At 38.4% G+C, this 72,089-nt stretch overlaps 2 protein-coding genes across 2 annotated transcripts in view; both read left to right on the top strand.

The window, feature by feature from the left end:
• Positions 1–24,389: 24,389 nt before the first annotated feature.
• Positions 24,390–61,935, top strand: mindy3 (MINDY lysine 48 deubiquitinase 3). Its single transcript, XM_027174557.2, has 15 exons — positions 24,390–24,995; positions 26,189–26,268; positions 28,556–28,616; positions 28,980–29,171; positions 29,771–29,822; positions 30,271–30,385; positions 30,488–30,561; positions 31,376–31,455; positions 31,719–31,789; positions 34,649–34,729; positions 48,422–48,494; positions 51,094–51,166; positions 52,985–53,072; positions 54,649–54,720; positions 60,734–61,935. The coding sequence occupies exons 1-15, from the start codon at positions 24,899–24,901 to the stop codon at positions 60,881–60,883; spliced, it is 1,359 nt and encodes a 452-aa protein (XP_027030358.1). The 5' UTR covers positions 24,390–24,898; the 3' UTR covers positions 60,884–61,935.
• A 10,109-nt stretch (positions 61,936–72,044) lies between these two features.
• Positions 72,045–72,089, top strand: part of itga8 (integrin, alpha 8) — an 82,635-nt gene continuing 82,590 nt past the window's right edge. The window contains exon 1 of the mRNA XM_027171778.2: positions 72,045–72,089. This exon is cut by the window's right edge and continues 315 nt beyond it. The gene's annotated coding sequence lies outside the window, so the exon portion shown is untranslated.

Genomic DNA, 72,089 nt, shown 5'->3' with positions numbered 1-72,089 from the left:
TAGTGATGACCAGTGATGTCCAAAATTGCCATCATATCCTGTAATGTCTTACCGTAAGCAATTTGAGTGTAATCAGGACGTGGACACAGTTTACACAGTCTAACTAAAAGTTGTTTTGTTACTCGGCTGTAGTGTAGCTTTTGCTCTCATTCTGTCATCTTGTCAGTAAATACGGCTGTGAACTTTGCTAGATAGCTTTATTAGAAATAGTATCAGTCTCAAAGCCTCATTAGTGACTTCTTCAAAGCCTAGAGACAGCTTCCCTGGCACTCTTATCGGTGTTGTGAAAAGATGGCGCGTGGACACGCATGCTTTGAGCATAAGCATCTTACCTTGAAGCATTTTTTCTTTACAAACATTATTCCAATTGCAACCATTATTTGTGTGTTAATGACAGCTTGACGAAGACAGAGCTTGTTTATTACAAAGGGAATGAGTACAGAAGATGTTTGAAAGCTTTGAAGGTTTCTGATATGTTCTGTTACAGAAGTCAACAAATTCCCAAAGCTATGATCTCCTGGGTTGCACCGTGATGACGGTTGCTTGTTGCGTTTGCTATGAACGTCGATCCCCATGTGAGAGGCTGATTTCCATGTCAGAGGCTGTTGGTGTAAAAAGAGATGTGCTTTCTCCTGGAGATAACCATACTATCCAAACTGGATTGCAAAGAAATATTTCACATGAAACGTTTTTTTTCCAGCAGATCAGTTGGCTTTACTTTCTTAAATAGCTTTGTCTCACTTTTTGTGCTTTGAAGATAAGCAAGATGTCAGATGTCTAAAGACTATATACAGTACTCAGTCTAAACTGAAATAAAATAACTGAATTTTTCCAAAATCCAGCTCAAAGACACTTGAATCAACTCATCAAGGAATCTACAGACTGTCCTGGAGTTTGACCTCTAGCAAATAACATGGTGATTTGGTGTATAATTTCAAACGTGAGTTAAATTGAATAGATTTTATTGTATTTTTTTATATAAAATGGAGACAGCATCACCACAGGATAAGAGTTTGATTGTAGAGAGTCTACTGCAAATTTGTATTGTTTGTTAGAACATTTACATTTACATTTATGGCATTTAGCAGACACCCTTATCCAGAGTGACTTACAACTGAGACTCTTCAGGGTTAAGGGCCTTGCTCAGGGGCCAAGCAGTGGCAGCTTGGTGGACCTGGAGTTCGGACCCATGACCTTACAATCAGTAGCCCCACACCTTGATCTACCACATCCCACAAGAAGACTTGTAATGCTTGGATTTTGGATTTTAGTCAACAAATTTGGATTGTGTTCCAGTCACTTGATGTATAAAAGCATCTGCTAATAAAACTAAGTGCTGTTGCAGTACTATAACTTAGTAGTATAGACAAATAAACAGAAGCAACTATCTATATGTGCTTGTGCCTGTAGTTGTTTTTAAAGGCCCAAAGGTAAAGGCTAAACCCATTTCAAATGGCATTTCTCTGCTCTCCTCTGAGCATAATGGAACTTTCTAGCACATGTGTGAAAAAAACAGGGTGAGGGGAGGGTCAGTCCTCACATTTCGAGTTGGACTGAGAAACACCATATGAGAAAAGGGAGAAAAAACTAGGAGATGGGTAATAGAAGCTGAATAGAAGGACAGAGGGGCGAGATTTGCTCTGTTGGAGATGTATACATTGCACAAACATTACCCAGCAAAAGCAATCTAAGGGCGTGAGAGTATATTGTGCCAATACAACTGAGAGCACAATGTAATAAACCGACACACACATGCACCAATACCGGTGCAGGACCCCCAGATACCACAGCGTGAAATCAATAGAAATGCTACCAATGCACATTCATGTGCCTATAGGTGATATCATAAAAAAGATGATCATATACAATATACAGTACATTGGCAAAAGTAGAATATCAGTCTCTGAAATCTCAAAAAAATGAAGACATCAATCACACTAAAAAGAAAAGAAGATTCTCTTAAAATAAAAGTCTTCCACATGAATGAATTGATTAACGTTAACACAATTAGTTTTACTAGATCCATCATGATTCGAAGCAGGATTTTAAATTCATTCATTCATTTTCTACCGCTTATCCAAACTTCTCGGGTCACGGGGATCTCAGGTGTCATCGGGCATCATGGAAGGATACACCCTGGATGGAGTGCCAACCCATCGCAGGGCACAAGTATTTTAAATTAAGTTTAGTAAAAGGAATAAATTCATGTGCTGGTGAGAAGCATAATATTAAACTATAAATAAACTATAGCTTTTTTTCTTAAATCTAACTGACCACATTTTTAGTGCACAGAAACAAGTATTATTATTATTATTATTATTATTATTATTATTATTATTATTATTATTATTATTATTATTACCTCACTCATGCCCATTTGCTTTTTCTTCTTAATTGTTGTTATATAATGTATTCATCTGATAACGCCTGATAACATCTGATAATCACAGACTGTTGTTTTTTTCTAATGACTGACTTCTGATGTCTGCCTAATTAGTATGATCCTTAATTTATTATTAATCATCCTCCCTAATGTTTTGAGGAGATATGCTTTCTTGGATTAATCCATTGTAATGAACCTATTTTAGGTTATTAAAAAAAAACATTATCTCTTTTGTTCGTGCTAGTTTTATTTTCTTGGCTGAAAGGAATGGAACAGGAAAAAAGTATTAAGCACTAGTTTAGGTATTTCAGGAAGATGTAGGTCTTCACCAGTCACTGATTGTTCAGACATATAGGGGAAGTTAAAAAAAAGAATAAGATTGCAGGATTTTTTTATTGTTATTAAAGTAAGTACTAACAACTGTAACTGAATTAAAAATCTGTTTTTTGACGCTGAGAAATTTTTATTCTTTCTCTCTCTTCCTTTTTCACCTACATGTAATAAATTTTAACTAGTTACACATAGGCTAATTCAGTTTAAGGCACAAAATGCAGAAAGCATGAAGATTTTTATTAAGCATGTTATCAGTCTTTCACTCCAATTACGCTCTTACTGATTTAACCTCTCAAGTCAAACATGCATTATCGCAGAATCCTCAGCTGTCCACCGACATAAATTAAGTCTCAAAGCTTTAACAGTTTCCTTCAGCAGTATGGCTGTACATTATTAAAAAGAAATCTAACAGGACGACCGGGTTCCCAGAATTCCTTCTACATTTTGAAGAGGAAGTCAATTTCAGTCCATCACTGTTGAATCATCATAAAGTGTGACTGGCAGGTACTTAACTCCTCTTAACCTGTTTTTTTAAGTATCACAGCACTCTAAAGCTTAATGTCCATTCTGAGGATGTGCTTACGGAAAAGCAGGCAAGATTAAACGAAGCTGTGTATAAAAAGGTCCGAAAATCCATTTAACGTTAAAAATATGAAATATGCTTCTCTGAACACGGTGAAGGGAGAAATAGAATAGAGGAGCTTAAAAATTCAATCACATCAACCATACTCTGGGAGGATGGCCAGCCTAGGCAAATCATGCATGCTTTAATTATAAAAGGTATCAAAATGGATCTAAATTTTGTGTAATTAATGTCGGTTATGTAGTTATCCAGACAAGCGCTTAAAAAGTGAGGGATAAATCATATTGAATAAGTGACTAATATCTCTCTCTCTCTCATTCTTTTACTTTCCTTCACTACCTCACAGGTTTTCTAACCAGCAGTGGAAAGTACTTACATAACTATAGTATACTGTAAACATGACTATATGACTATTATTTTGGGGTATTTAAACTATACTTACATGCTACTGAAATTACTTACATGCTTAATTACTATACTTACATGCTACTGAAATACTTGTTCTATTATTACAATTCTATTTGAACTACCAATACCAATTGTTTCCAAGAACAACAAAGCCCCTTACAATTATAATTTTGACCTTTAATGTACTTATCTCACATCTCAAAGGTCTCTTTAAGAATATTGATGAAAAAATTTGGTGTAAACAAATCATTTAATATTATTGGCATTAGTTAGATAATATGAAAAACAAAGAAAGGAAGACTAAACAAATCCATAAATTAGAACAAACAAAACGAATCGTTCGGATATGACTTAAGAAACGGCACCGTTTAAACAGAGGATTTATATCGTGCATAGTCGTAAGCCGTAAACAAACGCCTCAAACTCTGTGGTTATAAAGGAAAGGATGTTTAGAAAAATTCTGGTGTCTTTTTTGTTGCTTTTATAAATCCTATCTTATAAATCAGTTCTATTTTATTTCATGCATCATCTGTTAACACTGTGCAAATCTTCCAGCACTTTGCTCGGTGTGCATGATTACCTGCATACAGTGAATAGTCTTTATTTTCTCCTCTAATTTCAGGTCAAACCATTTTCTGGTCACCCAATTTAGCTTTTCTGTAATTTTATTTAGCGCTGCTAAATATTTCAGTGCCATAAAAGAGAGTAAAAATTACTTCTGAGTTTTTAAGTTTTCTTTCCATATTTAGTTGTAATTTCATATTTGCTGTAAAACACTCTTGATATAAGGACATTTGTGAGAATATCACAATAATTAAATTCTGTATTAAGAAGTCCCTTCAGGATTTCAGAGTTTTTCTGTGACTGCTGTGTCCAAAAATGCTTGCTTCTTGTGCAGCAATAAATTTTTCCAAAAAATGTTAATGATTTTTTTTTTCCTTAAATTTAAAAATGATATGTGCAGGACTTTATTTTAAACTACTACTAGTGAAGACACATGTATTTACTATTATAACTGTATTAATTTCAAAAAGACTTTATCTTAATCGGTATTGTGATGATGTCACACAAGATATTTTGGCCTAAGTCTATGGAAAACCTATGATCGTTTAGAAAAATTCCATGCTCCTGCAAATATCATGGAGTTATTATGTTATGACAGAGTTTAATTTGACGTTAATTTCTGCTATCACAAAATCCTGAAATTACTGAGGGATTAATTAATGTGTTAAGTTTTAAACCAATCATACAACAGTTCGTTCCAGTACAGTAATTTTATTGGACAAGCTAATATGCAGTCATAAACATAAAATTGGGGGGGCAATGGTGGCTCAAGTGGTTAAGGCTCTAGCTTGTTGATCAGAGGATTGGGATTCAAGCCCCATTACTGCCAAGTTACCACTGTTGGGCCCTTGAGTGAGGTCCCTGTCCCTCACTCCTCCAGTGGTGCTGTATCATGGCTGATCCTACACTTATTACCCAACTTCCAACGTTGAGATATTTGAAGAAAATATTTCACTGTGCTGTAATGTATATGCGACAAAATAATACTTCTTCTAAAATTCCAACTCCACCAATAGTTCATTACATTGAAACCATTTGCTTATAGTGCGTCTATAACATGTTATTTGAGATGAATTTCCCGTGATATCATTCAGTCTAACAGCAGCCTTGTAATAATTGTTAAATATCTTTTACACTTAAGCTATTGTTCTGTCCACTGAATGCCCTAATCCTTGTCCATATGTTGCTTAGCAACCAAAGCTTACTCTTAACACACTGCATGGTGAATTGGAAGAAATTTAATAATACAATACTCAAAAACATTATCATGTCAAATTATGACAAAAATATTCAATTCATTATTAAATGTTGAATTGTATCATATTGTATTTATCACCATAAAGCAATAATCCACTCATGGTTGTGTGTTACAGTGATTTTTATCATGGGGAAAGGTGGTTTTACTGCTACTGTATGAATCATGCCTAAGGACACCCTTATCTATAATAGGATCAGTGAACACACAGGCTTACTGTTTTAGTCTATACTTTCACATAACATTTCTCAGCACTTTTACCACTCCAAATTTGGTGTGTGTGGGGGTTTGTGTGTGTGTGTGTGTGTGTGTGTGTGTGTGTGTGTGTGTGTGTGTGTGTGTGTGTGTGTGTGTGTGTGTGTATACAGTATATACACACATACAGTATGTACTTTGCAGAAATCACCCTCACTGTGTCTCGGTTCAGAATTTGGCCTCATAAATCTCCTCGAGTCACACCAAACCAGAAACATTCATTTTATACTCTCTTTCCATTTAGTACATATACAAAAGTAACCTCTTAATGTCAATACAGTTAAACCACAGTTGGAAAATTCTGGCTCTATAAATCAAAGCATTGCTCTGCTTTTGCAACTTAACAATTTCTGGGAGAAAAAATTGTTGCCTCCAGCAGCAAACTGCTGCATCTTTTTCTCTCTTACTCACTACATTTATCACATGAATCTAACAGGCCAGATCATATCAGATCAACTGAAAGATTTGTATTCAATAGCAGTCAACAATGATTTTTGAAGCCACTGCACTAACAAGCATCTTCTTTTCTGGTTCATGGGATGGAAAATATTCAACGTACGAGTTAGACTTGTGTATTACTTTATATTCACTATACAAGTTCACTTTTTTTATTATGAGGTTGCTATCAACCTCTGACTTAAAGTGGATTCTTTTTCATTTTTAGAACAAAGTACTGCACAACAACACCACCAATGGTTGTAAGTATAAAAATATACAGAATGGTATGAAGTACAAAGCTGGGGCTTATTTCTTTCTAGCTCAGACTGTAGATTCTTGCAGATTATAGTTGGTGGAATACTTATTATATTTTGTCTGCATTGGGCCTAATTTCTTTAATCCGTCTTCACTTACCTTTTCCATAACACCTCATTAGAGTTATTAAGAAGGTGCACATGACATAAAATAACGTGTAATAAAAATGATTGAATTGAATTACTTTCACCATTTTTAAAAATGCCTTTTGTGAAGAAACTAGGAGTAGATATTTGTCCCAAACATTGTCTCATCAAAGTACATAGTACTTTAGAATTTCTATTCCCAAAATATCATTGTTCTAATCCCTGGATTTAACACCATTTAGAAGAGAGTTTCACATTTGTAATTCTAGTATTTTGCGAAAGTATTTAACTCTATTTATCTTGGGCAAATGTTTTGTTGTGCCCATGTTTAGCATTGAATTTCTTTGTCACTTCACATGGTGCAGTGGGGATTAATGGAGCATATGAAAATAGACACTTTAAAAAGGATTTAAGAATTAGTATTTTTTTTTTCCTAGAATACTAGGGGTAATATATTCATAGAAAAGTTCCAAAAAGAAAAAAGGTTAGTTTTTTTTTCACACAAATATTTATTTCCTCAGAGTAAATTATGGTTTCATACCCATTTCTGCTCTCTGAGATGCCCCATGTGCCTGTTTACAACCATGTAAAATTGAAAGTGTTATCTTCAACCACTAAAATTTTAAGTTTATCCCATCAGAAGGAAAATGCTAAAAGCCAATAGTGTTGTGAATAATTTTAAATCAGACTTGCGGGCATAAAGTAATACATTTGTTTATACTGATTAAAAATGTCAGATAAGTTGATTTCCAGTGAGTGGTTTTAAAAACAGTTTTGGGGTGTAACAGTAGCTCAACTTCACATCAGGCCACACCAACCCATCACTAATTCATTTCCTATAACTGCACACCTGAAAGTGTTTTATTTCTTATTTATTATTATAAAGTCCTTAATCAACAGCCTTAAAATGATTACATAATTAAAGCATCTTGAACAGTGGAGATAATTTAATAAAACAGTATATACGCCTATGTTTCTAAGTTAAGGGTTCTTCTAGTTAGGTTTCCTTGCTTGGAACGTTCACAGATCAAAAGATTCTGTTGTAGAGTTCCTCATGAAATCTCAAACAATTCCACAGATGGACAAATTGAAGAAGCCTGCAGATTGTAGTTTTTAAAGATTAGTAGATTTTAAAGAGTGTGTATATATGATAAGAAATAAAAGAACAAGCTTCATAATAATAGGCTAAAATATTCATATATATATTGTGATTCAGGGTAGCTCACTAATTCTTTTCTTTTGTATTGTAATTGGTGCAGATCCCTGAAGGAAAAAAAAACACTTTGGTCAGGATTGCAGGAATCATCAAACCCAAAGATGTTAAATCTGCTAAAATACCCTCCTTAAATCTCCTAATGAACTAGCTATCCAATCAAGCCATCTCTTCTATAGTGCAGGACTGCAGTGTGCCTTATGCCTTATATTTAGCATGTTTCTCCTTTTTGTCATTTGAATTTGAATTTAGGAAAAGCACTTAATAACTGGACAGGTTCCACTCTATACGGCAGATGCTACTGTATAAGAAAACCTAATGCTACTTTATTCTGCAAGGCAAGCTTTCTAAATGCAAGTAGCCCTTTAGAGAGTTTGCCAATTCCCATAGCCATTCTATTAGCTGGTAATTCATCTTCTCTATACAGGTCATTAATCTGGTTTAATGCTGACATTATACTGGAACTTGGAAGAAGAACAAATAGAGCTCCCTTCCATGCTGACTTGTGATGTGTACCAAAAGTGTTAGTGTCAGTAAACCTGTAGTTTTCAGAGCTATATATAGTAGAAAATGTCAAAGGTTTTTACAGGATGTCACAAATTCATTGACCCTCTGTTTAAAAATTAAACAGAATGTGGTATTGTTCTGCAGCTGGTGTAGCTGCAGCTGCACACCAGATGGTGTGATATTATGAGCATCACAAGTGATCATCTTCATCTTCAACCTCAACAAAGACCAGCCACATACATAAGAGCTGATCTAACTCAGATCAGCTGCTACATATGATTGAGATTTTCTCTGTTCATTCAGCATGTCACAGCTATGTATTATGTCCATGACTGTATTTTTGTGACCTGCTTCCAGCTTGAAACTGGAAGAACTTACATGCCTTGTTTCTGCCTCCTGCTTTAGGATTGCTTGGATGTGTACTTAAAACTTGTCAGTCTACATAACTGTACAGATCATTACCTTTGCTTTGTCCCATGTAAATTTTGCTTAATGAGCTGATTTATTCTTTGTTTAATGCCTGATGTTTATCGTGTTTGTGCTTTTTTGGTTTAATTGTTTTATTTGTATATATATATTATACAATATATATAAATAAATAAGATACAACATGCTAATGATTTGCAGATGCCAAAACCCAGTCAGAATTTCTATAATATCTAACCTGTGATACTGTATAACAGCCTATACTGTAGATAACATTTAATGTAATATTTAAAGTGCAACTTTGCTAGCTTGCTAACTACGTAACTTAAAACACATAGTCAATGAGCTAGTGTCAGGGATCAGCGCAGATCAGTCAGGGATCCGCGCAGACTTATGGCCATGTGCGTTTGTGATAGTTTGTGTCACGTGATTGCCCCGTCTTCGTCTGCTCCTCCCGGTCATCACACCTGTTCCCCATTGTGTGTGATTGTCCCTGTCTGTATATTTGTGAGCCGCGTTGCCAAAGGCGGCGCGCTTCATTAATAATATTGTTAGTTCACTGTGTAGTGTGGTTTATGTTTTTCTCAGGTATTAAACCCCTTTCATTTGAAGCTATCCTGCGTACGGGTCTGTCTCCATTCCACCTCCGTCCAGATTCTGACAGCTAGCTAAAGAACCTACCAAGATACAGAAACCCCAACAGCATTTGGCTTTTTAGGTAATAAAGCAGTTAATGATTGATTTGTTGATACCCTCCTGATAAAGGTGTCCACTTCAGTATAGCTTACTGAATTAGTTAACATCATTGTTCAAAAATACATTGGGATATTTGGGATTGGTCGTCTTTTACACTGAGATGTGTAAAAATGAAAGTAATCAATCAACTAGATTTTGCAAGGTGACATATTTAATTCATTTTCTTAAACACCGTTTTGACTTTTACTCAGTGAATTATTCTTACATTAACATGACTTTTATTCAAGTCTGTATGGTTTGTGCTCTTTCCATTAGCTGTTAGTTTTTTTTTAGCCTGTGACCCAGATATCACAGAATGAAAGAGAAATTCAGGTTATGAAGGTTTTTTGACAGAGATTCGTTGATGATTCATTTGTCTTTTTTGTAACCTGTGGTTTAGTATGATTTATTATGTGTTTATTATCATGTTTATTGCTTTGGGTTTGTTTTATTTCATACTAATGTATTTACCAGCATGTAATACTTCTACCTTTCCTCAGTTTTTGTCCACCACCACAAGCACTTCTCCTAAAACAAAGACTTTTTGGCAGCATGACATACCCCATTTGTGGAGATCTGAATAGGCTTGGTTTGGATGTTGTGTTACCATGGTAACGGTTCTGATTTTGGTTGCCAAGAAACGCAACTGACTAAGCTAAAAAAGTGGTGGCTAATTTAATGTCATAAAAGTTTGTGGTGATGTGAACACAAACAAACAAATATATACATTTATTTAATGGTAATGCCATAGTCATCATTTTTTAAGAAAGCATATTAGATTATATATTGCACTGGAAGGAAAATGTCCAATATTTGAGCCAATATATTTCTCTTTATGTGACATATGAAAAGTATTTCTTTAAGCCTGGAGAGCATCTTTATAATTTTTTCCACAATATATTGAACTACAAGGTGACCATGTTGTGTTAACAGGAGAATTCTATGAGACTTTTATACTGTGATTTATTTTTACTTGGGTTTGACCTATGTGCTTGAAATGCTGAAAAAAAAAATCTATCAAATATTTGTTTTTTATTCTGTTTGTTGAATGAAAGATGAAAATCACACTGGTGATAGCTAGCTTACTGAGCCTAATATGACCACCTGACAACTAGGAATAAAAACAGCTAATACAAAAAACTTATCATGGTTGCATGGTTATTGTTATGTCTAACCTTGTTGTGTAATGTCGCTCTTTTCTCCTTCTTTTTATTTAGAACTCTATTTTCTATCTTTAAAAATAACCGGGGCTTTTTTGTCTTCGGTTTATCCATCTTTTTTTTTTTTTTTTTTTTTTTTGAGTTTTGCAGCAGTTGCAAAAAAAATTTTCCTAAATTCAACAGCAGTTATTTATATACATTTAATTAAAGTTGAAGTTTATCTGCAATGAACATTGAGTTGTCATAGAAACAAACTCATAGTAAGGGATTCTTTACAAAATGTGTATCATTCTAGTTTTAGTGAATGCTATTATCAAGTATAATACATTAAAATTGGATAAAACCCTTGGACTTTCTTGTCAGACTTTCTGCCTTGCAAAAACTTCTTAAGTTCAAACATATCTATCGTTCTAGTTCTAAAATAGTTACATAAAACATTGGGGAAGGAAAATAAACTGTGTCAGGCTCACAGCAATAAAAGTTTGCACAAATTATGAAATAGTACTAAATTGAACAATGGGACAGAAACAAAGAGTCCAAAGAATGTAAAAATCAGGTCTAAAACAAATATAGCAACAAATAAAAACAACACAATTTGTTAAATATACGCAAAGATACTACAAGCACATTGATGGATTCACTAATAAGGCAAGCAATTCAATGCACACAATTCAAAGCAATCACTACTGGATAAAAACAACAAAAAAGCAGCAACGGTTACTCAGTGTACTCTTAAAAGACCTTCAATGGTGTTCTAAATAAATTAGAATATATATATATTTTCCCCAAAAATGGTCCAATATAAAATCCCTGGAGAGCAATAAAACATTTTATATAAAATTGATTCTATAATTAATATTGTGCAAGGTGAAATCAGTGTTATTCCCTTTTTGGAATGGTATCTATACTTAACTAATGCTGTGATATTAGTCAATAACATATTTCAGAAAAAAAATGGTTCAATACTTAAAACCCTATTGATAGAAACAATAAAATTGCTCTTATCAATAGACTCTTAGAATAAAGTCGTACACTGAGAGATGAGGTGCATAAATCATTTCTGGTTCAACTTGATGATGTATTTTAGCTCAATGGGGTTCTCAATGTTAAGTGTGTAAATGATTCAAAAGTGTAAAACATCTGCATTTGGCAAGTCATCAATATCATCAAGCACAATTTTCACTTCCAGCACCATAGCAATGCCTCTTGTGTTGGGGTTGGAGTTTTTAATGCTACTTTCTTGCTTATTTTCAATAATAATGAGGATGTCAAAAATAGTTCTTTATTCTATTATTGCTTTTGTCACCCAGTTATTTGGGTGACAAAAGCAATAATAGAATAAAGAACTATTTTTGTCAATCGACGTCATGGTGAAATCTAACAATGCACAATTTTGATGTCACTATTAATTAGAAAACTCAAATATGTCTTTATAGTTTATTAAAGACTTCATAAAACCAGTTTGTTGCACCAGGTAAGAAAAAAATCCAAAATGTACAGTGATGGGGACTCCAGAAGAATAATTTAAATAAATCACAAACTTTTCCAGACTTTATAATGATGACTGGGAAACCATGAACTGGTAAAATTTACTTCAGTTATGACAACGCACGACTATTCTATAACTGCATGGTGGGTGGTAATAACACTTGGGCCATTTTTTACACCCTTCCATTCCTACCTGTCATATTGTAATCTTATGGTTTCATATATTCACACGTTATTCAAATATTTTACATTTTTTCAGCTTCTGCTTAAGCTTATCATTTTAGTTTGTAGGATTTACTGTCTAAATAGCACATTTTGCATGCCATTCAAAATGCCATTTAGCAAAGGTAGCACCCTCAACAGACCAACCATATTAGACATGACAGATATGCTAAATATATTACAAGTAGGTTACTATAGTGTCTGCCTTTTCTGTCAAGAGAAGGCCGCAAAGCGCTGCAGATTTCCAGCGTGTACGGATATCAGGGTCACAAAAAGTTAATGGCTGTTATTACTGGCGCAAGTGAGTCCAAAGGGCTAACGTCTGTCTGAGGTAAAGTTGCTAACTCCAGAATTTTGCAAATATCGGAAAAAATGTACATAATAGAAAACAAAATTAGATAAACAAACTAATACTTTTAATTTCACTGTTGATTGAAAAGAATCTAATGACTGATCTAACATAAATAGTCCAGGTCATCTTTCCATGACTTCAGCAACAGTTCTTGCTCTACTAATATCTCTGTGACTTCCATCTTTGGAAGACTACAATTCCACTTCTTTCCTGTCTGTTTCAAGAGTTTTATCAGTCTGATCAGCTGGATAATCTGGTCAAAATTTTAACTCTGATTTTTGGGTTCTATTCATAGAGTGTTGCTTGTCTCTCCATCACTACCCATTTGATCCCCACTTGAATGCAGCCTGCACTACACTGAACTTAACTTCAATCTATAATGACCTAATTTGTATTTTTTATGCTAATAATTATCCATCATACCCTGTTCCTGAGCCTGGGTCTTTAAAGCAGTCACAGACTTGATTCCCAGGCTGTTTGTATATACTTTATTGAAAAGAAACTTGGTGATGATGGCCATTGTCATCTATCTGGGGTAGTGATAAAAATCATTTCCTTGTCATAAACATCATTACCTTTGTAAAATCTTATCTCTATATCCTAAGAAAAATGATGGGATTGGGAAGGCCACGATTTGTCATTCTCTCCGTGTTCCAACATAATAGAAAAATTTCAGACGGATGAAATAATATCCATGTTCAAAGTGGGTATGGAAGATGACTCTTCTTCATCGCAGCTGGTCCAAGCAGGGGGCAGGGTAAATTGCAGCAACATTTTCAGGAGCCTATCAAAAAAAAAGACCAAAAAGTGTTTGACATTAACAGATTTGAGGAAAACGACAAAATGTGTAACTGCACATTATACTGTATTTTGAAGAAACTACAAGTGGTCTGACTCAAGCAAGTCCTTGCTCACTAAAGCAGAAACCTCTTCAATGCAACTAGCATTTTTCCTCCAACACTGTATGGAGTCAAAGAGCAATAATGGTTCGATCTCACCAGGCTCAAACATTGTAAAGGATGTAAAAGCTTCTAACACCAATATAACAAGAGGATAGCTTCTGGCATACGAAACACACTTTACCGGGATCCACAAGAATGTGCATTATTCTGTGAAACTCTCACATTCCACTGCACTCCAAAGATGATAAGGTGATGCTACTCTACTTGATGATAGAGATACATTCTTTATATCAGTGGTCCCCAACCTTTTTTTTCGCCACGGACCGGTCAATGTGGGATAATTTTACCGTGGCCCGCTGGCGGTGGGGGGTGGGGGTGGTGGGTATACAATTAAATTAAAATGAATAATTTTAATTTAATTCTATTTAAACATTCCTTTTATCTCACTACAACGCTACATCAAAGAGAACCTGAGCTTATTTCTTTGCAACGAGACGGTTCCATCTGGGGTAATAGGAGACAATGACACCCGAAGTGTGTTGCTTATGTCCAGTGTAATGTTGTTTATTCCGTTGTTTTGTTTTGGTTGCTGTCACTGCAGAAAACCCCGCTTCACACAGATAGCATGTCGGAAATGGCAATAGGGATTTAAGTGCTGTGGTGGCAATCTCAGGGTATTCCACCGTGACTTTAATCCAGAACACCAGCAAAGTTTCTAACTTTCTAACGACGTCTGTTTCGTGCTCATTTTTGCTAATTTGTGGGTTAAATTTGAGCAAACACAATATACACGTACACCAAGCACTGTTAAACATGAGAAAGTACCGGTGAACAGAGAGAAGAGCGATACACACCTTCTCTCCACCAAAGCTACAACGCCACTGCCGCTTGCAGCCGCTCAGCTCCAGACGTCACCTAAACCCGGCCCGATAGCATGATATTTTGTGCATGCACTGTATTGGTGCGGCTTTAGGTGACGTCTCTCAGCTCCCGGTTAACCTCTCGTCCATGGAAAGTCGCAAACTCGAGAGAAATACACCACAGTAAATAAAATGGACGTAATTTAATGTTCCTTGGGTGGCCCGGTACCATTTGGTCCAGGGGTTGGGGACCACTGCTTTATATGATGCAACCAGAGTACTGGTTTTCATAGCCTCAAATGTGGACTAATAGTCTAAATGACTGTTAACAGTGTAGAAAAACAAATTAAATGGGAATAGTGCTTGATGTTTAAGTTTAATTGTAAAATCAAGAAATGTTTTGAGCTTAACTCCCAGTCAAATATCTCGAGCACATCCATTACTTTTTTGTCTAAAATACATTGAGATGATTTATACTACTTTGTGATACAATTGAACTCAACAATGGCTGTTAAATCCATCAAAATCATCCAAGGAGCCTTATTCTCAGGCACACAGTCTCTAATTATATGTTGCAGCAGATATCACAATGCCAAATTTTCTTGCCTATTGCCGCCGGTGCTTCGCTTATTAAAGCTAGCTTTGTTAAATCCCATTGGCTTGTTCACTCTATCAAAATATGTATAATAAAAAGCCTTGTTTCTGCTGTTAAGGGCATTAAGAGTGAAGTATCCTTTTGATATCATTTTCTTCAAACAAAGGCGATTCAACTGGGACAATTCCCTCCAAGAAATCATGTATGAGATCAGATGGAAATTGTGTGAACATAAAAGAATTACAGGAGCATACTAAGAGCGCGTTCTATTTTAATGCCATGAAGACTTGTCTTGCCACCACCATCTCAAATCTTATTTATAGTGATGTTGTAAAAAGCAAAGAAAACTGATAAAAAGTTTCTATAAAAAAAAAACTATCTTGAAAGCCAGCTAGTCTGCAATATTGTTGGAAAGGATCAAGATATTTGTAATTTTTTTTTCAGTTTTGACTTGAAAGACTTGAGTGTAACTGGACAGGCAAACTTAGGCATGTTTTACCTACCACAAAGCAGTTGTTTTGTAGATCTTCCTAGACATGCACAGACATCATCAACAAAACATCCCATAAAGTGCTATGTATGATATATTTGTTTTAAAGTACTTTCAATCACAAAAAAAAATCTCTACTGCCTAGCAATATCTTCCTTATGAAAGATAACTGATGGTTTGAACACCAATTTCATCTCAAGACATTAAGATAATGAGATGTATACCGAAGTGCTCTTTTGTGCTAGATCCTAAAGATATTCTGGATTAAAGACAGTAAAATGCTCTTTAATGTATGCTTTTCTTCTTTAGTCGGTTGAAAGATTACCCCTCACTGAGGCGCTTGTAAGCAGCAGATTCTAATTGAAAACTGCATCTGATATCTCATTAGCAGCTGAGTCATCAGTGAGGGCTTCATACTTTCTTAGACGGTTTTTGATTGATTCATTTACACCATGAAGAGAGAATAAAACGTCAATCACTTTGCTTATTACCCAAGTTGTACTTTTTGAGATATTTAAATTTAAATTGTATTTGTCGCATACACAATTGTACACAGTACAACAAGTAGGAAAAAAAAAGGTCAGATCTGCCGTTCTGTGCCCGAGCAGGTACAGGTATCTTTCGAAAGTTAATAATCTTTTATGGTATTTACATTTAAAGCATTAGAGCACATGTTAAGCATCAAGTCGTAACATTCTAACACCGTATCGTGAACGCTGTACAGGTTTGACACAACAGTGCAGGGTTAACCCTGTTCGGAGCAGGGTTTCATAACAGGCTTTAGAACGATGATAACCCGGGGTTAACACAGTGGGAAAAGACCTTTTATAAACTGAGTGGGGGAATTTTATAACTACCTACGGATCTATTACTAGATTACCTTCAGCCATGCACCAAAGCCATGTGAGCAGGTTTTCCTGAGCAATAACCCACAGGTCTTTTCTAAGGTTCTTGAGTCAGCATTGATGCCATGAGATTTAATCATGACCACTGGGATAGATTTTCAGTTTTGTTGGATTCCCATAGCTCTATACAGCCTTTCTTTTTTGTGTTCATGCTAGGCCTTTTGTTTCCTTTTTTCTCAATTTGCACTGCATGAGGAACCTTTTGTGCTGATATGGAAAAAAGCCAGTTCACACAATGAACACAGTGGCCATAACTACACAAGTCCTAATTAGTATAGGCTTACTAACCAGCCTCGATCAGATTTATTATCAGATTGCATAAAGGACCAGGGTCATGTCAAAAAAAATTTTTTAGTTACCTTGCAATAAAACAACTACAAAAAACACTTGTACCTTGCTTTTTTGTTTTTTGTGCCTTAGATCATGTTCATGCTTCAGTAGTTTTACATGCACTGCATGTCACTCATTAACATTCTGTCTATTTTAAACATCAATCTTTGGCAAAGTCAAAGTCATGTCAAGGCAAAGTCATTATCTATAGTGCCTTCTTGTGCATCAAAATGAATTGTGCAGATGTTGAACACATTTTTTTACAGGATTCCTACATGGAACTGGGATGTTTACTGGACTGACTGGGATATTAGTTTCACAAGATCTTTTAAACTGCTTTTAGCACAAAAAAACTCAATCTCACCTCTCTCTCCCTAGTCTTCATTGTGGCAGCTCTAAGAATTCATTCATTCATTTTCTACCGCTTATCCGAACAACCGCGGGTCACAGGGAGCCTGTGCCTATCTCAGGCGTCATCGGGAATCGAGGCAGGACACACTCTGGACGGAAAGCCAACCCATCGCAGGACACACACACACTCTCATTTACTCACGCAATCACACACTACGGACAATTTTCCAGATATGCCAATCAACCTACCATGCATGTCTTTGGACCGGGGGAGGAAACCGGAGTACCCGGAGGAAACCCCCGAGGCACAGGGAGAACATGCAAACTACACACACACAAGGCGGAGGCGGGAATCAAACCCCCAACCCTGGAGGTGTGAGGCGAATGTGCTAACCACTAAGCCACCGTGCCCCCTTTGCTCTAAGCATTAACTCTAGTAATTTAACTTTCACAGTGGAAAGAGTGTAGCATGACACAAAATTCTAAAAATCCTAAAAAATAAAGAAAATGCTCTCCCCTCTCTCTCCCTCTCTCTCTCTCTCTCTCTCTCTCACTCTCTCATACACACAGGAGTAAAAACAACTGAGTTATGAGACAGCAGAAAAAAACATCAACAGCCTTTAAATAGCAAGTACAGATTTTTTTCTGACATTATTGTTGCTACTATATTATAATCTCCATAATGACTCCTAAAATACTTTAAGACAGATTTGGAAGGTCACAAGTACAGCTGTTAGCACGTTCATCACTTTGATGCAATTATAAAGCCATATTACAGCATGAGGTTGATGTTACTGAATGATTCTGAACAAAAAACAAAAAGATTATTTGCACATTTGGTGTATTAGTGGAAAAAAAATATAAAACACAAAAATACTCATTTAGACTTGCATATATGAGCTCTATAAAAATAGCAAAAGTATGTCTGCCCCGACTACACCTACGTTACACAGCCAGGATTCTCCTACTCCTTCATTGTCACATCTCGCAACCATAGCAGCAGAAGAGATTCTACAAGTCATCCTGTCTCGCAATCCTACCACCTGCCCACTTTTTTGACTTCTTGACTTGACTTTACTTGACTTGACTTTATCCAATCTCATCCACCATCTTGCAAAACATCCTGCCCTTCATCACCACAATAATCAGTGGATTGATAGCATCTGGCCATGTACCAACTATCTTTAAGGGAGCAAGGTGTATTGCCATCCTGAAGAACCCAGCTCTGGATACAGCAGTCATCAGCAACTACGGACCGGCATCACTTCTCCCCTTTCTTGAACACATTTTTTTTTATAATCACCTGTCTGTCCATCTCTCATAGAACAGACGCCAAGATTCAAAGCGGCACATTCCACAGAGACTGCCATTTTGCTGTCACTGAAAAGCATGTGACACAGTCAACCACAAGACCCTCTTATCTACCCTCAGAGGTTTTGTATTTGTGGAACAACATAGGAATGGTTTACGTCCTAACTGGAAGGTCGCTCATGTCAGGTAACATTGAGAGGATTGACATCTGCTTTATGCAGATCCCCACTGGTGTCCCACAAGGCTAAGTACTGGGTCCTCTCTTTTTTATCCCACATTTTCACTCTTTTGGCGACGTTCTATCCTCACATGGGTTCACTTACTCCTGCTATGCGGACGACACCCAACTTATCTTCTCCTTCCCTCCCTTAGATATTACGACTTCTGCTCGGATCTCAGCATGTCTCAGCATGTCAGCTCATCAGCTGAAACTAAATTTTAGCAAAATAAACTGCTGGTCATCTCAAGTGATTCTTCCCCAGGCCAGGATCCTTTTATATCCCTGCACAACTCTCTGCTCTCTGCTTCAGCCACTGCTCGCAACTTTGGGGTAATCAACATCGGAAGGATACTGCCAGGTTCAGTCTCTTCACATGTTGAGACTGGACTACTGCAATCCAATTCATCCTCTGCAATTGATCCAAAATGCAGCACCTTTTTTAAACCTGCCTTAGATCTCAGACACCACCCCACTGCTGTGCCCCATCTACTGGCTTCCAGTAGCTTCTTGCAGGAGATTCAAAACACTGATTCTTGGCAACAAAGCCAAAAATGGACCAGCTCCCTCTTACCTCAAAGCTCTTATTACTCCTTGCACTGAACCATGCTCTCTCTGCTCTACTAGCACTGCTCAAATGGGATGGTCCTACCATCTCTCAAATAACGAGGTAGGTACAGAAAACATCAAGAGTCTTCTGTTCGGGCACCGAGGTGGTGAAATAAGCATGAACATTCCAAATGTAACATGTACATAACAGAATAATCAACTCTAGCAGGAAAGCTAAAAAAAACCCTAAGAAGCATACTGTAATACTGTTGGACTGTGCTATTACTGAAATGATTTACAGACCCTAGTTTATTAACCCTTTCAAATAATTGTTTGCTATTACATTTATCAATGCTTACTTGAACTGAGATCAGTAAGAGGTACTGTTCAAGCCTGGTGTCCTTACTGATATAAGGTTAAGGCACGGAAACAGATTCATCCTAGTCTGGGTCTAAATTACACCGTCAATATAGATAATCCTATAATAAACCAGACTCAATATCCGGAATCCAGCATTCTGCCTTTCTTATAATCACTGTTCTACATTGATTCTATTAGACCTGTGAATCCAGAGGACTCTTAGAAGCCCACATTGCAGAACGAATAAAATGTAATGTGAATTGACAGCGAGACAGAAAGTCGATATGGTCCCGCAGACCATTTTCATTATGAAACCAGATCAATGGCTGAATCTGAATGGAGGAACACTCTGGGTTTGTTGCAGTGATGGCTGCAAGCATCCGAACATCAAAAAAATTTAATTGAATAGCATTGCTGACTTTTTACTAGTTCATTTTAAGACTAGTCCAGCAGGCTCATTGCAAAGAAAGAACACTTCATCCATATTTTTTTATCTTTTAAAGTGTTCACTTTAACTTAACATAGAAGGTGTGTGTGTGTGTGTGTGTGTGTGTGTGTGTGTGTGTGTGTGTGTGTGTGTGTGTGTGTGTGTGTGTGTGTGTGTGTGTGTGGTGGTCTGTGAAAACCCATGGGATGACCCTGTGGCTGAATTCTGGCAAAAGCAGAAAGACGTGACTGATGATTTTCTGTATAATTCACCTAGGCTAACCTGCAGAGGTTGTCATTTAAATAAAAGTTTTAATTGGCACTTAAATAACTAAGGACAGTATTTAGAGTTAGTAAATTTATTTCCTGGAAAATTTTTTAGCATTGGGATATGTCGCTTTTCGGGATACAGATTTTATTTTCTTTTAATAACTGTATAATATACGTGTGTAGTCCACAACTCGCACTCGGGGCTTGTGGAAATTTGCCACATTTATTTGCATCTTCCACTAACATTTTTCTCTTTATTTATTTGACCTTTCCTGCGCTTCTTTCTTTTTTCTGTCCATATTGATTAAAGACTAAGTACGCTCTCTGGTGTAACTGCAAACCTGTACATTTGTCATGTGACCAACCTGGAATCAGTTGGACCAATTAAGGCTCTCGGGGGGCTTCTTTCATTGTCTCATTGCCTTCTGTATACAGAGCAATGGGCATGATCGATAGGCTACCTGAGTGTGTGTATATGTCTGTGAGAGAGAGAGAGAGAGAGAGAGAGAGAGAGAGAGAGAGAGAGAGAGAGAGAGAGAGAGAGAGAGAGAGAGAGAGAGATTCAGAGCACAGCTGATCTTCTCTTTTACAAATTATAATGCTAACAAATTTTATTGCCCTAGAATAGGTGAATTCTCACAGTTCTCTCGAACACTGTTGGTAGATACCTGTCCTAATTATTTTGTTCGAGGGCTTCAGTTACATTCATTGCTAACAGGTACATAAAATCAAGCACATAGTCATGCAATCCTAAAAGACACCCACTGTCAGTAAAATGGGTTGTACTGAAAAGCTCTGTGACTTTAAACACTGTCCTCAAATACCACCTTTGTAACAAGTGAGTTTTCTGCCGTGCTCTATTATTGTGAAAAAGAACAGTAATCTACAAGCAATAACAGTTCAGCCACAAAACAATATACTACACATCCTGTGAAATGGCTTCCCATCTCTTCTGACAAACAGATGTGAACTTTGTAAGCTCACTTGTTTGGTAGTATAAAGCAAAGGAGTATAAAGTGTGTGTGTACAAGATGAACTCCAGGTGAGGGGAAGTTGCTGAAGGTGGCTGGGCCACAGCCGCAGTGTGGTGTTAAGTTAAATAATAATAATAATAATTTTATTTATGTATAAATAAAATCAAAATAATACTTAAGCATAGTAACTAAGTACAATTATTTTGTTTCATTTATTATACAAATGAGATTCATTTTCATAGCAATTAAGTACACTTAGTACATAATTTTCCACTCCTGTTTCTGAGTGGTTATAAAAAAAAAGATCCAAACACAAATAGCATCTAAACTGTCCACAGATTCTGTGACTTTACATTCACTTTCTTGTGTTCTAATAACTTGTTGATGATGTTGCATCGTGTGAGTGACTGAGATCTGTGCTCCTTGGGGGCCCCCTGGTGGCCATGGTCCGTGGTGATGGGCCTCAATTGTTTTGCACTGCGCCTTCCCACTTTCCTCCTCCTGGCCCAGAGAGTGGAGGTTGTTAGGGCAGTGAGGATGATTGATACAGTGCAGGTTACTGAAGGTCTCCTTTTTAAGAGCTCAAGGCCACTGCTGTTGCAGCGTTATGTGGTTACCTAATGTCCTGTGAAAAGCACCGATCCATCTCTCTCCCAATCCCTCTTCCCACCCCCTCTCCTGTCCACTCCTTTCTCTCTATCCCTCCACAACATTTTCTCCACCCCTTTCTAACTCCACTCCTCTCTTTCTTCCCTTCTCTCCATACCGCTTTTTTCTTCCCGTGTCTCTCCATCTCTCTTTCTTTACGGCTCCTCACTTGTCTCTCACCATCCCTCTCTCTACTTCCTTTTATCTTGATTCTTCTCTCTTAACCCCATTCTATATTCTTCTCTCTAAACCTATCTGTTACTCTATTTGTTATCATTTTCTTCTCACTATTATTCCACAACTTTTGTCATCTACTTCTCTCTAACCCTTTCTATCATTCTCTTGTTAACCCTTTCTGACCTTCCTTTTCTCTTCATTCCTTTCTAACCCCACCATTTCTCTCTCCACCTCTCTGCAACCCTCCCTCATGTCTTGCATAAATGTGCTGCACTGGTAATTTATGACATTCAATAGTACATAGAAGAATTAAAGTTGAACTGCAGAGTATTGAATTACATCATATTTTAGCACTTGGTACATTTCATTGCCTTGAAACAGCTGTAAATATACAGCTGTAAAAATACAGCTGAAACAAGAGAGCTGTGCAGGGATGCTATATTGGTTTCTTGGAGGATGTCGCCATCTCTTGGTGTTTCTGTAGCATTGTACATAACAGTCTACTTTACACCAACTAAGCATGAAACTTTGTGTGTGTTGTGTTCTTGTGACATCTCCAGTTCATCTCTACTGATGATAAACAGGATGCAGGTAGACACTAGATGTTGAGGCTCAACAGGTGAGAATGTGTTTATAGATGTTTGTGCATGGTGACCTGAGATAGATTAGCCCAACATCAAGGATATGTATCCTGCCTCATTCATTGTTTCCAGGGTAAGCTTTGGATTTATAGTGATCATTAACAGAAATGCTGACCATTGGGCTTGGACTTACTTCAATTAGAGTTTCAGGAGAAGATTATGGCAATACTTTTGCAGATCATGAACAATGTCTCCCACTAGTCCCATCTGTCATGGCACACATGTATAGGCAGGGCATAGCAAGTGTAAATGACAGAGATGATGGGTAGGTTTTCTTTCAGACTGTATTTCAGAAAGTGGACATTTGAAAATGCAGCCTAATATGTTTTAACCCCCTGAAGAGTAGTGGCTCAAGTGGCTTTATTAAAGGGTTAAGGTATTTGCTCAAGGGCCCAATGTTGGCAGCTTGGCAGTGCTGGGGCTTGAACCCCCATTCTCCAATCAGCAACTGAGAGCCTTAACCATTTGAGCCACTGCTGCCCAAAAAGATCTGACTCCTTGCATTATCACACCTGTCATGGCCGTACACAGGCCCAAGCTGCCAATGTTGGGCCCTTGAGCAAGACCTTAAACCCACTCTGCTGCAGGGGTTCTGTATCATAGCTGCCCCAGTGCTCTGTCCCCAACCTCTTCAATTGCGATATGTGAGGAAAAGAATTCCACTGTGCTGTAATGTATATGTGGCGATAATAAAGGCTTCCATGCCCCATTTCAGAAAGCTGAATTGTGACTTATACAGGACAATTAGACATTTATTTATTTACAATCCAAATCATTTTTGGAAGTCTGATTTTTTTTTAAGATGTCAATGCTAAAAAAAAAATATTAGGCCTTTGTTGCCACATACAACATATAGCCAAAAGTATGTGCACACCTGACTATCACAGCCACAAAGTCTTTGTGTTCTGCAACATTAAAGTTTTCACTTGAACTAAAGAGTCCATTTTATCATGACAATGCCCCTCATAAAATCTAGTGGAAATCCTTCCTCAGGAGAATGGAGGCTGTTATTTGTATGTCATGATAGTCATGAAATGGGAAGTACAGAGATGGACAGAAAGAGCCGCACTGCATCTTTGTGGATTTAGAGAAAGTGTATGACAGTAGTGGAGTAAGTCAGAGTAGTTCAGGATACTGTATGTATGAGAGCGGTACGACAGCAGTGAAAGTGCTGTAGGTCAGACGGAGGAGTTCAAGGTGGAATTGGGGCTACATCAAGGATGTTTAAGGATGACATTGTGATCTGTATCGAGAGTAGAGAGGAGGTGGAGGAATACCTAGAAAAGTGGAGGTCTGCTCAAGGCCCTTAATTGCTCAGCTGTATTAAAATGAGATAAATGTAACTTGCTCTGGATAAAGTCTGCCAAATGCTGGAAGTGAACATGAAGTTAATTGGTGTGAGAGTCGAGGATTGTATTAGGTGGAAACTGATGATTCGTTGTGGAGAAGAAGATAGTCGTGAGTCTACCTACTTTGGTTATATATTGTACCTGTCCACTACACTGAAAATCATTTTGTCACACATGTTCCGCTGCATTTTCCTCAACATGGCAACACCCCCCCCCCCCATATAAGCGCGAGCATAACTTTTGAACGGGCCAATGAGCGCGCATGCACGCTACGTCATCGGAACGTTCTGGATTTGAACCAATCATTCATAAAGTGACGTAATCGAGTCGCGTAGTAAATAAACCGAATGGACGTAGAAGATAAAAATGACTGACACAACACCTTGGAGTATTTCAGACCATAACCTTGTACTATATCGTGTCTAAATCGATTTATTTGTCTACACCAACGCTATATTCGTTACCGCTGTCTGTTGTGGATAGGTTTAACGATGAATGACTAGTTTAGCATGAAGCTAACTACACAGTAACGTTAACAGCTGTAGCTATTGTATTTAGCAAGCTAGCTTGTTAGGTAACACTTTTTTTTTTACTTATGATTATTCATGTTGTGATATTTATGGTGCAGAGACTCGTGTGACATCGAATTATCATCACAACCTGTATATCTAATGTCAAAACCGGTCGTTAGCTACAAACAGCTAACGCTTAATGAATGAGTTTCCTGAGGTGATTGTAAGCTAACTAAATTAGCTCAAAGCGCGTGCGGAGCTCACGCGCGGTTTTAAAGCTGCAAGAGGAAAAAAGAAGGAGAAATAAAATGTCGGATTTAAACCGAGATGTTTTGGAGCTGGTGTGGGGCAAACAGGCGAGCAGCAGCGGCGTGTCTGCGTCTCTGTTTCGCAGGTGGACCCAAGGTAAGCGGATTCATATGGCTTTAACAAGTGTTTTGTCGTCCTGTTGAAATAACACGTGAGTTTAACACGTCGTGTGTGAAGGAATCACGTGTCGCACGTGGGCCACTTTTATAAACAACACGTATAAACCTGCTCATTTATTCAGGCAGCAGAAATGCAGTGCATAAAATCATCATGTAGGCTTAATTTACAGTATGTCAAGCATCAGCATACGAGAAAATTTGACCTCAGTGCTGTTTTGAGTATTTCGGAAACTTCTCACTTTGCACAACAGAGTAGAGTTTTTGCAGTAACTCAATAACCAGTCTTGTGCAATCATGGTGATTAGGAAAGAATATCAGATGAAGACTGAGTAAGATCCAACACTTGTCAGTGAAAACCAGAAACAGACATGACACAAGCTTAACAAATTGTTTTAGCTAAATGTTGGAAAAACCTCCCCTCATGAACGCTGATTTCTACTGCAATGTTCGAGGTCAGAATTTGTCAATAAACAATTGAGTCCATTCATCTGACCTTCTTTAAGTCAACAGTTCAGCACGGTGGTGGTGGTGTAATGGTTTGGAGAAATCCTTTTTTACTACACACTGGGCCCTTGAGCATCGTTTGAATCCGACAGCTTATCTGAATATTTTTGCTGACTATGTGCATAAAATTACGACTACAACATACCCATGAACTTAAGGGCTACTTTCAGCATGGACGTGCGTCGTGTCGCAAATCAGAAGTCATCTCAAACTGGACAAATTTGGAATGCATGAATGTGCAGTTTACAAATCTGCAGCAATTGTCAACGTGCACTCATGTCAACATGCACCAGGATTTCAATGGAACGTTTCCAACACATTAAGAAATCCATGTCATGAAGTAATTGAGGCTGAGAGCAAAGGGTTTCCTACACAGTATTAGTGTTGCATTTCTAGTAAAGTGCTCGTACACGTATGCCAACACAGTAAAGTGTAACGCTATTGCAGAGTATTAAACCATCCCACGACACTCAGAAATTCAAAAACGGTGTACAAAGATTTCTTTAAATGTTGCATTTGTATGATTCTGTGAAAATCTGTTCACTTGCTTACTTAGCATACACCGCTTATATCAAGTGCGATCGGATTGGATTTCCCCGTGTGTGTTTGCGTTGGATTGTAAATGGATTTGAAGAAGAAATATATCTTCCTTTTTCTTCCCTGCAGGTTTTGTCTTCAGTGAGACAGAGCACAGTGCCCTGGAGCAGTTTGAAGGTGGACCATGCGCTGTGATTGCACCTGTGCAGGTTAATAAATATACTTTACTTTTACTTTACTTTATACTTTATTGTCCCCAATGGGGAAATTCTTTTCCACAACACTGCTCTTGTTTGACACACACAACATAAACATAAACAGTCATAATACACACATGTCTGCCAAATGCTGTAAATGTAAATGTCAAGAAACATTCAAAATAACACTCAGCGATGTCTATTGTTAAGGTACTTAATGACTGAGGGAAATATAACATATTTGATAGTGTAATGGTAATGAACACACGTTTGTTTTTATAAACAGGGTCATTATTTGTATAGTTGTGGAAAATTAGATAGCACTCGTGGAAAATTAGATAACACTCGTGGAAAATTAGATAACACCGATGATGTGATCATCTGTAAAGTATGTAAGTGCCACTTAATCTTAGTGTCAGTGGTGCAACAAAGTTTTACTCTTTATATGAATAAATTTAAAGCATTAGGAGACTTTAGGATCTTGAAGAACATTGTGGAAGTGAAGTGAAAGTGACGTGACATACGGCTAAGTATGGTGAACCATACTCAGAATTCGTTCTCTGCATTTGACCCATCCAAAGTGCGCACACACAGCAGTGAACACACACGCACCGTGAACACACACCCGGAGCAGTGGGCAGCCATTTATGCTGCGTCGCCCGGGGAGCAGTTGGGGGGTCGGTGCCTTGCTCAAGGGTACCTCAGACGTGGCCGGCCCAAGACTCAAACCCACAACCTTAGGATTACGTGTCAGACTCTCTAACCACTAGGCCACGACTTGCCCCAGTTGTTCGATTATTACCTAAATAAAATAAGGTGTGGTGATCACTATGGCTGAATTCTGACACACAAACAAAAATGGCTGTTTTTATAAAATATGGTTTTAGAGGGATACAGACAAAAGTTCATGAAATCCTATAGGTCTACACTTACTGACAAAACTATTAGGTAAACCTGCATATTTATGCTGTTATTCAATCAGTCAAGGAAGCAACAAAATCCTGAATGTTTACATCAAACTTTGTTTGGTCTTCTGGCTTTCCAGCTATGGACTCAGCTTCCTGTTTTTCACTGATGGAAGTGAAACCTGATTTCTAAATTGCCTTTGAGCTCATCAGGGTTTTTTGTTTGTTTGTTTGTTTGTTTGTTTGTTTGTTTTCTTCTTCTTCCCTCAGTTTTAGGAGTATGTGTAAAATTCAGATTTTTTCTATCATCAAAGTGTTACTGCCACTCACTGGACACCTTGTGTGAAGACTCAAACAGGACATGCCATGGTCAAAACCACCGAGATCACAGTTTTTCCCTATTCTGATGTTTGTGTGAAGCTCGTGTGAAGCTCTTGACCTGTATCTACTTGACCTTTGTATACATTTTGCTCATGCCACATGTTTATCCGATTGGATAAGTGCACAAATGAGACGTTTTATAGGTGTTCTTTTAATAGAAAATTTCAAAATAGCACCATGAGAAGGGTTATCCCAGGCCGTGTTTTACTGGTAACGAGTAAAAGTGTCTTCAAAATGATGTATAAAAATAATCGTGGTTCCAGGAACTACAATTATGATGTCGATAAAGGAAAAATATCACCTAAGTGCCCGGTAAGCACCCGTGCTCGATTCTGTTTAATGATGACAAACCTTAAAATGTTGACTCCATTGGATTGACATTAATGTCACCTCACGTATTACGTTATGCAGTTCTGCTAGAGAGCAAAGTTTACACATGCCATACTACATGGTCGCATGAAACCTGAACTTGTTCAGCCAAGCACATATCATCCATGATTAATGTTTTATATCAAATAAATGCCCTCTCCTCTCCCGCTGCTAATGGGCTGGTCACTGTGCAAACACACGCGTTCACAGTATATTCTAGTTACCGTGCCACTTAGGAGAGCACAGCTTCAGTTCTTCTAGGCTAAAATGAGACTAAGATGGACATAAATTTAAGTACGCCTGAAATTCAGCTTTCTTCACCTCCAGATTCTAAATTATGAATGGCATTCTGTCTAAAACTGCTTTATCCCCAGTTGTTTTACCTGAATTTACAGCTAAATTTAGAGCCCTCAAACATTAAGGAAAGGCTTTCTTTGGTGTAGTGAAGAGCAACTACGCTGTCTAATAAACTCCAGGTGACCTTGCATTTGTTTTTGATCACGCCAGTTTATTCTAGTGGGTGTAAAAGGCCATAGTCGAGAACCAATCGTACTTTCCGTCAGTTATGTTTGTTTGCCCACTATTAGAGCAAATAGAATTGTCTTTCCACATTTCTTAAATGTGGATTTGTCTTTTACTTTTAGGCTTTCCTGCTGAAGAACATCCTGTTCAACCTGGAGAGCTCAAACTGGAGAAATATCTCTGGTATGTGCTCTGAAATGCATTTGAGCAGTTTCCTGAATCGTTTTCAGACGTCAGTCTTGATTTAAAAAAGTTCTTTATAAAGATTTTAAACGTCAAATCTGCTTCGTAGAATCAGAGCTGATGACTGCTATGACTCATTTTATCATGATCTTGCTATTCCTTTCATATTGCTATGGCCTAATCTAGACCTAAATTTAGACCTGGATTCCTTTAAACCTGCTTTGTGACCATTTCTTTTGTTATACGAGCCATTCAAGTATCACTTAATTGTAGCATTATAATGTCATTGTATAGCTCAACCTTAAAGTCTTAACTCTTCAGTGTTAAATCTGGTAAGCTGATGAAGATGATTTCTCTGTTTAGAGGAAGAGCAGCGCTTGGCCCTGTGCTCAACGTTTACTGAGATTCTGGTGTCTGCCTGCATCGGCAAGACCCACAACTTCTGTTTGACCACGTGGGCTCCTTCCAAATCCACAGACGAGAACAGGGACATCACTGAAGACCACACAGAACCCGAATCCAGTCAGAACACTCAGACGCAGCAGCAGCAACCAAGTGAGAGTCGCTTTAATATTTGTGATTGTACTAACAGGTTCTGTATCACAAATCATTTGGTCTCACAACATAAAATATCAGAAACCTGTCACATTGTTTATTTGTGTACAGTACAGTGTCACCGTATATACATGTAACATTCGAGAAGAAAGGATCCAGCTTTTACCCACTTCTTATACAACAGGAGGTCACTGAGGGACCTGATACCATTTGACACATGACAACAGATGAGAGTTTAGAGGAAATGTTTTCAGATATGTAGGATTTCAGCATGCCACTTTAATTTGTAGCTGAAATGTTGCTCTTCCTCTGTTGAGCTGCTTACGCTGGGGTGCGGAGGGGGATTGGGATTGAGGCAGACAAAGGCACAATTTAATAAAATTACATAAGTTGAATTAAAATTAATTCTATGTTTCACACACAAGAATTAGAAATATTATTTCATATTTAAAGCCAATAGGAAGAACGACTGGTCTGAAATTCTGAATCCTAATGTGCTTGTGTTCTGTGCACCTCATTATCAAAGTTATCTTCTTCTCTAATATAATTCTTTATATATTTGAATGTGTTTTGTGTTTTTGCTGTGTTTGTGTATGTAGCTGCTTTGGCTGTTGAGGAGCTTGGCTTTGAGCGGTTTCACAGCATGGTACAGTAAGTGCACACTGTTAACTACTAAAAACATAAACAGCAAACGTTATGTACTTGCGAGAAAAATCTACCCCGAACAACTCGCGTGTTTAATCTTATAATTAACACGTTTGTTTCACAGACACTCTGTAATGTTAAATAGAACTACAAAGGGATAAGAATGGAACTATGTTGTAATGTAATGAAATGTATGTTGTAAATTCTTGACTATTTTATATTAAAGCACATCCACTCATTTTTCCGTTTTATTCCTTACGGTAAATAATAAAGCAGTAGTTCAAATGTGGATCAATGTCAAATGTGGTCTGACATTTCCAGGCATCGTGTCTGCTTGTTTCTCTTCAATCAATGGCAGATTAAAAAAAGTATAGCCTTTGTATGTATTCACGTTTAAGGTACGTCACTAATCTTATTAATCTGTCTTTTTGTTTTTTGTTTTTCTCGTTCATAGTAAAAGGACACTAAAGACTGTTGCAGAGCTGAAGGAGTTAATACTCTCACTGTACGACACTTGGAGGAATAAATTTGGAGTCTTGCTCTTCCTGTATTCAGTAATACTTACAAAGGTAGGACTTTGCTCAGTTAATTTCTAATCTATGTCACCAGTTTGTGTGCATGTGCAAGTGTGTATGTACTCATTCTGTGTGTTTTTTTTTTTTTAACTACAGGGTATTGAGAATATAAAAAATGAAATTGAGGACACTTCAGAGCCACTTATTGACCCTGTGTATGGCCACGGCAGGTATGTAAATGCAAGGAGTCAGAGCTTTTAGGGCAGTGGTGACTCATGTGGTTAAGGCTCTGGTTTGTTGATCAGGGGATTAGGATTCAAGCCCCATTACTGCCAGACTGCCACTGCTGGGCCCTTGAGCAAGGCCCTTGACCCATTCTGCTCCAGGGGTGCCGTTTCATAGCTGTCCCTGGGCTCTGACCCTAATTTCCAATGTTGGGATATGTGTAGAAAGAATTTCACTGTGCTTTAAGGTATATGTAATAATTAAGGCTTTTATTATTATTATTATTATTATTATTATTATTATTATTTTTTTTTTTTTTTTTTTTTTTTATTCTTACAGCGATCACCTGAATTATTTGCAATGAGGGATATGTCCACTAGGGGGCAGAAGGAAAAGAACAAAATAAAAAATCTTACTCTTCACCGTAGAAAACAAATCATAGGCAAATATTTACTAAGTTTTTCTGGCTTAATTATTAACAAAGTGTTATTAGGTGCTAAAGGTGATCAGATATATAACCTTGTTGATGAGAGGTCAGAGGAAACAGGCCAGACTGGATTGAGCTGTGCTATGGCAACTTAATTTTGAGTGGAAAACCATCTCAGAAAGCACAACACTTGAAGCTTGAGGCATATGGGCTAGATCACCACATAGGCTTAAACTTCTGTCTTTCTGCTGTTTGTTTTTGCTTTTTAGTAACAGAAAATGTAATTTCCTTCTGATAATGACGAGGGAAACGGATGAACTGATTTTTACCTTTTTTTATTTGTATACTATGATGACTAAAGCAGTGGTCCTCTTTTCTCTCCCACTCTCTAGTCAAAGCCTGATCAACCTGCTGGTCACGGGACATGCAGTGTCAAACGTTTGGGATGGAGACAGGGAATGCTCAGGAATGAGTAAGAAAATCTTTGCTTCTGAAAAACTCCTCACCAATGCCATCGTTTGTTTATGTACGAACCCTTCCACTAGGTGGTAGTACAACATTGTGGGTTTTATTAGATTTAGGTCTCTGAGCCTCCAATTGATTTCTCTCTCTTCAATAACAGTAAACCAAATTTCTTGTTTATAAATCAGTTGTTCCAAATCAGTTTATATTAATAGATTAATAGACCTTTTTAGACTTCATTAGACCGACTTTTATTTTTCTCTTTGCCTACAGAGCTTCATGGGATCCATGAACAGACTACTGTTGGTTTTCTCACACTAATGGAATCGCTACGATATTGCAAGGTACGAAAACACACCTGATGGGGGGTATGGTGTAGTATGTGTTATGTACACAGGGCTTAGTAACTTGAGGTCTAACCTGCTTGCACAATGTTTACAAATCCTTTCTACCGAGCAGATCGTGGGAACCTTACAAAGTATATGTGAAAATAATAGAGCTATGTGTAACTTCAAAAACACTATTGCTCCATTAATAATATAAAAAAAAAGGCACATAGCTATGTCTAATCTCTGATATCTCGGGTATCTAATGTTAAATATAACATTTAGGTTTTATTTGAAGGTTAATTTTCTATTGGCTTGTGCAAGATTTGACCTGACCCCAACCTTCAAAAAATATCTTGAGTCTGGGCAAACTTTAAACCACTTACTACTCACTAAATGTAAATGTTTCTCCATTCAGAATGTTGACAGTTTAGTGGTTGCACTGTTGCCCTGCTTCTACAGCTCTCTAGTCGAACCCTCAACTATTCAAACCTCAGCCAACTACAGTGACTTCCAACCACAGCAAAACAGTGAGCCTCAGCGATCACACTGGATTTTAATGAGCCACACACATCAGTCTGTCCGCGCTGTTACAGACGTGCACTTCAAGATTTTTGGTCAAAACAGAGAGCTTGTATTCCGTAAGACAACAAAAATGATCTGAATTTACAGAGTCCTTTCGCACAGTGTTCAAATTACAGGGTTTGGAAAAAAAATAATAACGGACAATTAACGAGAGAACCAAACGCAGGACGTACACAATTGAAAACTTAGGACTTGTTTATTTTATTGTTAACAGTAGACTCTACGCTATAAAATTCTTTTATACTGTTGGTTTCGAGATATTATAAACGACCCGAGATGAAGAACGGTTAAAAAGTAAAGTGATCAAATCGCAGTGAGAGGCATGAAATCAAGATATATTTTATTTTACTGATGGAAAAGCTTTTTGGAACGGATTGGCAGAAACTCTGAATACTATAATAAACATTCTCCATGTCCATCTGTCAAACAAAGTTGTTTCACTTACAGAAGCGTATATTAGATTCGATCAAATTCGGTCCAATGTTTATAAATGTGTTGGCTCAGAGGATTTGTGCTACTGATCAGGAGGTTGACCACAGATTGACTTACTAAAAAAAAAAGCTAATTTAAGGTACACCACAGGCAACTTTCATTGTACAATGTGTCCCTTTTAATGGTTCCATCTCAACGACAAAGAAAGATAGTCTTGAGAAAGCACCATTTTCTAATAACCCTCAGTCCATATACACAGATTTAACATATGTTCAGCACTTCTCCAGAGCTCCATGATCTACACCAATATGTTTCAGGATATGAAACGTTTCTGGAGTCCAAATTCAGCACAGCGTTATTGTTTTAACCTGAGAAGAGAAGTACAAAGCTGAATGCAGAGCGTTAATTAAGGAGTCGGTTTATTTGGAATGGCACCTAACCGAGTAGTGCTTCGGGATCCGCTCTCTCCGTGTTTGTAGTGGACGTCAGCAGGAATGTTTCACCTCATATTTAGAAGCATACGAGCCCCCGTTACAATATTCATTCTGTTCTTAATATGGGGTTTTTTTGAAGCATGCACGTAACCTAAACTGGGGTAACTGCCTACCTGAGGAGTGATGATGGAGCTCCATCAGCAGAGTAATGTTTGAGTACAAGGTTGGATTTCAGCCTGAGAAGTTTGGAAAACACACCATAAACACGATTATTCAGCAGAACAGGCATGTCTCGTATGTCATTTCTCTGTGCCTCTTAAAATGCTGACTCCACTGGAAAAGAACAAAAAAAAATAGAAGAAGAAGCTCGGTTAGATTTGTGCAGCCCAGAACTTGTTTGTGTGTAAGGTTATAGGTTGATGCCGTTATCTTTTATTTGCAATTATGGCGTAACCATGGTTACCGGACCTCACTGTAACTACAATTAATGCACGTACATTTGGTTTGGATTACATGTAAACATGCATTGCTCTGGATATTTTAGTTTGCCAAGTTTTTGGGTGCCCACAAACAGTTCTGCAATTAGATTTTATTATTTAGAGCGAAGAAAATCTGTGCATTATAAACACAGCTCGGCTGTTGTGACTCACGGATGTCACCAGACGGTGAGTATGTTTTCTGTTGGTGCTCAGATAGACTGCGAAGCCAGGCATTTCCTTCCTTCTAGGGCTTGTTTTATTTTTTAGCTGTGAAACGCAGCTTAACAAAGTCCAGTACGAGCGACTCGGAACGATTATGCACACTCCATTATGAAATAAAACGCTGTCGGGATCCTCAAACGCACAAATAAGTTTGCTTTGCTTATTTGATGCGTGAGATGTTCGGGCGTATGTGATGGTGGTATTGGTGTTGTGTGTCGATCAGCACTGTGTGTGTTAATGGCTCAAAATATGTTTATACGATATACCATTTGGATGAAAGTGTATGCTAACAGATCATTGTAAATGTACAAGCTGAAAATTGTCAAATTAAAGCAGTCATCATTTCATATTAAGGATGTGATGCAGTGTCACTAAATGCCGAGGGTTTTCAGGGATGGTGTGTGAACTTTGGTCAGTTCCTCAGCTTCAGCTGCATCACTCATAATGAGTCTCAACTAGAGAGTCTACATGTCTGCCCTCGGACATCAACGATCACAATCCCACTTACAATGCCCACCTGTGGTTTCAATGCAACAAAATCCTGGGAAGTTTTCCTCAAACTATCAAACAAAAGTGAATGACCTGTTTTAATCTGAATAACGTATTGACATAAGGTTCAATCCCAAGTACATCTGTACAGTAGATCTGTGTCTTGCTTTAAAAAAAACAACTATTTTGGCAGTCACGCTATTATTTTTTTTTCCCCTCTACTCCTTTTTTCTCAGGTTGGATCATGTCTCAAATCTCCAAAGTTCCCTATATGGATCCTTGGCAGTGAGACCCATCTCTCTGTGTTTTTCACGAAGGTGAGTTGCTGGAAATCTTCCACTCGCACTCTCGTGTTCTCGATCACCCGCTTGCCGGTGTACATGCACACATGAGATATAATAAAAGACAACAATTTGATATATATATGTTTCCTTCATCCCACTCGCATGTCATCCATTCTCTAATTCCCTCTTTCTGGTAGACAGAAATTCTCTCTTTCTTCGTACACAGTAAAAAGCTCAAGAACACAAGAATGTGCTTCGTAATAGATTTAATGTTGTACACATTTTTAAGAGAAAAGGGTGGGGGGGGGGTAAGGGAGGGATTGTGGATCAAATGAGATCGAGAAAGCTTTTGGACTTATAAGGCATCCAGCGTGATGGGTTCTGGCTGCCGGTTTTTCAGCATGCCGTAGGGTTTGGCACACCCGACAGACAGGGCGAAGGGATTTATGAAGTGTTTGTAATGAAGAAAGTCAGCGTGTGTGAACGTGGATTGGTGTAATAGCAATGCATTAGATGAAGGACCTGTTGACTGATGTGAGAACTGCTCACAAACACACTGCTGTGTCTTACTTATCTTTATCATTCTAGCACCTGTTCTGAAATGTGTGTGCTTATGGATGGGGATATTTTTGTGTTTAATAGCATGAAGTAACCTGCATACGGCTTTCACAAGAATTGTTCCATATATTTATGATCAAGTGGCCAATCCAGGCAACAGCTTCACACTGATTTATGCTATGGACAGCATCATAAACGATGCACTGCGTCAGTCCGAGCGAGATTAAACGGGGTGTTGTCTGTTTAATTTTTGTGAGAGGTTTATCGGATGTCAGATCTTCCTTTTCAACACCTTTTCAGTGGGTTAGCATGTCTTAATAATTCAAAATCTAATGTTGATGTTGTAGAGACCGCAGTTTCTTCAAAAAAAAAAATGTCGTCCGCCCAACAACACATTGGAATAAGAACATCGATTAACAGTGTATGCACATTTCCCCCCCTTTTTTCGACCATTTTATTGCCTGATTTGTTTTCATTTCATTTTTTCATTTTTATTTATTTATTTTTTTTAATATATGGCTTTTTTTTTTTTAAAAAAATGATTGTAGCTTTAGATTTCCTAATGAGCATGAGGCAAGAAAAACATAAGAGAACAGAACTTAAAAACAATGAGGCAGCAGTTACATGCGCTACACACGCACACACACACGCACACACACACGCACACACACACACACACACGAGGCAAACTATGAGCAACTTGTTCCTTGTGACTGTGATTTGTAGTGTTAATATGGTAATTGTAGTGCCAGCAGGACATTAGCTTGTGCTTGTACGTCTTTTCCATAGTCCAGTGTGGCTGCAGCCGTAATGTACTGGCCTTTAAGTCACATGTGGCCTTTAAGTCATCCACATCACTCTGTACCTGAGAGATGATCACCACTGAATTATGAATTTATGATAATGTCTTCTGACCGACCGGTCTAATAGTCTAGTAGATTTCTCTTCGATGTTAGTCACGTAGCCCGGAACGTCTCCACACCGTTTGTTTAGTCCATCTTATGATCTGACACCCAAAAAGCTGACACTTTGTATAATCCCTGCACACGAATCTGAAATTAAGTTTCAGTTTCTGGCTAAGCTAAACCTAGCCCTCTGTGAGCCGTGTAAGGGTTTTGGCATTATGAAGGCTGACCTGTTTCCCCCAGAGCCGTGTAACTTCATAGCCATCTGGCTTATTTTATCCCCAGAGACACTTCCAGGGCCACTCGGCTGATCTCTGCGAGACACGGAAATGCTCTCAGTCTTGCCCTAAACAGAGCCGTTAGCCGTCACCCCAACCTCCCCCCAACCCACCCCAAGGCTGGTAGACTAATTAGGTTGGATTCTTCTTGAACGCTGCTTACAGCCAGATGTGAACGCTGAAGCGATCGCTTCTGACTTTTAGGCTTGATACTAACTCTAGAATTAAAACCCATCTTTTTACTCTGTCTTACTTAGTCGTCGTTTAGTTGGTGATATATACATGATAAAACACAATGATTCATAATTGACAGGAAAGTATTTGTTTGGATTGCTTAGTTAATTGTTATCCTCAGGGATTTTCATGCGTAGCAGTCTGACTGGCCATTCTGAAGGCAGACGAAACGACAGAGGAGAATGGTCAGGTTCAAGCTTACACGATGGCTGCAGTAACCCAAGTAATCACTCTTCAAGTCCGTGTTGATTAGAAAAGCATCTCGAAATGCAGTGATGCAGATGGTCAACAATAGCAGAAGACTACGTTGGGTTCCACTGCTGCCAAACTCACTGAAATTTAAAAACTGTTTCCAGGTATTTTAAGAAGCTGAAACTGGTCTCATTGAGGCACCATGTGGTCCATCCAATATGCTGATGTTAAGTTGTGCTGTTAATGTTTTTACTAATAAATTATGCATTTATAGGATTATATATATTAGTAGATAAAAACCTTTTACTGAAAGAGGAAATTGCTTGCCGGACGTATTGAACATAAATTAAAGGAAGCATATGTACAGATTGCATCAGAGGCAATTGCTTTAAATGTATATTGTATGTATTAAATGTCTAGTTCTCATAGTTGGAGATTAAATGGGGTTTGAGTTGCTGGATTAGATTTTCACAACCATTTCCTGATATTCAGGTTAAAGGTGTACGTCCGAGATGGCTCCTAATGGCTTTTTGAGCTGAGTGCCTTGCCAGGTTTAGGGAGCTGCCTCCTAATGCTCTTTATGCTCTAATGCTGATGGATGCTTGGTTTCACTGCTGATGGGTGTAGTGTTGAAGGTGTGTGTGAGCGGGTGAGAGAGGTGCCTTTAATGGCCATGCGGGTTTTATGCCCGTCTCCCTGCGGACAGGAGCTCACGTTGCTGTTTTTATGCCTCTGCTTTTAGCCTCTAATAGGGTTTGTGTTCCACTCTTATCTGATTTACGTACACAAAAGCAACGGAGAATACACAGCTGACCTCTCTGAGAGGTCCCACGAGTGGCACAAGGAGACCTACACACACTCGCACACAAACATCGGACACTAGAGGTATGATCTGCCCTGAAAAAAAAAAAGATGAAACCGTGTGTGAAAGGGAGAAAGAATGCCCACTGAGAACAGACACTGATGGCAGTGTGTAATGGAATAGGTCTTTTTTCTAACACGCCAGCAAGGTAAATATAGTTGTGTATAATGAAGAGTAATGTGATCCTTGTGTCTTGATGCAGAGGCCTCCTGTTTATACCAAACTCCAGATCTGAACTCTCTCACACACAAACTGAAATGGACACAAAGATGTAGTCCAGGTTGCTTTCTCATGTTTGTTCTGCCACTGTTGGCATCCGTTTCTCCACTCGTGTTGTTTTATGCTATCTTCTCTTGGAAGAGCGGCCACGATGAGGTTCACATCCCTCATTTCCTTCTCTTCTGCTTTTCGTTGGTGATTTTTTATTTTTATTTTTTTTGGGTATGGGTTCAATCTTAATTCTTATTGTTTTTTTTGTTTTGTTTTGTTTTGTTTTCCGTACCATTTATCTCCACTCCATTGTCTTTCCTGCTTAGGCCCTGACTTTTAGTAATCATACATGCATACCAGAGCTGTGCATGTGTACAAGCTGTTGAATGGTTGGTTAATATGAAGGCAGATAGATCATACTAAATTGGCTCAATCAGTGAAATCATGGCCAAAGGTATACGTATACTAACGTTATGATTAATGTCTGAGCAGAATTTATTTTTATGACTTTCCGGATTGGTCTCTGTTTTTCTGACTTACTGGGTTGAGCAGCCAAATAATAAGTGAATAAGATTATATCATTTCATTGGCACCTGTCAAGGGGTGGGATGTATTAGGCAGCAAGTCAACAGACAGCTCTCAAATTGTTGGAGGTAGGAAAAATTGCCGTATGTAAGGAACTGAACTTTTGACGAGGGCCAAACCGTGATGGATGACCGTGACATTTCTGCAGGTTGTTCATGATATGCAGTGCTTGGTGCCTACCAAAAGAGGTCCAAAGAAGGACAATCGGTGACCAGTTCATGGGTGCCCAAGGTTTTTTGTTGCATACTGGAGAGCAAAGGCTAGCCAGTCTGCTCTTGTCCCACAGAAAAGCTACTGTACCACAAACTGCTGATGAAAAGGGTAATGCTGCCTATTATAGGGCAGCATGGCCTTTCTATGTTGATCTCCAATGGGCATGTAGGTATCAAAACTGGACCATGGAGCAATGAAAGCCGGTGGCCTGGTCTGAGATCATTTAATTTCTATTCTCTGGCTGCTTAGGTGCATATACATCAAATCCTGGGGAGGAGATGGCACCAAGATGCACCATGGGGAAATAAAAAGGTGGACCAGCAGTAGCAGTGTGATGGTCTGGGAAATGTTCTGCTGTAACATTTTGGGTCCTGACACTAATGTGGATTTTACTTTGACATGTACCATCACTACTACCAATGTTGTAGACAAAAATTCCCTAATGGCAGTGGCCTCTTTCAGATGGACAATGGTCCCGGCTACACTGCAAACACTGTTCAGGAATGGTTTTCAGTATATGACTTCAGGAAGAGTTTAAAAAGTTGACTTGGCCTCGAAATTCTCCTGATGTCAGTTCGATCAAGCAACAAACAAGTCTGATTCATAGAGGTCATATTTTACAGGACTACAAGGATCTGGTGCTAGATGCCACAGCACACATTCAGAGGTCTGTGGAGTCCATGACTAGTCAGGTGAGAGCAGCACAAGGGGGACCGATATAGGAGGCACAGCTAAAGAGACAGACTGGTGTTAAAATGGTATGATGTATGATATGTCCTTTGTCTGCTGGTTGACCTTGATATTTCTCATAGTGCTCTTCTGGCCCTCTCAGCAACCTAACGTGCATCATGTGAGAATGTCAGCACCTGCTTAGAACGTGTCAGGGGAAAAAAAGATACTAGGTTCAGAAACATGCTCCCAAACTTAAAAGGGTAGGTCAGGAAGCGTAAAATTATCTCTTCATTCCCAGTGTGTGGGACATGTTTCAGGTTCTTCACACAGACTCCAGGGCTCCTGAAGGCTATTGTGCTGACTGACGTCTCATTAATCATCTTTCCGTATAGCTCTTCAGTTACACACCAACTGGCATCTCTTCATCTTTTCGTATATATGGAGCACAGTCTCTTAGTAACAACTTGAAATTCATTGACCCAAACCATGTTCTTATATCCATATCAATACCCAAGGGTCTAGTAACACATAAAAGCCCAAAATCACCTCTTAAGAGCAAATACTATCCTCGACAAAGGGTGCTCAAAAGTGCACGCTACGAGGATCCTTATGCTGAAAAAAAGATTGAAGTGGAGCCAGACAGGGTGAATACAGTGTGTGACATGAGCTAGAAACCGAGATAATGTTAACAAGTAAGCCTAGCTAAGAGAGGTAGGTTGAGTAAGCTAGCGAGTTTAGAGCTTTTTCATGTTGTCAACCATGTCACTTTGTGTTGTATCAGGTTTTAAAACATTCACTTGTCGACTGCTTATGTTTCCTGCTAGAAGGTGGCTTGCTAAAAGCTCTTTTCAGAGCTAAAGTTTGGGTTACTGGATAGTAAGATGTCACTGATTAGCTCTATGACTAACAAAGCCGTGCCACTGCTTTGATGCGGACACATTAAAAGTGGTCGCTCTGAGTAGCCATGGGTTGATTTGTCTGGGAAAACCCAACAGACGTGGCACAATTCTAACAAACAATACAAAAGGATTTTTTTTTTATTCTGGAGATTTATTTGTGTAAAGATCTTTCTGTAAATATTATGTTAAATGGTTTTAGCAAATTGTACATTAGTCTAATCCGGTCCATTTCACCAGTAATCAGATATCAGCTGTCAAAATGGCTGTGATACTCCTTCACTACAGCCAGAGTGGAATCGACAAATGCAATTTTCTCCCTTCTTCACCCTTGGGGGTTAACAAGACTCTATATTTCCATTCATAAATGGAATCCTTTGAGTGCTAATCTAACAAAGATTCTATTAAAGATATCCTTACTAGCTTGGGTCATAAATTCGCTAGAAGTCGGAGGATGCTTTAGTACAAGACATTTTAGGTTAATTACTTTGCGGGTGAATACTATGACGGATCTGTTGTTATTCTTTAATGGGGTAGAGATGAGTTTTCATGTACCTGATCGATCAATCAATATTCTCACCAACTCCTTATTATTACAAGAGAATATTCATTTGGGACGTAGCTATGTTTAATGATCTTCTTTTTTTTTTTTTTTCTAGTCTAAATCAGTGTCCTTATCTAGCTCTCTAACCGTATATTATTACCGTATTTGCCTTTTTTTTTATGCCTCCACGACTAAACAGTTCAGACATCACTTTTCATTTTGTCTGTCAGACTGTCCATCCATCCAAGATTTGTTGTTAGCATGATATCGCAAGAACGAGTGGTTAAAGGTGGGGTCTCCGTTGTTTGAGAAATGCTTCAGAAAACTGAGTCGGGCCGACAAACAAAACAAATACAAAACAAACGTGTAGCCAGTGAGCAGAAAGGGGCGGGTCTTGTCAATATGTGGCGGAGAGAGTGTTCATGTGTGACATTAGCAGAAAGCGGTTTTAACATTGACATGGAGGATAAAAACAAAGAAAGAATGCAAAGAAAGGCTTACGATAAGGCAAGAAGTAGGACGTGTTAATATAGGATCAGCTTTCCAGCGCTGGAGAGAACTGAAGGAGCGGGAAGTTGGCCGCATATTCACAGGTTGGAGTTTCTACACAAATAACACCTCTTTTCTATCGTAGTAATGTAGAAAGGAGCTACAACCACGTTTTTTGTAGTAACGGCGTTTAGCTCAGGAGTTATTGACTCGGGAAACTCCAATCTGTGAATATGCAGATGACTTTACTTAAGACGCCGAGGCGCTTTTTTCCTTCTCAATAGGTCAGTAACGTTTGTTTTGGTTTGTTTCACAGAACTAATATATGCCGTCCTTTGCATGATTATGCTTGTGTGTCATTTTTGCTTGTTTGTTTATCTGCAATCGTATTGTTCTTCCCTTCAGCTATGATAAAGGCACATTTCTTTCCATTAGTAGCCTGGGTTGCGTATGTATGTGTGGGCGGAGCTATAAATACATGGGTGGGACCCATCTGGGTTAGGGGCGTGTTTGTTTTGGTGATTTCAAATGTCAACATTGGCTTTCAAACAACGGAGACCCCACCTTTAAGTGTAAATTTATGAATTGTCCACTCTGGAATTGTCTTGCCAGTTGTATACCATCCATTGCGAAGTAAACAATGTCTACAAAGTTTGCTAAAGTTATCCAGTCATTTCTGACACATACCCAATGTCCCCTGAGCTGTTTTTAATTTCACTTTTTTCCCCCTTATTCTTCATAGCATCAATTTCACATAAGATCTCATCATACGTATCTCGGAGAGTATGTAGTTGGTCATCTGCATCTTTAAAGCCATAGTACATGACAAAAACTATCAGATTCGGTGGAGGCAGCTAGAAGTCTGTCTTGACGAGACTAATGAAAGGCTACTACAAATATCATGGTTCTGTTATTACCAGAATGAAATTAAGGCGTTTATCCCCTTTTATTTGTGTCAAAAGCCTTGACCATATGCCTAGAATTTGTGCTGTGTACATACTGATTTCAGATGTTTACATGGGGGAAAGGTTCTGGGCTTTATCAGGTTGGTTTTGAGTTTGTGCAGACGGCTGAAGTGTGTCGAATGTACATTCTGTCAGACACGCAGCTTCACTTGTGTAATATTTTATGTTACCTTTTAAGGATAAACTCGTCCACCACCAAGATGCTGCTTTTTGTTCGATTGGAGCTCCTGGAGTTACTCCATCATTCTGTGAAAAGCTTTGGCAAGCTTCTCTCTCTTCAGGTCTCTGGGGCTTTACATTCAACGGTTGCATTAAAAATGTATCCAAAACGCTTCCTATTTTTTTCCCATTTTGGGTTTTCTTGCATTTGTTGTTGCCGGGTCAAAATTATGTTCTTGAGTGAAAGAAACTACACAAAAGCCAAATCAATGTTTTTCTACTGATTTGAGTCTCCTGGAGCAAGATGTGAAATCTGTTGATAGGACTTTTATTTTTTTTTGCAGGGCACCATACACACACACACACACACACACACTCACACAATGACTCACGCTCTTTCTCTTTCCTTCATGAGTGATAATTGTCAAGTGATAATTGAGAGTATGGATGCATTTCATGCTGTAGGTATTAATGTACATGCTTCTATACTTTTATACTAAAATAGTTCATAATTATAAATACGTATATCATATCTAAGCATTATATAATAGCATTATGCTGCCACCAACATGTTTTAATGGAGGAATGAAAGGATGAGCGGCGCCTGCACATGCACTGCCATATGTCAGGCTTTATACAGACAGAAATGCGGCTTTCTAGATCATATAAAACCAATGAATTCTTCACATTACTTTTAGCAATCCACAACATGTAGACTTGCTCCTGTATTTAATCAATAATTCTACCATGACAGTCCAGAGGACACTCACAAAGTCAACGCAGCAGCACTTTTACCTTCCATGCCACTGTCCTGCCCTCCAAGAAGAGTACAGGGTAACGTTAACTATGAGGCACTTCTTTTTGTTTCTGGCTAGTAAATGTTATTTTATATTGATTATGTTGTAAAAGTATAGAAAATGGCTATTTTGTACTTTACGATTTATTTGGTTTACCCATTTTTATTTGAGTTTATGTGAATGAAAAGATGCAAGTTCCCCTGTTTTCTCAATGAAAATACCAGTGTTCTGGAAACAAAACCAAAGTCTGAGGGCAATAGTAGCCATTTCCTATACTTTTGCAGTGAAATGGTACTAACTACCTAGGATTAAAAAAAGGTTGCATGATATTATTTGCTTAGGGACTAGTTAACGTGGAGTGAAAGTGTCAGTGTCTCTCAAATAGATGTTTCTTTTTCTCTCCTGATCGCTTAGTCTGTCATTCCTGTTGTGTTGTGTGTGTGCCTGTGTGTGTGTGTGTGTCTGTCTGTCTGTGTGTGTGTCTGTCTGTGTGTGTGTCTGTCTGTGTGTCTGTCTGTGTGTGTCTGTCTGTGTGTGTCTGTCTGTGTGTGTGTGTGTGTGTCTGTCTGCCTGTGTGTGTCTGGCCTGGTAGAATATTTCTGAGGCTCGGTCAGCAGCTTATGTTGGCCGTACATGCTCCTGCCTCTCTGATCTCCTTCTATGGCCTCTTGGTTTCCTACAGCAGTCTCCAAAGTGTGTGTGTGTGTGTGTGTGTGTGTGTGTGTGTGTGTGTGTGTGTGTGTGTGTGTGTGTGTGTGTGTGTGTGTGTGTGTGTGTGTGTGTGTGTGTGTGTGTGTGTGTGTGTGTGTGTGTGTGTGTGTGTGTGTGTGTGTGTGTGTGTGTGTGTGTGTGTGTGTGTGTGTGTGTGTGGGGCACGTTAAAGTAATAAAATCCAGACTCTTGATTCCTGAACCTCTGACTCCTCGTTCAATTCAATCCTGAAAACTAAAGCTTAGCGAGCACAGACAGCAACATGTTCACAAACCACACATCTACCCCATTGGCCCTCTGCTGCAGACGATCACAAAGCCAGGCAGGAATGTTCATGAATCTGTACCCAAAAAGCATTAAGCACTTTATATGACTTCATCATACGGTTATTATGTGTAATCTGAGTCTGGCTAAGGGTATTAACCTCATCTTTATTGTTCCCTAATACAAATCAGATTTCACAATGGAGCTGGCTTTTATCTAATGTGTGTGTGAGTTACTTTTACAGTCAAAAGCTTTTAACAAAATATGGTGATGGAGATGGAGTGTCAGAAATCACTACTTTGTCTTACAGTGGAACATGCTCTGTTCAGGTTTTGTTTCTGGCAGGTTTTTAGTCAATTATAAGCCTAAAATAATAAGCCATTTAACAATCTGTGTTGTGTTTTATTTTGTTTTTGGATTCTTACTTACATTTCTCTATTCCACTTCTCACCCAGTAGCCAACTTTGCCTAACATTTACATTTATGGCCTTATTCAGTGCGACTTACATCTATCATTTTTTTATACAGCAATATTTTTTTAAACAATTGAAGTCTTGATGCCTTGCTCAGGGGGCCAGCAGTGGCAGCTTTATGGACCAGGGATTCGAACTCACAACCTTCCGATTGGGAGTTCAACACCTTAAACACTAGGCTTCCACATCCCCCCCATTGAAATGTGCCACAGATCTTGTTACGTGTTCATTTGTGGAACGTTTCAAGCGTTTATATTTTTTAATAAATGAATGACTGATGAGGAGATGATGATGATGATGATGATGAATGGATCTATAATCCAATGTAATACATTGGCCTGTTGATGGAGCGCTCTACCATTCAGCACAATTTCAAACCGTGTTCGACTGTATTAGATTGTCCTTCGTTGTTGTCTAGGAAACATCGGTCTAAATGCGATGTGTGTATGTATCCCATACCATCTACCAATAAGGTTTGTGTAATCCAATAATAACGCATGTACAGGAAGCTTTTGAGCCAATTTGACACCTGTACTACTTCCTGCTGATCACCCAGGATTTTTGTTAATGCAAGGTTGTAAACGGTGCCTAAGTGCTTTTGGTGCTCTTAAACATACAAGTGTCGAGAGATAGTATACTCTTCTTCTGGAAAAAAGATCTTCCTCTGTGGCACGTGCGCTATCACATTAGCTCTCGGAGAAAGACGACCTTTGCAGTCGGCCGAAAGCAGGGACAGGAAGGTTAGGAAAATGATTAATGTAAAGGAGCAGGGTTTAGAATGGCGATAACCCGGGGGTTAAACGCTGTATCAAAAATCCCATATATTGTCATTGTATTTATTCATATATTATCTTTAGAAGTATTCTCACTTTTTTTCAGTTTCTTTTTCATTCCTGCACAATGCAGACATCCTGCCCGAGGCCCAGGTTCACAAGACATCACAAGAGCAGACTGTAATCCAGGTGCCTGTGTGTGTCTCTTGGTGTGTTGTTAATGCTGACTCTGCAGGTTTGATCACAGACCCGGTCGTGTTGTTTTGCAGCAGCAATGTAAACAGCAATAAAATGTTACGAGCATTTCTTTCCAAACAAGACAACAGTCATGTGATGCAAGTTTTTTTTTCTCTTTCCGTATTCAGAATTTCAAAAACGTCACACTTGTGTAAAAACATAATTGTGTGGGGTTTTTTTTTGTTTTTTCTTTTTTCTTCCAAAAATTGTCCTGATTAAATTCTTTCTCAATTTTCCCCTTATTAAGTAAACGTACCTTGACATAGTAGAATAGTTTCCAAGATTGTCATTTAGGAGAGTTTAAGAGCAAATAATTGAATGAGATGGATGTTAATCATCTCGCATACTCGTCCTCTGTATGCACACTACTTCATTTAGATGTTAGTTAAAAATAACAAATAACAAATCTTTTCATTACTCCATGGGCCAAGGGTTCATTTTTTGCAGCTGGCCCTGGGTGTTCATTTCATTTTCCAAGTGAGTGTAGTTGTGTGTGTGTTTGGGGAACATCTTCCAGCTGGTCTGTTCTTCTCTTCTGTCCATGCTTTCACTCTGTCACCTCCTCCTCTTATCTGTCTTCTATTCTGTACCCTCTTCATCTCCTTTTCTCCTCATTCGCAGTCTCCTGTTTACGACTGCTTTGCAAGGAGCACGTGTACGTCTGCTCGGCCAATCACGTGCCGCAGAACAACGCATAGAACGATGAATTTACAGATCAAGAACTTTGGTCAACGTTTACATCAAACATCAGAAAGGGAAACAAGTCTCAGTTCTCTCAGTGAAATGGCCATGGCATGGCTGTGAGGTTTGGGAGGTTGTTGGTGACTTCTTTGCCACCACAGTGGGCAGAAAACCATCACAATCCATTACAACAGTAGAGGAGTACGTCAGGTCCAGTCCTGTCAGCCAGAAACAGGAATCTGACGCTGTAGTGGGCTCAGGCTAATGTTCGTGAGCTCAGCTAAAGCCACCAATAGGATACAATAGATGAATGAATCTCACTCATACCGTATCTTTCTTGTTTCAAGCTCACGTTGAAGAATGCCTCGAATTTATTAAATAAGCAGAATATTGGGGGGTTTTCCCCTCGTTTTCTTGGGGAACACACACACAAAAAAAAGAATTGATGAAACATCTCTTCAGCAGAGGAACTCCAGCAAAACTGCTTTTTTCAATCCAGTCCTATACGTTTTGATCAACTAGAATGAAGAGTTGTCCATGAACACAGGCCAAATTTGAGACTTGGAACCCTCTTGTCATTCATTAACCTTTCCCTACTACATTCTCACAAACAGCGATGTGCTTCCTAAACGATTAGACAGGAAGCATAGGGCGGAGAGGAAAGTGTGTGTTTTGATACCTGATTTCTTGGGTAAGATTTGGTTTAGAGGAAAACCCATCATGGCTGGTGGTGGTGGTTTTTTTTTTTTTTTTTTTCTTCCTCCTTCCTTTCCTCCCTTCACATTTTTCCAGTTTCACTGTATTGCGAGAATGTGTTACTATGATTTTGAATCCTTTTGCCCTTACAATGGCAAAGATATGTTGGAAGAATACACTGTTTTACAACATGCTGCAGTTCTTTTATACACTTTGTGGCCCAAGGTGCTGTAATCTGCTAAGAGAGAAAGAAGCAGAGGCATTGGCATGATTACGTTTGTGTGATATAACCTGTTGATCCTCATATTTAACATGTTTATTAAATCGGTTCTATTATATTATACCATATTTCAAGAGCTGACCATCTTTATGCATTTTGTGTAGGACATGCACTTTGGAGTACAACATTTCTTACTCGGTTACACCAAAAGTGTCCAATCAACATATAATTCTGAGGAAAAAAAGGGATTGTATCGATATACACTTGATGACTTTTCACAATCTGCACTGAAATCATGAAAGCTTGTTTGTTAGCAGTTCATGAGTTCCAGATGATTATATTGTTTGTCATTTTTTTAAATGGTAAATGCAAGTGGAGTGAAATCAACATTGCAGAAATCTAGTTATGATTATTTATGACGTTGTGTTTACTTTAAAGCTTTTACTCAGCACTTTTTTTAACTGCAGCGTTCTGTGTAGTACAGCAGAATAAAAAATACTTTAAATTATCATGTTACTCGTTAAGCGATCATGCAAGACGCGTCCTGTCGGTCTAAGCTTCTAGTCCATTCTGGTCAGTATTCTTGTACATTATAAATGTGCAGAAGATCAAGTCGTGCCCTTGTTCTAGTCTTCGACCCGCAGACCATATGAATGTTGCTCACCCTGAGTGATTTGTCCCTGGTCGCTGTCTAAAGCCGCCGTGTTGCCGCAGTTAAGATGTTAAAAGGGCTCCGTTCCAAATCAGTGATAAGACAGTGTCCTCTCTGACTCCGTGAACAGCTGTAGTGTTTTAAACGCAGTTAGTTCATAATCCAGAATTAGTCGTTAGAGATTTATTCCAGAAATGCTGAATAAACATCTCACAGTAAATCCACATATTCTTTTACCCACATGTCTGAAGTTCCCAGTTAATAATATAAAGCGCAATAATATAAATCTTGTAGCCTGAGCTGTTGTAATAGAAAATTAAAAACTTATTCATTATTAATCATGATAAGGACCAGTCTAACATGGCTCAATGGATTAATACACTCATCCTATAGTTTTCAGAAATCTTTAATGAGCCGCCTCCTCTCTCTTTTTTTTCCTTCTTTTTTCTGTCTCTAAAGGAGATGTCTCTGGTGGCCCCTGAGTCTCCGTCAGAACAGGCCAGAAGAATCTTTCAGACCTTCGATCCAGAAGGTAAAACGTTCTCCAAGGAACATTTCTCATTTGTGTTTAAGAAGGAACACCAAGTTTGTCACATTCCCCAGAGATCAGTTGGAGAAAACACAATGAAAGAGGGAGAGCAAACGAAAGAGACATGTAAAGATAGATGTATAGAGGTGAGATGCTCTAATAGCACGAAGAACGCTCTAGATACGGGGTTTATTTTTATCTCTGTGCCTGTTAGAGCCATGGAGGAAAACTAACATTCAGCCTGTTTATTTTTTTGTTCCAAGGACAATAGACACCCAAGCGGACAAAAGAGAGCTCGATTGTGTTGACAGAAATTTGTGGACTTGAGTTGTCTTTTTGTTTCTGCCTTCTGGTTGAAAGGCAATTTACAAAGATCCCACAACCAACTGACCATGTTTTACACAGTCCAACACCATTTCCATTTTTATAAATTTAAACGCTTTTATTATTATTATTATTATTATTATTATTATTATTATCATCATTATTAGTTGAGCAACTAAAAAAAATTCAGAAACGGTACCAATCTTTAGAGTGAACATAATAATAACAGCTGGATGCAGGTCAGAGAGCATTACACAGATTAGAGCAATTGTGACATTTAATAAATAATACCAGTGATGTGTAATAAGTTCATGTTTGTTAATTAATATAACTGGTAAACTAATAACCATTAACCGTAGTCAGTAAATGATCCACGCAGCTGATGTGTGTAATTTAATGCAGACTATTTTTGCATATATCTGTTTCTGTCATTAAGAATTTCTGTAGTTGTCCTTTATTTATTGCTCACAGTGTGGAAGCCTCGATACAGAAGCTTCCTGAGGGATCAGCAAGTATACAGAGGAGCTGAATACAGGAAAAATATGTTAAGAGACGTATGGGGAACTTTAGCCTACCTATAAAGGCACACATCTGGCTTTTTAAACATGCATCCACCAGGACATCCAAAGTTAGGAAGACTTAATGGTAAAGGCGACATAGCAAACTATTTTATACCCAAACTGTCTGCACTCAGATTAGTCACAAAAATGGAATGGCAATTCATTAATGGCTTTTCCCCAATGACTGGATTCAATTAGAGCATTATTTCTCACAAAATAAACAGCGCGTTTGTCTGCCTTTGATCAAAACAATACGCGGCGTCCGTTTCCGTCGCACCCCATACGATACTGTTCATAGACGTCAAACAAAAGACATGACGAATGAAAGCTCGCAAACATGCAAGCGGAACATTTTTTAAAAGTCCGTGTATGCCACAGGCGACTTTCTAACATTCAAGCGTCTGAATATTTTTCATCCACACAAGTCAGGACTCGGTCATGGTGATGCTTGTGGGATCGAGGATGATTCTTTGTACATCCATAATTGGGCAGCACTATCAAGTGTTATATAGTTCTCAATGTTTTGTGCCTTTGAATAGAAATGGCTGCTGTGCTTACTTTTGTATAATGCCATAATGTAAAAACGTTGACTTGAAAATGTTTTGTAGATATTCGCATTAAAAGGTTCTTAAAACTGATATTAAGGAACGGTGTAAGTAGCAGTCGCCTTTAGTTCAAGGTCTAGCGGTTAAACATGCCTTTAATATTAGCATGTTATATTTACTATACCAGTGTAAATAGGCACAGAAAGAAATGTGAGAGTTTTGGCTCTTAAAACAAAGGCACTGCTATGAACCCCATCAGAACAGCAATGGGAGCAATGAATAAACATTACAGCCGTTTCTCATGAATGCACATACTAATGTTCTGGATAGAGGTATTGAGTTTTCTGTGAAATCATTCTAGATAATACAATATAATGGAATGTTCCTTATTATTTATTATAAATATTTTTTCTGCATCGCATAGCTTTTTGCTCCATTGCCTCGTAGTACGTGTGGAACCCGTGACTTCAATGCTTTGTGACAAAAACAATGCTTTTCTTTCAGAACAGAACAATCGTTTATCATTCATGTACAGTATAGTGTTGAGCTTGAATGTGATGGAGAGTTTAAGTAGTGAGAGAGAGATACTGTGCTGTACTGGACCTGGTTTAACTCCTGAGTCATTAGGAGTTAAACCTACTCTCTAACTTACTCTCAAGTTAGAGTATCTTATCTATCTAGTTTTCTTTGTCTGTGTTGTGTAGTAGCCTCAGAAAACCTTTCTCATTATTCAAAATGCACAATTAGTTAAAGAAATAAACTAGACCTCAAAATCTCAGTGTGATACAAGCCCCATATTGTTCCACCAATGTAATGGAGGTTTGCCCTCACCGGGTTTTAAATATTTGTGTATTTAATTTAAATGCTTACACCAAGTCATTTCAGTAACAAGTATTATGAGCATACAGTAGGACTGAAGGAGAACACGGAATAATGCAAGTAAAAGGAACAGATGGCAGACGGGAGAGAGAGAGAAACAGAGATATAATGATTGCTAAAACGAGCTGCTATTAAGCATAAAGTCTGTCTTACGGTTGGCTTGTTTTTGTGCATCATCTCACGTTACGTGGCTTTAGAGGAAGATTCCGGGTTTTCTTTATACCTCATCTTTTTTCCCCCTTCCCAAACATTAGGACTAACCATATGTTTCGTCTTATCTAATTTTCTCTTTAGATAACGGTTTCATTCCTGACACACTGCTCGAAGACGTTATGAAGGCTTTGGATCTGGTCTCGGAGCCTGAGTAGTAAGTTTGTGCATGGGCGATTGTAATGTTTTCAGTGATAACAGTAGTCGGATGTTTTTGTGTGTGTGTGTGTGTGTGTGTGTGTGTGTGTGTGTGTGTGTGTGTGTGTGTGTGTGTGTGTGTGTGTGTGTGTGTGTACACATAAGAAGAAGCACCTGCAGTCGCTCCTCAAGTCACCCGCTGACTGTACTTTTTGGTTCACATGGGTCAGTCTGCTGGAAGAGAAGCAAAGGGGAAGGGGGGGGGGGTGTAAAGAAATCTCCCTCTTTCATCTCAGCTCTGTTAAAGTGATCCAGAAGGTCCACTAGGTCCATCCAGACTCAGAGCCTTAGAGCTTCAGAGGAGACCTTCACTGTAAACACGCACTCCAGACCGAACCAGTAGACCATTTAAAACTCTCACCTCATAAACAGCTCATTTCTTGCATTAACTTTAGTAAGCAAGATGCTGTGTAGTGCTTGTGAGCCAACAGATCTCGTCACAGATGATGTTGTTCTATACAGATATATGCTTTAAGACAATTTGTCATTGTGCACGTGCAAGAGCTTTGCCAATGTACATTCAACACCATGTGCATAAACATACGAGAGGGATTCGGATTGGACGTAACGTCAAATTCAGTCCAGTAGAAATCCTGTTCAGGTCAGGATCGGATCAGCGCGTCCTTATGTAATACTGTATATTACTTTAGAACTAGGAAACATTAGATTGCATCCTAACAAGTACTCTTAGCATCACTGATTATTTTCCTACACAACAATACATGTGAATTTTCCAGTGTTTCCGATGTTTAATTCAGTAAGGAATAACAATGCTTTCTAAACAATTATAACGCCACTTAACGTTGTGGAGCAGGTACAAGTTAGCAGGTTAGTTCCTGTTATCACATATATAACAATTATACCTTATATACACCAATTATACATAAGTTAGGGTAACAATTAGGTTAACATTACCACGGTACATTTTTTCCGAGATATCTTGGATATTGTAATATGATTTAATACAATTACGATATTTTGTATTTTTAAATAATGAACACATTACAGTATACATGATGCAGAATTTGATTGAATTTATTTTGATCATGTAATTTACCTTTACTGAGAAACCGGAAAACAGAGTCCTCTGTCTTGAAGATTCTCCTGTGACAGAAAACCAATCCATCCACCTGTTAATGATTATCCATTTTTCATATCGAGACACATTTTCTAATCCCTTTCTTATTAGAATTATATCATGCACATTTTCTTTCATACAGTAGCGACGGTACTGTAGAATCAATAAATATATTAGAATGAGTGCATTAATATTAACTTGTGAATTACTTTGTAGTCAGGAAGTGAAATCAATCAACACTTTCTGACCAATCAGAGTTGAGAATTGCACAACACAAATAATCTAAGTTAGCGTGACATCTGTATTGTTCCGTGATTACTCCGTATGTGTGTGTGTGCGTGTGTGTGTGTGTGGGTACAGATCATGCTTCCTTAAAAAGGAGAAGTCTGTTCATTTCAGAAATCAGTGTAGTTGTTTTGAAGTAAAGGCCAGATCCCAGACATTACTCATGCCTATATATAACTTGTAAACCTTCTATTCCTGGATATCATGACTCCTCATTACAGCCAAGTATTTCAACACTTACATACTTTTTTCTCACTTGTAAAAAATAAAAAAATAAATAAATAAAATGTATAGATGCGTAGTGTCTGTTCATACATTTTAGTACCAGACACACTAGATGTATGAATAAGGAATGAATCTTTTCCTCTCCATCGCACTCACACATACGACGTCTCATTCTTCTTTTAAACACAGTGTCAATCTGATGAAGAGTAAGCTGGATCCCGAAGGACTAGGAATTGTTTTGTTGGGTCCATTCCTGCTCGAATTCTTCCCCGATCAGGTAACACATAATATTATTTGTTGTATTGTGCCAAATCACTCACACGTGCTGTTGTAATTTTGCGAAACTTCAAAGCTACCGATTAGAAGATCAAATCCCCGATTGAGTTCAAATCCCAATACTGTTTGTACAGCTCAGCACTTGGAAGTTATGCCTCATTTATATGCTGGTTCATATTTTCCAGACTGTAATACTTTTGTTTGTTTACACCCACTCAAATATTCTGAATTGTTTATTTTTTTCTTGCACATGTTTATTTTACAGCTCGTGTATCGGTGGTTATTGTGATCGTGCTCATCCAATATTGGCCCTCGCAATCAGTCCCTACAGGATTTTGCTCAGCCTTTAAAAAAAAAAAACAATTGTACGACGTGTGAAAATCTGCATTCATTTTAAAAACTGAACCGTCCTCTGAATATTACGTAGTTTGCCTGCTTTTTAATCCATTTTTGTCACCCAATCCTATAGGGACTGTTGTAATAGCAGTATTTGTAATTAAAAACTAGTAATCAGAATCGTATAAATAATTGTAAAGAATTATGAGTTACATCTTCTATACTTCAGGAAAAAAAACTCAAACTTTGTGAACTGAAGTTTGGTTTAAAAGCTAAAACATGTCTGTGAGCTAAATGTCAGTTTAAGGGAAGGCATGTTTTATCGTTTACGCTGTTAGGACGGAGCCGTCTCGACCACCGACATGCGCTAAGGTTTTTGTGGTAAAATTCTGGTTTATCTCTCGCTGCTAGGATTTCCATGTTAGCAATGTTGGCAGCTCTGGTGCTGTAATTTAACTTGTCCTTAATGCATCCCTTTTTTTTTTTTTTAGCCTGTCTGTTGAATATCGAAGAGCGAAGGACAGAAGAGAGAGGGACACTTATAGTTGGCATACAGTTGCAGTTTCTCAGGGTGTATGTTAAATAGATTAGGCTATGTATTGGCAAAAAGCCTCCATTTACTGTCGAATTAAACATTCAAACCTCATTTCTCGCACACGTACATGCTGTAGCCGTGCCAGCGGGACACAGCAGTACACGGCTGGACTGAGTGAATCGGAGTGTTTTGGTCTCAGTGAGGCATGGAGCTGGCCTCACAGGACTTTTTTTGGCTCACTAGAGCATTTACTGCTATTTGGTTACCACAGGTTCTGTGATCCTTTGATCTGACCATTGTGCTTTACAGTAATTTGTAACTTTTCATGATGCATGAGTGGCATAATTTCGGTCACATTGATTAGTTTGTACTGGACAGAGATCATTGGGCTTTTTTTTTTTTTTCCCCAGAATGGAAAAGCAATTATTGCTGTTCTGTTCAACAACACTGTGGAGCGAGGCTGAGACTGTCAGTCTGAAGGATGCTTTTATTTTCTACTGCTCAGTCCCTAAATTGGAAGTCAACATTTTTGTTATATGGACTTGTTTTACCCACTCGTATACACCTGATTTGAATTACAAAAGACTTGATCAATCAGATCTGTTAATCTGTGGAGAGACCGGGACGGGGAACGGCCACATGTGGTTATCTTTAAGGTGGTCTTCCACTCGAGCACACTCACTCATGTATCCTCTTGCCGTTGCAGGACTCAGGGATTCCAGACTCATTTCCTGTGTACCACTATAACGGCCTGAAGCAGTCCAACCACAATGAGAAGGTAACACGCACGCACACACAACCTCTCCTATATCATGCCCATGCACATTATACACACACCAGTGCACATTATCACCAGCCGGTGTGCTTGATCCCGTCCGACGCCCTTCACCACATTGAGTAGGGTTTAAATGTGACTACTGAACCGATGTTTGTGCATCGACCTCAAACCCATTTCAGCAGCCCACTTACCTCTCTGCTTGTCTCCTTAAGGTCAGTCAGCTGTTTCTAGCTTCAAAGGCCTTCTGCCTTTGAAGCCACTCCCTGAAGACGTATTCATTATCAAATGACGTTTAAATATCGCACAAGGATCCTTAGCTTGAGCTCACCCTTAATTTGCCCTTTTCAGCAGATTAGGAACCTGCACGTGGTCAGATGGTGTGAGCGGAACATTCGCAGTGATATATAACATGCATTGTCGAGATGGAGTGGCAGAACACAATTGCATGAGATCAGTGTGGCTTTTATCATGGACAGTCTAAACATCATTGTCGAAATTTGTATACGTGGTCAGCGAACAGACAGACAGCGTTAACAAAGGCGTATCCATATTTATAGTCCAGGCACTGGAACACATCAAAAACCTGAAATGCAAGATAAACACTGCTCAGCACTTAATCGACAGAAAAACAAATCCTTTCACAATGAGATCTGAAGTTTAAAACAGGTGAATTCAATCTTGATGCACGATAACAATAAACCAATGAGGGGGAAAGACAGAGGTGAAGAAATGAGTAGAGTCCAAATAAAACACACACAAACTGATAAAATCAATGCGAAAGACACATAAGTGCATTCCCACGTAGTAATAGATGTTCTTAGGCGCAACACATGCTAAAAGATTATTACGTGAGAATACAGTCACAAGACACAGATATTGCCAGTCTTTTAGTCACACTGCTGACCATCATGTGATGAGCAAAATAAAAAAAAGGACAGCTGTGAGCGTGGTGGATTGCACAGATGAACATCACGCCTTCTGAATTCACTACATCTTTATTTGCTATTTAAGCTTCATGTCTGCGTACGGTGCTCAGTGCTCGCTGAACTGAACTGTTTTGGCGTGTATAAGCATGCTGATTTCACTGCTCCAAGCTCTCAAAGAATTTTCTGTATAGGCACTGAGTATTTGCTGCATGATCAAGGATCAAGAAATGAAGATAGTTAGTGTTAATCGAGTACTTTTGCATTCTCGGTTTAAGTAATTTGACTTAAATGATAAGCTATAGCTAAATTTGGTAGCATACTAACTAGTGGAATAAGCTACTCCTTTGTAGAGCCTGTAATTGAGTTCTACCAATCAACTTCAAAACACTGTAAAGAGACAGAGACTCTGTGGGCTGGTATTCTGATCTCTTTCACTGTGACCAGTAGCTAAGTCTTTCCCCCTGACCCTGCACAGAGGGCTGTTTTCCATTTTCCACATAGTTACCTATAAAGAGTCTGATGGCCTGATGGCATTAACACACACACAATCCCAAGAGTGGGAGGCGCACGCACACACACCACTGGCCTCGTAAATCTGTGTGTGTCTGTGCGTGTGTGTGTGAGACCAAGCAACCTTTGACTTTTTGAAGTATGATTGAAGGCTGCCCATTTTTATTCGAGTTAATGCTTGTCAGACGTGTGTATGTGAGGAAATGTATGTAGCCACACATACGCACTGGGACTTTCTTTCCTGTGGCAAGTCCATTAGAAGCAGTGATCTATCCTTTTCTCCATAGATTTTAATGTGAAATTCTCCTCTAGAAGGCAGTCACTGTTTTACCGGTTGCTAAGGGGACCACGCTAAAAGAACATCTACAACATGGATCACTTTTCTGCAGAAGCCATTTAAGGGCCTCATTTGTGTCCATTTGGTCTGTCTGTGTATCCTGTGTGTATCTTTGGCTTTTTGTGTACTTGTGCTACAAACTTTTGCTTGGATTGTAATCTTCCATCTATTGAACTAATTTAATAGAAGGTTGGAGAAGCAGGAAAATACACAGTTTTATACTTCTGTAGCAGTTCACTAAATAATATTGTATTTGATGCAGTTTAGTAACCATGGAGAAACTGCGATGAGAATAGACTTTGCAGTTAGTTACTATGTGAGACTCTTCTGTCAACTTTGAAACTCTGAATAACATGCACGTCCGAGCACCCAAGCGGTTGTGGAGCCATTGTGTGTGCTCTTTCTCCTCTGTCAATAACAAGGCAAGAGCACAGGTAGAGCTTCCCTCTGAGTGTGATGTCCTTCTTTGTGAAGTTCCTTACATCAATGTTTCTCATCCCTTTTGTGTTAGGCTGCAGTTCCTCAGAAATGAAGGCTGGATTACATAAACCCCTCTCTCTGCATACATCATCTAGCAACTGCTCGTTCTTGGCCCATGGGACACAAATGTGTATTCCCCTTCTGTTATAACCATGTTTAGTTTGCTTAGGAGATTTTCACACTGGCATTTTAGTCTGGAGGGAAAAAAAGACTGTTGCATGAACCCTAAGCCCGAGACTACCTGTTGGAGGTGGTAGCCTGCACATGTGTTTTAGCTGATGGTCACATCATATTAGACATCATTACAGGTACTGTGCCTTACTGCACATAATAGCACCAAAATAATAAGTAAGATGAAGACAAATGCAGGCCCAGATGGGTACAGAAATGGAGATATGCAGATATCTCTGACTCCTAAATACGGGACTCACACCAGCAACAGCTATGTCTAACACATTTGTATAAGATTACATATAAATTAGTTACATTGAGGCCAAAGCTGACTAAATCTTTGGACACGAGCGTAAGAAAACAAGCCAGCCTTATCTTTCAGGAAGCATGAGCTTTAATTTGTTATGGCTTGTAAGAATAATCTTGAGCACTTTAGACACTATCCCAAATAAAGTCGAGAATGTTCTGATGTCATTCATAAACCTTTCTGTTTTTCCATCCGGCTGCAACTTGATTCTTACAATTTTAAATCTTTATAGCAGGTGGTTGCACTTTCTGTCCAAGAGAGTGCTTCCTTTCCCCACCTTGTATTGTTCCACCCTAAGGCAAACTGAAGACCCTCTGTGTCTGACTTACTGACTTTCACTTACACTGAAAGCACCGTCTTACTTATATGAAAGTACTGACTTTTACTCATGCTGAAAGTACTGACTTTTACTTACACTGAAAGTACTGACTTTTACTTACACTGAAAGTACTGACTTTTACTTACACTGAAAGTACTGACTTTTACTCATGCTGAAAGTACTGACTTTTACTTACACTGAAAGTACTGACTTTTACTTACACTGGAAGTACTGACTTTTACTTACGATGAAAGTACTGACTTTTACTTACGCTGAAAGCACTGTCTACTTTCAGCTCCGCTGAAAGTACTGACTTTTACTTACACTGAAAGTACTGACTTTTACTTACGCTGAAAGCACTGTCTTTCTTACGCTGAAAGCACTGTCTTTCTTACGCTGAAAGTACTGACTTTTACTTACGCTGAAAGTACTGACTTTTACTTACGCTGAAAGTACTGACTTTTACTTACGCTGGAAGTACTGACTTTTACTTACGATGAAAGTACTGACTTTTACTTACGCTGAAAGCACTGTCTACTTTCAGCTCCGCTGAAAGTACTGACTTTTACTTACACTGAAAGTACTGACTTTTACTTACGCTGAAAGCACTGTCTTTCTTACGCTGAAAGTACTGACTTTTACTTACGCTGAAAGCACTGTCTTTCTTACGCTGAAAGCACTGTCTTTCTTACGCTGAAAGTACTGACTTTTACTTACGCTGAAAGTACTGACTTTTACTTACGCTGAAAGTACTGACTTTTACTTACGCTGAAAGTACTGACTTTTACTTACGCTGAAAGTACTGACTTTTACTTACGCTGAAAGCACTGACTTTTACTTACGCTGAAAGCACTGACTTTTACTTACGCTGAAAGCACCGTCTTACTTGTGCTGAAAGTACTGACTTTTACTTACACTGAAAGCACTGTCTTACTTACGCTGAAAGCACTGACTTTTACTTACACTGAAAGTACTGACTTTTACTTATGCTGAAAGTACTGACTTTTACTTACGCTGAAAGTACTGACTTTTACTTACGCTGAAAGCACTGTCTTGCACTGAAAGCACCGTCTTACTTGTGCTGAAAGTACTGAATTTACAAACAGTTGAAACTGATTTCAGAACAGTGCACTGACGGCAATCCATTTCATATAAACCTATAAATATCACTTTTGCAATGATTTAATGATTTATTAATTTTTTTTTTTTAAATCGCAGTCTACAGGTAAGGGCTTTGGACTTGCATTACAGTGGTATTAAATGGTGCAAATGTTATAGCTTATGAATGCATTGCTAACACAAACTTGATGTTTATTTATTTATTTATTTATTTATTTATTTTGTCTGCTTTTCATTATAAATATTAGCGTGGTATCGTTGCATTACTGTTCAGCCAAAATATCTTTTCGAGTTTATATGTTGACTTCGCGTTTTGCACCTCATACCTTTTACCCCAGGCGTTCACAGAAGATCAAATAAAAGAGTGGAATAGAAGATGCTCTACAAGTGACATTTCAGTGCACTGATGCAGTGTATCCTTGTTTTACCTACTAAGCACCAAACACAGCATGTTTTCCCTCAGTATGTTCGTAATTATATTCTTAGCAGAGCGTGTTAGCTGTACTGAGAAATTACCCGGGTCAAAATACAACCAAACTGAAATTGTTCCCAGTTGAGTGTGATGTAGACGAGTCCTTGATGGACCGTGAGTGTGTTTTGGGAAGATTTAAATACACAATTGAAAATGATGATCAGACCTCAGATCTGAGTCTTCACGGGTCACTGAACCTCTCTTCTCACCAACGTCGGCATTCACCACCATTCAGTTCCAGCTAGCCTTGGCCCTGACATGAAACAATCCACACCCAGTCGCCATGACACAGCGCTGTTACACGTGCATACGGGCCATGTGATGTTGTACTTAAGGTATTTCAAGCATGTGCACTTACTAATGCATGCAAAATATCCTCATATGTTTTTAATACAATCAGCGTAAATCACACACCTTAGTAATGGTTTTCAGTTATGAAGGACCAGTTAATCAAACAGACACACACACCCACACACACACACACACACACACACACACACAGGCAGCACTGCACACATGGTCACCATGGCAAAGTGTAGGTTAGGTTCCACACTGGCAATGAGAGGCCCTCCATATGGAAGCCATCGAGCACCTAAGGTCTCATGATGTCATTGCAGGAGGCCAGGGCTCTAATGAGAGGCAGACACACAGACTGACGCTCAAACACTGACCCAAAAATTAAACACTATCTTCCGACCGTGGCCTTCCTCTTCCTGCTCACGGCAATCTGCTGGTCATCACTGTGTGTTCTTCCAAACATGAGCACTTATTAGATGAATGTATACAGATTTGAGCTTGCCATGCGTCTTGACCCTCTGGGGATTTCTTACTCATTCACTGGCACTCGACCCGATTATTTCAGTAAGCTTTCCTGGCATGACCAAATGAGGGTTGTGTTATCAAACAGGCTGTTTCTTAGACTTGTTCTAAATTTAAATTTCACCCTGCATGACTGACATGACAACTAAATCTATGTTTGGATTGCCAAAGCTTTTATTATGTACAACTATGGGAATATTAAGTAAGACTTTCCAGGTTGGGTCATGTCTAATGTAGGTGGTCAAAAACGAAATCAGATTCATTATTATTATTATTATTATTATTATTATTATTATTATTGTTATTGTTGTTGTTGTTCTTAAGAATATAAAACATTTACTTAAACATCGATTTTTATCAAGTCACTTATGTTAATGTTTATACTCTTTTATATTTGTTTACTTTTTTTTTTTTTTACACCTTTTTATGCACCATAAGGACTGACACTTGTACCCTGTGCAATGACAACAAAGACGCTATCTATCTATTTAATCTATCGATCGGTCTTATAATGTTGCAAAAAATTTTAATGTCTCTGTCTCTCCTCGTATAGGTGAGCTATGTTGAGGGCACCGCTTTAGTTCTGGGCTTCGAGGATCCAATGGTGCGTACAGATGACACTCCAATCAAGCGTTGCCTCCAGACAAAGTGGCCGTACATCGAGCTTCTGTGGACCACAGAGAGATCTCCCTCCCTAAATTAACCCTTTCACCAACGTCGCACTTCTCACTTCAGGACCCCTGCACGCTCTCCAAACCATGAATATCAGGAGAACGGCTTCGCGCCTAAACTAAATACCCAAGACAAACTGACCGATGCTGCCTGATTCGCATCGGCTCGCTTGCTCTAATCTTTATTTATCAAATTTCATTCAGCTTGTATGTTTAAAAATAAAGTGTGTGTGTGGCGGGGCAGTGTTTAATATTAGATACCCCTTATTATGGAACTGAATGATTTTCATATTTTTTTTGGAAGGTGTTAATTTTTTTTTTTTTTAATTTTTTTTTTCAGATTTTCTACAGATTTTTTCTGGTTCATTTGTTTACAAGACTAAAAGATAACAGTAAATGAGGCTGATGAAGCAGGCCTACTGACTCATTGATGGATATGTAGCTAGATAACTGTACAGTAGATAACTGTACAGTTGTAGATTTGATTCTGGTGAAAGGTTGTGTCCAAGGTTTAATCTGACCAAAACCTCCTGGTGCTCCAGGCCACATTCTGCAGTGTTTACGTCACTTGGACAAAATGAAGCCAGGTTCGGTTTAGACCGGTTTAAAAAGGAATGCATCACAACCCAAAACCGGGCACAGGAAGAGAGAGGAGGAGGAGGAGGATAAAGAGACAGATTAGTAGGGGGAACGGCGAGACAGTATTGGTATTTGATCTTGGATGGGACTATAAACCTTTTTTTCACCATAGCAGTAACACCTATTTATTGTTCACTGACTCTCTGGCAAAGGGATGAACAACCCGTGAGCACATATTATTTATTCTGATCCAGATGATACACCGAAATAAACTTATGTCTTCTTGCCTGGACTATTATCTCACTGTTGTGACTTTTTTTTTTTTTTTTGTGATTAGTATTCCTATTACACTGTCATTTCAGGAATGTTCAAATCAGGAACTATATCACTGGCTGTAAGTATAAGATAGGTACGTAATCTGTACACAATTACTTCAGCGATTATTTAAGGAATGTAATACAAGACACAATTTTCCATTGGTTTTCCAATAAAAAAATACGCTGCAGTGTTTTATTCCTTTTATTCCACAGCAGTTTGGTAGTGAATACAAGTTTAGATTTTTCCACCTGCTCATTATTGATACTAGGAATGTGGTAGATTAGTGGTTAAGGTCGGAAGGTTGTGAGTTCGATCCCAGGTCCACCAAGCTGCTACTACTGGGCCCCTGAGCAAGGCCCTCAACCATTGCTCAGTTGTATAAAAATGAGATGATGTAAGTCGCTCTGGATAATGGCATTTGCCATATGCTGTAAATGTAATTAAGCTTCAATTATGCAAATTTGAAAACAAACAAACAAAAGGTATTTTTCGATTTTCTATTAAATGCAGTTTGCAAATTTTTGATACACCATTAGCATTGATCCAAAAACCAAGATCACATCGAAAACTTGTGAATTCAGAATACTCTCTAACCACAGCAGGCTGTTTGACCTTTTCACACTTTAGGACTACACCTGCGGTTTAGAGGCGTGATTGGTGAAACGATGCCGTGTTCGAATGTTATTATTATATTAGTTATATTATTCTCAGTAAAAGATACAAAATGAAACACGAATAACGTTTGTCGTTTGAAAGTGGTGTATCCAGTCACTATTGGTAAATGTGTTGTTTTGGAAGTCTGTGCTGTATTCCTCCAAACTGAGTTTTGTTCAGTACCGATGTATTCGTTGAAGGAGATGTAAAAGCACATTTCCACATCACTCTGGATATCTGGATTTGTATCTGCCTAATACAAATCAATTCAATTCTGTTTTATTTGTATAGAGCTTTTAACAATGGACATTGTCTTAAAGGAACTTTACAGAGCATGAGAAACAGAATATAAAAAGTTTAATATAATCATATATTGATGGTATACAAAAATTCAAGAATAATAATAGACTTCAATTTAAATGTGTTTGTATTTATCTCCACTGAACAAGCCTGAGGTGACCACAGTGAGGAAAAACTCCCTTAGATGGAAGAGGAAGTAAGCTTGAAAGGAACCAGACTCAAAAGGAGAACCTCATCCTCATGTGGGTGGATTGTGTGATTATAAATATACTGTCTGATAATTATGTATTGATGATGAGGTTGTTTGTCCTTAAAGACCACTTGTAGTTTGCATCTCTTCTTAGAATGACTGAATACTTCATGAAGCAGAGTCCAACCAGAGCTGGTATATCACTGTATATTTCAGGGTCCTTAAAGGGTTGGCCTCTCACCGAAGGTCCAAAACCTTCATGACATGGAACACACACACATCTATATTCATATAATTTTTTTTCATCTTTCTTTTGTTATCTTTTTTGTGTCTCAGGAGGATTAAAACATCTGTGGCAACAAAAAAGCTGCAAAAAATCTGTTTTTTCTCACTGACGTGAAAGCATGAGACCAGCCGTTATTTAAAGGGGTCACATGCTGTATTTATTTATGCAGGGTTGTTGACACCACAAATATGTTTAAAAAAAGAGAGAGAGGGAGAGAGTTTTACCCGAGGGTTTAGGAATGTACAGTGGGAAAGGTCAGATTATTAATACTTAGGAATAATTGTTAACCTTCATGGTTAAAATGACCCACAGTATGTTAGTCCTTTGCTGAAGAAGTGTAATGTCACAAGAAGTCATTACTTCATTCTGGACAGAGAAAAATAAAGACAGCAAGTTGGGGGTTTTTTTTAGATTTATTATTACAGCTCAGTTTACCGTAAATCAGCCGATCTCTCTTTCGTACACCAGAGAACGCTTCTTCCTGAAGACTCATGATGTCACAGGAAGTCACTGCTAGGCTTGCTGATTCTGTAGATGGTTATATCAGCTGCTCAAGCATCAGCATGTTCCAAAGGACTCAGTCTGATCATTAAAGTGCTACATGTGTGACATATGGAACAGATCCCTCACACGCCAGAGCGACTCACTCTCCAAAGACCTGCGTAATTATGTCGAAGATATAAAACACAGAGTTTTCATCAAGCTCTCGTATAAAGGACGTTTTGGCACCACATCAAACACGACATTTGACTCACGTTCAGCAGTGAGATGAATTCATATCCAGATTATTGAAGACTCAAGGTCTGTGCTGCACTTGTGTGTTCTGCGTAATTCTAGTCCAGGGATTTTGTTCTCAGTTGCATTTTAATCTAATTTACTATCTAGAGAGATTTGGGAATGAAGTGAATGCTAAATGACGAGCTACACGTGACCTACAGCATCCGACAGCAGCCTAAACATTAATATATCTACATTAAGTATGTAACACCGTGTCATCTTTATGCATCTGAGGAACTTTCCAGCCAGATTTCTGTCTTCTGTGTAAGGTGACCGAATAAGCTACAGTACATTATTGTTTAATTTGTTCATTTTTCATTTATAGTTTATAGTGGTTGTAATAGCCACATTAGTCATCCAATTATTTATTTATTTATTTATTTATTTATTTTTGTTGTTCAATACAAATCAGATCAGAAGATTTGCTGGAAATACTGTAGGATTTTTGTGGAATAACAAAGAAAAAAGGTAACTAAGAACCAAAAAAAAAAACATTTTCATTAGTCTTCATTATATCCTTGTTAAGTGCTTTAGTTATTTTGTAAACATTCTTTTCTTTGCATATCCCAGCTTGTTATGAATTTGGGGGCAGTGCAGAGAGAGTGAAGGGCCTTGTTTTAGGGTCCAACAGTGGCACCTTAGCAGTGCTGGGGCTTGAACCCTGACCTTCTGATCAGTAGTCCAGAGCCTAATTAAAGAATACCTTCCTAGGTAAAAGGTTATAAAGGTACAAAAGATATTTCCTAAGTGCTTAATAATAAACCAGTCATTTCAGAAATATACTGTAGACTGATTTGTTTGGTTGATTTATCCATTGTAACAGAGAGCATCAACTTATTTTTCAGTTTGTTTGGAACCAAGTATGAAGGCTGATCATGGTTCAAATCCCCGTCTGCTCGACACACAGTACGCACTTTCAGGCCACCGGCCCAAACTGTAACTAAATTATATTTAAAGTATATTTACCCAGTCAAGGCCAGGTTTGTCTGTCAAGTGTGATTTAAAAAATCAAGCTGCCCGACCTGGCAAACACTGTTTGACACCCTGATCAGATCTTAAACAGTACGAGCTCTTCGTGTTTTGTTTGAAGAGCTTTCGTTCCAGCCAGACGAGCGTAAACACTGTAATGACTCATTAAAAGGAACTAACATTTGACATTTGGGCTCAGGTTAGGAACGACCTCAATAATAATAATATCTGGTGTGGAATGTGTGGTGTTTAAACCTTTTCACTGGCTCTATTTAGCCTTTCAGTCATTTAAAGCTTTACAAATGAGGAGAGAAATTAAACCTGGGAACAGAGACAATCTGTTCCAATGAAAGAATAAGAGCTATTTTTAAGTAGAGAAAATATTTGGGTCTCTTTTAGGTTAATGTGCCGCGATATTCATTGTAAGGTGTTAATTACGCTCATGCGTTTTATTAGCTCACATATTTGGGTAAGACGACGGGATGATGAAATTAATTTTTATAGCTTTACAACAAAGCTTGAAATAGGTTTGTTAAAGTGTATTTATATATGAAAGGCTCCATTAACGTACCTTAAAGCTTACGTTACACTCATGTGTCGAATATAGCCGTGTGTGTCCAGTTGAGATGTGCTCAGATGCAGTTGTTCTTGGATTTCAATGTCTGAGGAGAATGTTCTCCAGCAACTGATAATCACTCTTTCCTCTGGTCTGACAAGATTCCTTTTATACACACACCATACCTAAGCCATAAAGATTCCAGAAGTGTGTGTTTGTGTGTGTTTTGGCATTGCAAAAATATCTGAATCCTTCAATGGCAGTCAACCAAAAAAGACTCAACGAAACATCTCGGACTCACTCTGTGCCATGCTGAGAAACCGTTAACAGATGGGATCATGTTTAGATCAGTGTCCTTTTTTAATGGTGTTAAATTCCACAGTGCCCACGCTTATGGTGTTGAGTTGATGGTTTTGGATTTTTTTGGAAAACAAATCCCAGCTCATTGATTTGGCATATTGCATGAAAATAAGTTAACCACATAAACCTCATCACTGGGATACTTTATTGCTCCTGTGTTTATTCAACTCCTGAACTTGTACAGTTCCTCAGTTATTTCACTCAAAGTTAATAATCATGCTCAATCAGATACAGATATCTTGTGGAACTTTGTCATCTAGGCAACCATTCTAAAGTGACTGAGTAGATGAGGAACTGTATTTCAATGCAAAGGTTTGTGGACACTTGACCATCACAACCCAAGATCACCCCATTCAGGATTTAGTCACCTGTTGCTGTTTTTATAAATGTTCTGGGAAGGCTTTCAACTAGGTTCTAGAGCCTGTGGATTTGTGTTCATTCAGCGGCAAGAGCATTAATGAGGTGAGGCGCTGATGTTGGCTGAGGATGAGAAGGAGAAGATCTGGGGTAAAGAAAAAAACGATAGCGTGCATCCAGGCTTCACTCACATCAAGTGAAATAAAAAAAACTTTTTAGACAGTTTCAGGAACAGAGCTGATTTTGTTTTTTTGTTTTTTTTTAATTGAAATTAAAGATAGAAACATGTTAAATAGATCTTTAATCTATAAAAAATTAGGTTGTATTGGCTATTCGTTCCACTTCCACCGAATGTGATCCGGTGTGAAAGCGCAATGCAATAGTTTTATGCCAACACTTAGACCTCATGTTATAAGGTTCAACCTTAATAGTTTAATGATAATGCTGATATGTAGCTCTCATTGCATCCAACAAAGCTGTAGCTAGAAAAGTGAAAGATAAAAAGCAGGTCAGAAAACAAAACCTTACAGCAACCACAAGCTCATGCAGCAAAGCCAGTGCTGGAATTTATGAAATACAGGTATATCATCTGGCCACGTTTGTGCTGGAGCCAAGATCTTGATCTCCATTTGATCTCAGGAGCAGTGCATTATGTAAGGAAATTTATTTGCCAATTCTGTTCTTCTGAATCCCTTTGGTGCTCTGTTTCAAGACCAGAGGATAAGCGGAATTAACATTTAGTAGCCGGCGTTCTGCCTGCTGTTTTTTTTTTATCTCATCTTATGGAAAAGCGTTCATTCTCAGTTTACTTGTACTATCCTCATTTCTGTCCATCTTCATTCATTTTGTTTTCTTATGTTTCTCTCTCTAACCTTTCTTTCCCAACTTTTCCTGACTAGCTTTTAGTCCAAACATTTAACCTACAGTTTTCATTCATTCATTCATTCACTCACTCATTTTCTACCGCTTATCCGAACTACCTCGGGTCACGGGGAGCCTGTGTCTCAGGCCTCATCGGGCATCGAGGCAGGATACACCCTGGACGGAGTGCCAACCCATCGCAGGGCGCACACACACACTCTCATTCACTCACACAATCATACACTACGGACAATTTTCCAGAGATGCCAATCAACCATGCATGTCTTTGGACCGGGGGAGGAAACCGGAGTACCCGGAGGAAACCCCCGAGGCACGGGGAGAACATGCAAACTCCACACACACAAGGTGGAGGCGGGAATCGAACCCCCAACCCTGGAGGTGTGAGGCGAACGTGCTAACCACTAAGCCACCGTGCCCCCTACAGTTTTTAATTTAATTTTATTTTATTTTTAATTTTTTTTTTTTGTGTTCCTTTAAGGGGTCTCGAGGAGGAAAGTCACATGTAAGCACTTCAGTTCTCCCAGGGTTTAAAGAACGTGTCCCACCTGGCTTACATTGTCCCATGCTTTCCTTGTGCACTTGAGTGTACTTTCTACAAACCCATACAAGTAAATTGGGCCTAAAATCTGAGAGCACTAATGAAAATGCTTCTATTTTGCAATATTTTCTAATTTAATACAACTATTTCACCTTCTTGCTTTAATAGCAATACACACTCGAGCTGGCACAGATTCCACAAATTTACGCAAAACTTTATTATTCATTTTAAATCAAGTGCCTTAGAGTTTCTTCCGAACACGTGCTTCAATAAAAGAGATTAAGCCCCATTAAGAAAAAAAATCAGATCTTTTGTACAAAGCTGTTAACAAGATCAATATCCTATATTCGTGTACATTTAAATTGGGACATAGAAATAGTGCAGAATCTTGAATAATGAATATTCAAAATATTGAACAAGTACTTTATAACCTTTAAATATTTCGATCTTCTAAAACCTTCTGTTTTCTTAACATTTTTCAATACAGTCTAAGACTTTTTAATGTAATGTCTGTGATTCTGTGATTCATTTTCTGCAAATAAAACAATTCACAACTTGTTTTTTAATACATGTATTCGATGGTACATATTGTCTTGTATTTTCTCTGCTGTGTCCAGTTTGTACAAGTAGTTTTCTTTATGTGCATTTTTGGTTACATTGCTCTTGCACACACCATCTGGAGTTAATAAAACCGTCCGTTTTCCACCTGCCCCTTTTTCAGTGGCCATCAAATTGATGACAACTCTGACATTAGTAATTGTAGTTTTGATGGAAGTGAAGCATGGGAATTAAAGGATAAACAGCTGGATTATTAATTCAGTACACTCAGAACATTGGAACTGTACAGAATAAAGTTTGATCTTGTCATGACCTGTTTCATATCTGACTCAGCACTGCTGTCAGCATGAGAGTCAAAAATATCTACTGCCACAATGTGTTAGTCCGGCGGGTCCCAATCCTATCCCAGGAACACTGTGATTGTCCTCAGTGCAAAACCAAAAGTCCAGAGGTTAGACCCGGATCTGATCCTAACCTTAACCCTAATCCTATCCCAACATGTTCCTAATGCTTATCGAGCTTGAGACACACTCTACCCCCTAGACTTTGTTCAGATCCAACCTTACCCCATGGACCTCTATGGGGAAGATGTGAATACACCCAACCAGTCAATCACACAACCAGTCAATACACCCAACCAGCCAACCCAACCAGGTCACCAAACATTTGGACCATCAACTCTCAGACCTAAGTACAATATAAAGCAGCCAATTCACCCTCTAACATTTTCTTGAGGTGGGGTAAAAGAAAAATGAGATTCTCTAGGAAAACCACGTGGACATGGGGATCACATGCACAGATACGCCACAGAGACAGTAACCTGAGCTCAGGATTGAAACAGGGAATCCGGAGATGTAGGGCAGCAACGATACCCACTGGCCCACCATAAGTCGATCATTTTTTATTTAAAACACCTGTTTCAACAAACAAGCTGATTACAAATCTCTTCAGAGCTGTGAACTCTCAGCCAGTGATCTGGTTTTGGCTACAGTCTACAGTAGCATACTGTAGTGAGTGTGTAATTGTAGCTTCTCAATCCTGCGATGTATTGGTAGCAATGACACCTTCTAATACCCGGTAGCCAACACAAGATGCTTATAATAACTTTAACTCTGGAATTCATGTGAACATGTTTCAGAGTGAATCAGCAGCGCTTAGGTGACGTTTCATTTAACCAACTGATACGTACCATTTGGTGTGTGGTCGAAGCCAGGGCTGTAACCAGGGGGTATGCAGAGTATGTAGTGCATAGGGGGCCTATGAGTGCTAGTAAGACTGAAAATACCTATAGTGGAAAAATAAGCAAGAGGTTGTAAAAGTTAACAGAAAAAAACAGAGTTAAGCTCCTAAATCTATATCAGATTCTTAAAAATATTACTACTGTTTTTTCTTTGCATACTCATACAATCAGTAGTTACTGAGATTAAGGTTTGGGAGGGGTTAACTCTCATAATGATTAACAATTTCCACCTGTCTATCTATTTTCTATACCACTTATCCTGCACAAGTCCACAAGGAACCTAGACCCTGTACCAGGCAGGGGAGCCAATACATTCACACACATTATGTGCAATTTAGAGATGCTAATCAGCCTACAAAGTGTGGACTGGAAGAGGACACCAGAATACCTGGAGAAAACCCCCCAAAGCAAAGGGAGAACATTAATGAAATAATATAATTCTGCCATTCTTAGTTATCATAATATCTAGTAATTATACCAACCAGGTTTTACTGTTGCTGTAGATTAACTTGTAACTTGCAGCTTTACATATAAATGAGTCTAAGTGAAAACATTTGACTAATGACAAATTCACAAAGACAAAAGCAAGTCACTGATCTAAGCAATAAACATGATTAACATCCTTGTTCGACATCAACCACACCCATTTTTATTATGTTTCTCTGTGTAATTTGGGGTTCTGGCTTTTCTCTATCAAATCAGTGGCTTTTAATTTGATTAAAACATTTCACAAATCAAAAACGCAAGAGATTTATGCATGTTTTTCGAGCTCTAAGGCTGCACTGTGGCCCAATATTCGTTGGAGCTTGGATCGACTGTATCCAAGAAATGTCCTCGTAGAAAGCTGTTCCTCCGGCAAGGAACGCAATCTGATGAAAATGTAGTTGAATCTAGAATTAGGAGTGAGATGAAGGAACTGATATATTTGACAACAAAAATCTACATCAGTTTTGTGTTAGCAATGTGCTGACTTGCAACAGGAGCCTGTTATCTGGTGCTTCTACTTGTCTCATAACATTAATCAATATACAAGATAGAAGAATCTTTTATTGCTACACGATATTGTTGGTGCTAATTTGGTTTGTCTCATACGATTCTTTTACTGCTACACAATATTTTTGCTGATAATTTGGTTTGCTAGAACTCAATAAGCAAAACTAAACAAAGCACAAAAGAAGATTATATCCAAATTATGTTGGAAGTCAGCAAAGAAATTTGTATTGACTGTTGAATGCAGCCTTAATGCAAAAGCGAATGAATTTCTTCTATCATCAGTTCACCAGATTTAATCTCTAGACCAATTTAACAATTGGGTTGTATCTCAAATCGCACCCTACCATCTATATCTATATGTCGGTGTTGCACTATTTTAACACAGCCTGCTATTTGGTGCTGTAATATGAGGTTTTGTGTGTAATCTGACTTCCGAATGCTCACTCTGTGTCTGTCAGCAAGCTGTGTTTTACTCTGGGATGTGAGGAGCTATGTTTAGTTTTTACTTAGGAACAAGTCGGTAAAGTTGTGAGATCTCGGCTTGGCATCAAAACACCCGCAGTGCTTGTGTTCATACGGTAGAGAGGGTTATATTCCCACTTAACACACACTTTACGCAATTCCCTAATTCCCAGTAATTATTTTCAACTGGCACACATGTTTGAAAGCATCCGGTAGAGGAGTATATACATATGACCACCTAAATCAGACGCACAACTTAGTCATTATACAAAATTAGATTTGAAATAGCTCACTGCATTCAGCTGGAACAGGGTTTTGCTGTGCTCATGCATGATCTCTTCTTTTTCTCACATGGAAAATTTCACATTTTTCATCTATGTGGGCTTGTTTTAGTTTTGCATAGCCCTGTGTACCTCCTTGATCTTGAAATTACAAGCATGATTTTTGATCATTGATCAATCTTCTATCATATATTGTAATTTTCTTCGAAAGCCAGATAAAAGAGCACAAAGCAGTGAACTCTCATTTATTTTGGATAATAGACCTTGGCACACTTTTGACATGTTAGTACAAATGGATCATTGCTTGCATGCCACAGACCATGTCACAATGTATACATCATCTCAGAATTGTTTCATGAACATGACAATTCAATGGGCTTTAGTTTTCTTTAGTGAACTTCCCAGTCCCATGATGAATAATGATGATGATATATATAGCATGATATAGATGATATTGCATGATGTAACGACATACTAAATATGTTTTATAGGTTTAAGAGTAAAGTCAAGATAATGAGATATAACTAATGACACACTTCACCCCCTAACACACACACACACACACACACACACACACACACACACACACACACACACACACACACACACACACACACACACACACACAAATAAATAAATAAATAAATAACATATTATATGTATTTAAAACCTAATTGTGGACAGACAAATAAAATTAGAAACTGTAATAAACATTTTTTTTAAAAATAAATGCTCATCTCATCTCATCTCATCTCATCTCACGCCTTTCTCCAAAGTGCCCTGTTTCCTTAAAAGGACTTGGCCGAATGACGTATTGAGGGCTCGCGCTGTGTGATGTGGTGTAGGAGCCCGGGCTCGCGCGCAGCTGGTTATAATGGTGTGTGCGCGGGCAGCACACACACGCACACACACAGTCCGGCGGGAAAGGCGCGCGCAGC

Source organism: Tachysurus fulvidraco, chromosome 25 (assembly GCF_022655615.1).
Source record: "Tachysurus fulvidraco isolate hzauxx_2018 chromosome 25, HZAU_PFXX_2.0, whole genome shotgun sequence".
Taxonomy (NCBI): domain Eukaryota; kingdom Metazoa; phylum Chordata; class Actinopteri; order Siluriformes; family Bagridae; genus Tachysurus; species Tachysurus fulvidraco.
The sequence above is the reverse complement of the archived record's forward strand: the minus strand, read 5'-3'. Positions and strand labels throughout refer to the sequence as shown.

What these genes read in the sequence shown, in the direction of transcription:
- mindy3 (XM_027174557.2), top strand. Translation starts at nt 24,899, where the DNA reads ATGTCGGATTTAAACCGAGATGTTTTGGAGCTGGTGTGGGGCAAACAG. An exon ending in CAGGGAATGCTCAGGAATGA is followed by an intron (nt 31,456 to 31,718) that starts GTAAGAAAATCT and finishes CTTTGCCTACAG; the next exon opens with AGCTTCATGGGATCCATGAA. An exon ending in TCGAATTCTTCCCCGATCAG is followed by an intron (nt 53,073 to 54,648) that starts GTAACACATAAT and finishes TTGCCGTTGCAG; the next exon opens with GACTCAGGGATTCCAGACTC.